This window comes from Channa argus, chromosome 2 (genome assembly GCF_033026475.1).
Source record: "Channa argus isolate prfri chromosome 2, Channa argus male v1.0, whole genome shotgun sequence".
NCBI lineage: Eukaryota > Metazoa > Chordata > Actinopteri > Anabantiformes > Channidae > Channa > Channa argus.
The window spans coordinates 20,790,997-20,845,805 of record NC_090198.1 but is presented as its reverse complement, the minus strand read 5'-3'; the positions used below and the strand labels follow the sequence as shown (position 1 = coordinate 20,845,805).

At 38.1% G+C, this 54,809-nt stretch overlaps 2 protein-coding genes and 1 long non-coding RNA gene across 4 annotated transcripts; all 3 read left to right on the top strand.

Annotated features, from left to right (window-relative positions):
- The first annotated feature begins 6,222 nt into the window (after nucleotides 1-6,222).
- LOC137122995 (uncharacterized) lies at nucleotides 6,223-10,484 on the top strand. Its single transcript, XR_010913786.1, has 2 exons — nucleotides 6,223-6,440; nucleotides 6,532-10,484. It is a non-coding gene; the product is annotated as an uncharacterized lncRNA (long non-coding RNA).
- Nucleotides 10,485-14,137: 3,653 nt separating this feature from the next.
- Nucleotides 14,138-24,543, top strand: spi1b (Spi-1 proto-oncogene b). 2 transcript variants are annotated; one of them, XM_067496303.1, is made up of 5 exons: nucleotides 14,138-14,513; nucleotides 15,021-15,111; nucleotides 16,331-16,527; nucleotides 19,494-19,650; nucleotides 21,878-24,543. In XM_067496303.1, the coding sequence occupies exons 1-5, from the start codon at nucleotides 14,472-14,474 to the stop codon at nucleotides 22,189-22,191; spliced, it is 801 nt and encodes a 266-aa protein (XP_067352404.1). In that variant the 5' UTR covers nucleotides 14,138-14,471; the 3' UTR covers nucleotides 22,192-24,543. The 2 variants fall into 2 exon arrangements, with proteins under 2 accessions (XP_067352404.1, XP_067352405.1); XM_067496304.1 differs by having other exon boundaries at nucleotides 14,139-14,513; nucleotides 19,494-19,644.
- A 1,885-nt stretch (nucleotides 24,544-26,428) lies between these two features.
- mybpc3 (myosin binding protein C3) lies at nucleotides 26,429-53,455 on the top strand. The gene is made up of 33 exons (XM_067496302.1): nucleotides 26,429-26,592; nucleotides 29,972-30,241; nucleotides 31,458-31,577; nucleotides 31,949-32,026; nucleotides 33,243-33,391; nucleotides 33,966-34,083; nucleotides 34,253-34,301; nucleotides 34,816-34,854; nucleotides 36,843-36,902; nucleotides 37,734-37,760; nucleotides 38,993-39,156; nucleotides 39,245-39,377; nucleotides 39,520-39,522; nucleotides 39,683-39,807; nucleotides 39,898-40,003; nucleotides 40,852-41,018; nucleotides 42,431-42,596; nucleotides 42,675-42,781; nucleotides 42,886-42,915; nucleotides 43,011-43,150; nucleotides 43,525-43,596; nucleotides 44,320-44,479; nucleotides 44,674-44,778; nucleotides 44,887-45,075; nucleotides 47,259-47,393; nucleotides 47,665-47,832; nucleotides 48,036-48,124; nucleotides 48,486-48,681; nucleotides 48,797-48,936; nucleotides 51,194-51,353; nucleotides 51,451-51,587; nucleotides 51,776-51,962; nucleotides 52,546-53,455. Exons 1-33 carry the CDS (start codon nucleotides 26,568-26,570, stop codon nucleotides 52,584-52,586), a joined length of 3,855 nt encoding a protein of 1,284 aa, XP_067352403.1. The 5' UTR covers nucleotides 26,429-26,567; the 3' UTR covers nucleotides 52,587-53,455.
- Nucleotides 53,456-54,809: the final 1,354 nt, after the last annotated feature.

Sequence of the window (54,809 nt, the reverse complement as noted above, 5' to 3'; positions counted from 1 at the left end):
AGAGTCCTGCGCAGTATCTTAACTGTCCCCATGGGCTGGACACTTTTCAGATGTTGTTCCTGGAATCTGCCGGAGCCACTTTCCAGTTTAGGGGGGCACAGCCCCCAATGTTCCACCTGTCACAGGGAACACTTGTGTCTTCACCGTCCACATCTTTTCCAACTATTCTTTCAGCACTTGGTATTTCTCTAGCTTCTCAGGCACTTTCTTCCTGATGCTGTTATCACTTGGGATTGCTACATCTATTGGATTACTATGGCTTCCTTCCTCTGTTTGTCTACCACTAATACGTCCGGTTGGTGGGCAATTACCAGTTTTTCAGTCAGTCTGGAAGTCCCACAGGATCTTAGCTCCGTTATTCTCAACCAACTTCAGTTGTGTATCCCTTTTGACTTTGGGACTTCTAGCCTGTACTCGGCACATATGTTTCCGTACTCTATGCCAGTCACTTGGTTGTGCAGTTTCATTTATGCCCTGCCTGCCAACAACTGTACCCAGCTGTTATGTGCTGGATTGTCTCAGGGGTATCTTTGCACAGCCTGCCCCTGGAGTCCTGCCTGGTATGGTGGACCCTGGCCCTGTTGTTTCATCCTGGACAGTGGTTCTGATGCTCACTAATTCCTGGGCTCCTTTCTCTTGCTTAGTGTACAGTCTCAGGATGCTTGATTTAAGGTGAAACCCATTGTGTATTGTAGGGATCTTACATGTCTTGATGTCAGTGTCCTCTATCGTCTCATTTGGCCATCCTATTATACCAGCGGTGTATCTGGTGACCGTCAGGTGTGGGTTTTAATTGGCTGGACTGTTGGCTGGACTGTTATTTCTTGCCTTATTCTCTGTAGGTATTTGGTAGTGCTTTTTTCCTTCATTGTTCCCAATTGCCTGCAGTATCCCAAGGTACTTGTAGCTTTATTTTACTATAGGTATGTTGTCTAATGAAAGTACAATCCGCTCAGTTATGGCTACCTTTCCTTTCCTTGTTACCATACAACCACACACACACACAAACACACACTAAGACTAAAGACTAAACATGTGAAATTATGAAATGAATGACATTCATATGTTTAATCTTAGTCTTTAACATTGTAGCTCCAACTTTACACGCTGCTCTCTAGTGGATCACCCATGATTGTCTAAATAAACTGCCCTGCCACCAGGTGGTGCATGTGACAGGAGTTTACCGCATATAATATAGTCTGAAACTGCCCCCCCCCCACACACACATACACACACACACACGCACACACACAAACAACAAAGGTTATGTTATGATGACAATGCCTTTTGATTGTCTGCTTTAGTATCATCTGCATTTCAAACACATTACACCAAGTTATGATACAATAACTCAGCAGCCCCCCTTGAGTTGAAATAAAGCCATGTTTCCACCTTTGCTTTCTCATTTTTTCATTTGTGATCAACTGTAAAACTGAAAAGAGCATAGATGTTTTAAAGGAGTTTGAAGAAGTTATATAAATGCTGGCTTTCTATATTTTCAAATTTTCGCCCGATTTTTTAGAATGAAGAACATAAAAGTATACAAACATTTGAGCAGTTGAGGGTACTGTGCAGTATCAACAACATATTATCAGAGTGAAACTGGCTGCACATTCTTGAGAGACGTTGTTTCTACCATTTAAGAAGTCTAAGTAATATTTAAGTTCTCAGATTTTTAAAAATAAACTAGCTAACTCTAAGGCAAACTTAGCAGAATGAGATGTGAAGATAACAAAAAAAACCTGATTAATATCCGCACTGACTCATCCTTGTCTGACTTGAGCAATACATAAAGAAAGAGGAACTTAGATGTTTGGTGGGATAGGGGCCCAGAGCCTTATATGGGTATATATGCATAAATGTGTGTGTTTGTGTGAAGTTTAGAAACAAAAATAGTCAAAATACATTAACTTCAGTGTTATTAAACTGATTAAAACTGCAGATTATAACTGGTGTTGCACAAAGTTGTACTCTATGTCACAAAAAAGCTTCACACTGTGAGTGGTTCTGTGTGTGTGTGTGTGTGTGTGTGGTTGTGTGTGTGTGTCTATGTGCCTTGTGATTCAGCCTCGTCTAATAATACCCAGAGCCCTGCCTGATAGTTCAATCTTGTGGAGTCCCGAGAAAATGAGGAATCAGGAATAAGAAGTGAGAGGGCTGGATGTCCCCTTGCATGCATGTCAAGCGTCCGTTCCATGTCATTGTGAAACACATGATGGCCACTGAAACCTCCTGTGACTATCAGCCAGGAAACATAGGCCTTCTCTGTGGACTGTCCACCCACAGAACTGAAATATTCTGTTGTATTCTCTTATTTTTTTGGCAGATTTCAAGTAACATTTTGTTAAGAACTTACATGTGGATCCAGCTTGTAAAATGGGCAGCACTTACAGCATTGTTAGGCTAGTACAACACTGCACTTCACTTACAGTGCTTGAGAGGAGCTTGCCCTACATAATGTGACAATCTCCTAAATATGCATTTAATTTGTTGCTCACTCTGCAAAAAGCCCTGCAAAGGTGTCAATATGAAATAAATCCTCTGACACAGGCCTGTTCTTGTTTGTTTTGTTTTTTGACCTTAAAACAACAGGTCATTTTTAGCTATAGTTTACTTTGGTTACTTAAGTTTTGGTTTCTATTTCATTGGCTAATTAAACATTAATCATCACTTCAAAACATTTACAAACCACGGACAAGATGTTAGTTTGTTTACTCACAAGAACTATAGAATTATTTTATACTCTTGTTATCACAATTTTTGTATAAGGATGGACCCAAGTGAAGAGAGGGTGAGAGGGAGTAAACTCATAACCAGGTAAGACCGTGGCGGGGGGTCCTCCAGGGGCCGGCGTTGAGGCTGGCGTCTGTGGCTGAAGCCCTCCGGGGCCAGGCAGGAGCCAGGAAGTGGATCAGGAACAGGAATTGAACCAGGCCAGACCTCGGCCGACCCGGAGCCAGGAACAGGATCAGGACCAGAGTCAGGGCCAGGCAGGGCGTCGACAGACCAGAAGGCAGGTGCTGGAACAGGATAAGAGTTGGGGCTGGTCGAGGCTGGTCAAGCGACCTGGAGACAGATACAGGAGCATGACCGGGACCGGTAGCGTGATTGACCAGCTCCGAGAAGGGAACGGGAACTGTGGCGGAACTGTTGGCGTCAGCTTGCCTGGAGACATAGGCCAACCCAGAGACAGGAGAAACAGGAACTAGAGCCGGACGAGCGGCAGCTGACCCCGGCGCTAGGACAGGACAAAACAAGAACAGGACAAACAGGGACATACAAACGGGAGCAGGAACTGGACGAGCAGGAATATGATCTCCTGAGGCTGCGTCGACGGGTTCCAGAAGCTTAACCAAAGTCATAGCATTTACCTGGGGGAACCCTTCAGGACCGCTGGCAGTGTCGACCCACCCAGGAGCTGGAGTTTAGTTGGCGGCGGCGACTGCCCGGAGACAGGAACAGGATCAGAGGCGGAGGCGGCGTCAACCTGCTTGGAGACAGGAACAGGATCAGAAGCGAAGGCGCCATCGACCCGCTAGGAGACAGGAACAGGATCAGAGCCTGGACAGGCAGCAGGAATCAGGAACAGAACAGGAGCAGGGGCCAGAGCAGGGACTGGAACAGGAGAGGAGGCAGGTGCCCTAGGAACAGGTTCAGGTAGGGGCTAAGGAGCAGACTGACGGTAACAGGTTGCAGTGGCTGGTGACTGATAGACCTAGAGTTTAGTTCCAGAAGGGTGATAGGCCAGGGAACATACTTCCAATTATAGAAGGCCACCTTTTGGGCAAAGTCTGGATCACGCTTCCAGAAGATGGCCAGTCTTTCAAGGCACTCTCAAGCCTTTCAAGGAACTTTTTGTTCAGGACTTTTTGTCAGGATCCTGATCCTGATACTTGTATCTTCATTATGAGAGAAGAGACATTTCTGTAAGGACAATTTGACATGTGTCAGGAGGAGCCAGAAGTCAAACCAACGACCCTGGAATTGGGGAACGATAGCTCTACTTCCAGAGCCACAGTTGCCCTCAATCCTAAAGAATACATCAGAAAATAACAAATTAAAAATTAAAAAAAGGTTTTTGTATAATTCATGCAATTGTTTCTGTTAATTTGGTGCTGTCTGCTGATGACTCTTTGTTAATTCTCATGATTGCTTTTAATTTGCATGCCTACTGGTTAAAGAAGCTAACCTCACTCCATGAGCACCTGACAGCACAAATGAACGAGCTACTAGTGGATGAAACCGACCCTGAATGGTTAACTAAAGGCCATACAGTCCTGAAGGGAGCCATCCCATCCAACTACCACCAAAAACCTGCCTGTGCACAACATGGAAACCTGCCTGTGCACAACATGGAAGCTCCTGTCAGGCATCATAGCGACTAAGATAAGCAGGCACATGGATCAATACATGAACAGAGCCCAGAAAGGAACCGATAGTAACATCAGAGGAGCAAAGCACCAGCTACTGGTAGATAAAGCAGTAGATAAAGCAGTCATTTGCAAGACCAGACATACCAACCTGGGCCCTGCCTGGATTGACTACAGGAAGGCTTATGACTCAATGCCTCACACGTGGATTCTGGAATGCTTGGAACTATACAAGGTCAACAGGACAAGTCAACATCAAGTGCGGCATATACCAAGGAGATGCTCTGTTCCTGCTGCTGTTCACCAATAGTAGTTAAAGGTTATCCACTACGGAATGGAGCAACCATCAGCCATTTTCTCTACATAGATGACATCAAGCTGTATGCCAGGAGTGAACAAGATCCATACCACCAGGATGTACAGCCAGGACACCGGAATGTCATTGGGGACTGGATAAGTGTGGTCGGATGGTAACAAGGAGAAGAAAGGTAGTCAGAACTCGGGATTGTAGTACTAGAAAGCAAGATAGCAGATATTATGGACAGCTACAAGTACCTGGGTATCCCACAGGCAAAAAGTCACCACGAAGAAGCCACAAGGAAAGCAGCTAATTCTAAGTACCTACAAAGAGTAAGGCAAGTCCTGAGAAGTCAGCTGAAGGCAAAGAACAAAGTCCAGGGGATTAACCAGGCTGACATCGAAAAATCCTACCAGTGGCTGGACAAAGCTGGACAGAAAGACAGCACAGAGGCACTAATCCTATAATAGCAGGCTCTAAGTACAAGATCAATAGAGGCAGGACTCCAGGTCTAGGCTGTGCAAAGATTATCCTGAGACAATCCTGCACATAACAGCCGGGTGCAAGACGCTAGCAGGCAGGGCATACAGGGAACGCCAACCAAGTGGCTGGAATAGTGTACCGAAACATCTGTGCCGAGTACAGGCTTGAAGTCCCAAAGTCAAAATGGACCACACATTCCAAGGGTGGTTGAGAATGACAGAGCAATGATCCTATGGGACTTCCAGATACAGACTGACAAACTGGTAGTGGCCAACCAACCCGGCATAGTAGTTGTGTAGAACAAGGTTATAGTAGTAGATGTAGCAATCCCAAGCGAAAGCAACATCAGGAAGAAGGAATTTGAGAAGCCTGAGCAATACCAAGTGCTGAAAGAACAGTTAGAAAAGATGTGGAAGGGATGCACAAGTGCCCAAGGTAATAGGAACACTGGGGGCTGTAACCTCCAGACTGGGAGAGTGGCTCCATCAGATTCCAGGAACAACATCTGAGACGTCTTTCCAGAAGTGTGCAGTCATAGGAACAGCTAGGATACTGCACAGTACCCTCAAGCGTCCAGGCCTTCCAATGGTGGTTAGTAAAAATGAAACTTTTTTTTTCATAGGGGTTTCAAAATTGCTCTGGCCACAAAATAATAATACAAAAAAATTCACCCAAAAATTAATTCCTTGTTTCGCCAAAAATATTTTAAAACTATATGCTGAAAGATGATTTTGTTTCCCACTGCTGCCATTTTAAAATTTTGTCACTAAATTGTAGCATCTTCAATTAAAATTAAGAGAAACAGGAAGGATGTATTTCGTTTTTCTTTTATCTGAGAAAGATCATCAAGCGCATGTTGCTGTTTTATTTAGAGCGTCTAAACATCTGTTAGAACATTTAATATGTTAATATGTGTTAATTTATTTTGAGTACTCAGCAATATCGGAAGCATTTAGCATTGACGCACAGGGTTCATTTTAATTGTGTCATTGTGTCTTTAAGTTTAATGTGTAGTGAATGATAAAAAAAACCCTATAGTCTAATGGGGGGCACAGGCTTTGATGTGTAGATGTCAAGATATGTTTGAATGAACTGAACTCATCTGCATCAGTTTACAATAGAGTCACTGTGTTTTTATAGCCATTAAAATGTTGCTTTATAGAAAGACATTGTCACCTTCTTGTTTTAATAAGGAAGAACAAGAAAGAGAAGAAGAAGAAGAAGAAGAAGAAGAAGAAGAAGAAGAAGAAGAAGAAGAAGAAGCAGCTTTATGGTACCAACCTAAATTGGTAAAATTAAGGAAGTTTTTAGTTCCCCTGCTAATTCAGAGATATATAGAAAGCCTGCATTTTTCAACCACCTTTGGCAATTTGCTTCCAGAGGTTCAACAAGTCCTGTGAGGATACCTTTACGGCTCATCCCTGCGTGTTATACCGAGGGTGACGGTAAGACCCAAACACATTTGCTCTCTGAGTGAGACTGTGGGCGTTTCCTTATACGACTGTGCTGATATGAGAAGGACTTTTAGTACAATGTTTAACACTATTAAACTGTATGCAATTGCAGTATTTGCTTATATTTTTTCTTGAACTGTAGCTTATTTTTGTTTGCTTGTGTTTCCATTGTTTTTAAGAATCCAATGATTTTGTAAATTTTAATATTAGTAATCTGCTGATTTACATAAATTAGATCAGATTTTTAATAACTTTATTGTTTGTAATGTAATACGGCAGATGGCAATTTAAATACTTTGTGCTGTACTGTAAAAGGCTGAAATGTGTTACATGCACTTAAATGCACAAATGATTGTACTTGAGTTCTTTTCCTATTTTTCAGGCATGGTTACTCATATTTTTAAATAAAGCCTTCTAAATACACATTTTATGCTTTCTTGGAAGATTCAGTGTTTTTACTCTACACAAAGTAAGTTTTATTTGCATGTGCATAGTACAAAGAATAGTTCAGCCTGCTGTGTGTTTTTTTTTAAACTTTTTTTTCAGTTAAATTACCAAAGTAGCTCAGAAGAAATGTTGGGCGAAGACGATTACAAAATTTGAATACTGCCACAGGAGTTACAGAATGTGGACATCAACCTGCTGTCATTCTGGTCAAACTGATGTTCAGAGGAGGAGTGCAACACTTCCTGTTGCGACGTACCCTGTATCCTGTTTTCCACAGTCAGTGGTCATGCGTGTCATTCCTCTCTGCAAGGTTGTGTTGGCACAATCTTGTGACCCTGTGCTGCAAATCTTCGAAGACTGAATCAAAAGAGGGTCAACATGTCTGAAATAAATTTAATATTGGCAAAAATGTATGAAACACAATCTGAGTATGACTACTTTTTTACCTTGATAAACATTACTAGGGTAGACTACAGTGAATAAAAATTTGTGCTTTATAGTACGATCTCTTGTTTTAAAGTGGTAAGTAAACTGTAGCAGTAAAACTTGCCAGTTTATAGCCGGTAAACTGTACTCCTATCAGAATATTAGAGCCCGCCTAAAATAAATACACATGCAAAGATAGTGATGAGAACATTAACACCTCCCTTGCCCAAAGAATCGAGGGGCCAAACTATGTGACGGTGAATTAAGAGGTGCCAGTGTAACTGTTCGCACACTTGTGTAGGCTTAGAGATATGTATCTCGTGACTGTATTCAGACACTTTATTCAAAACTGTCAAGTGCTCAGTTACACCCTGAGGTGGGACCAAACCAAAATGCAGTATGTAACTTCACAGTGTGTCACCTACATTTAAAAACAAATATATCACTGCTGTAAACTTTATTTTATACAGTACAGTTCACCAGGCATGCTGTATTTATAGAGTAAGAATAGTGACTCTAGATTGACACAAAAACATGAACACCTGTTCAAAGCTTGTGAGGCCATGGCTTGTGTTTTTTTTTTTTTTTTTTTTACTAGCTTCCATTCATAGAAGGAAAATGTATTCACATCCTTTTCTTAAAGGAATAGTCTGACATTTTAGGAACTATGCTTAATGTCTTTCTTGCACAAAGTTAAATGCCTGTACAGTAAATATTAACAGCCAGTAGCTGGCCTACTGTAGCTTAGCTAGGTTGAATGTAAGAGATAGTAAAGTATGGGATTGTAAAAGCACCCTTCAATTTACGCACAGATAAAAAAGCAGGATACAAATTGAAAATATTTTTCCAAATGTTGCTGTATTTTTATATGAAGCAAACCCGGAAAGTCATTCAGCTGCATTTTTCTGTCATATGTCTCACATTCTTCTGTAACTCCTGTATTTATTTGATCTGTTGTCTACACAGAGCATGGATCAGCTCGTGTTTTACTCATGTTGTACACTGTGAACTATTTTCTTGCATTTCATGTCTTATAGTAATTGTGCATTGTGCTTTGATTGCCTCAAGGATATTTCAGTCCTAGTACTCATTTATTTATCTTATATTAATATCATCATTAATATCATTACATTAATAAACATCACACATATAATTGCATCTTTGGACATTCACTGGCCACTTCATTAGGTACACCTGTACAATTTAATGATCCAATACAGCAGCTCTGTGATTAATTATTTTTTAGTTTATAATTTTTTATTTTATTTTTGCATGCAAACTGTCAGTGTTGACTGCTGAGGTCATTGTGGGTAGTGGTTCCTTATATTAAGAGATAGTTCTAAAGTTTTTATTCAGTCTAATCTTTCTAAAATAGAGCAGCCTAAAATACACACTTAGGCCACTTTTTAAGATTGAGTCCTAACACCGAGAAATCAGCATTTCTGTTTTTCTCAACCCAAAGTCCTGGGTTAAATGCCTGATAAAGGGTCTGTAGATAATGCAAAGCCAAGAGATTTTAATGATTTATTCTCTGACATAAAAGTCAGTCAATGCCCTGCTTGCCCTATTTTTGAGTTTTTACTCAAAACTTCTTAAAAAGACTTAGTTTCTAACAAGTGGCTGCATATACTGCAGAGGTCCACTGGAACATTAAACAATATTAAGCTGAATACAGAGACTCAATCTATATTTACAGCTCTCATTCAGTTTATTTCCTGTGATTACAAGCTCTATAAGGTCACTATAGGGAGACAGGCTTTTGCAGAAGGCCTAAGTGCACTAAATCAGATTACAAATTGGAAGTTTAGTGGTGGTGATGTTATAATATTGCAACCTTTGTGTAGTTCATTTATTGCCTACCAACAGATTTTTACTTTTGGCAATTGTGAAGCTACAAAAATAATAATATGTGGTGGTAATCAGTGAAGATTCATTTGGCAAACAAAATGTGTGGGTATCATAAACCTCTGTTTAATATGGAGCATATTTCCCCAATAATCCAAATGCCAATAGCAAAATAACACTGGCTTTTTGTCAGAGGGAACCAAGAAAAAGCTAACTTCGTGGTCAGCCAGCAAAAAACCTCATTCTGACATCACTCCTTTGCTGTAGCTGCAAATTGCTGTGTTTGAACAGTTTTAAACCCAACGTTGTTAAGCAAACAAATTGTGTGAAACTAGCTGCCATTTTGGGGCCATTGTAAGCAGCTGTGTGGATATTTTTTCTTTTCTGGGACCAAATGGGGTAATATTTCTACAGACACCTGCCAGCCTACATTGTGGTGCTATTTCAACAAACGATTTTGGGTAGTTGCATCAGAGGGACAAACTATAGGGTCATTGTTGCGTTTATAAGGTGCATTACGTTATACGTTTTTATGCAATCCAACAGTCTGCCACAAAAACATGTTTAGATTTTCTACAGTGATAGTGGTGGTGCAACACTGAATTGTATTATAAAGAAAAGTGTTTATATTTCGGTAATGTGAACAATAAAAGCACCTCTAAGAATTTAGAAGTCTATTTCAACACCGCTGCAAAATTCAACTTCAGCAGTCAATACTAACTACTTTTTAATACCTGTCCGATTGTATCAATCAAAATTAAAGCCACAATTTTTTTCTACGAGTAGACTCTATGGGGGACTTTTTATGTTGGATTGCATTAGGTTTAATAGGTGCACCCAATAAAATGGTCACTGAGTTTATAGTGGCAATGCTACTATGAGTCACAGAATGAGCAGAAACAGTAACACGCACATGCACATGACGACTGGAAACATTTTGAAAAACAATGCTTGCACGGCATGTGATCTGTCGGGGATATGGTGTTTACGGCCTTTTTATGATGTCGCAATCTGTCTGCAAAGGTAAAAAGATGAGCACAAATGAAACCCTTCTGGGTTTGTATTCACTTACAAAATAATCACTTATGTGTCCTTAACTATGCATTAAGACATAAAGTTTGTTAAAATATGTTTTTGTGAAATAAAGCCAAAGCTTTTATCTTTTTCTATCTGTTTATTTAGAGTCTCTCACAATGTCTTTCACAATAATGTCCATCATGTCACAATGTTTCTTTAGCCTTGTCTTGTAAGATCCAGAAAAAAAATTCAAAGCCTCGGTTGCTCATTTTCTGCAGAGGATGACAAAGTCTACTTTCAGCTACAGTAGAGCAGGTACGGATTTAGTGTCTTGTCATCTGACAATTTCGGACAAACGTTTTATTTTAGGAGACAGTTACACATAGATTTGACACAAAAGCTCAATAACATTGCATTTAGCCACTAGACATTCATATTACAGACAGATTTTACAAAACGCCAGCAAGGCAACCAGCTCTTGTCGAAGCCTGGATCATCCTGACCATATGACACGTAAATGGATTCATTTAAAGGCTACCTTCAAGGAACTGAATCTGAAAGACAAGTTCCCAGTTCCTCATTTAATAATATGTCACTCTTGGCTGATGTATGCAGTCTCTTAGTTTCCTTGGAAGACAACAGTACTGTTTTATGTTTACAACCAGACATCTGAGAAGAGAGTTAAAGGCGTCATGGAACCAGATTTAATGGGTCGTCTAAAGAAATGTCATGGTCTGTGTCAGATAATGTTCACACAACAAAAGAATTGAACACATCATAAATTAAAGACATTTTCTAATTGCCTATCACCAAGTGCAACAGTGACTATATAAAAAGTTTTTTAATCCATCTTGTCAGTCTACACCTCTACTGACGCACAGTGGGGAAAGAAATACATTCTCCTTAAAATCCTTTTTTCAAGCTGTTAATTTACAGCAGATTTTAAAAGTGAACAGCTATTAATCCAATCATATTTTTATTATAAATTCTGTAAATGTTTTCAGAAAGTATAACTGCCATAACAGAGCCAGGGTGATTTCAACGGATACAGGTTTTAAAGGTAATAGGAGATAATAGTCAATATTTAAATCAGTGCAATTACAGTTTGTTGCTCCTTTACAGATTTAACAATTTGCACAAAAAATAACTTTTGATTGCATTTGAATAAAACCCAAAAACATTCTGCACAACTCTTGACTCATCAGATGTATTGGGAAAGCTTCTCCGTGAGGTGAGGAGTTGTATTAAAAAGTTATATGACTTTACTGGAGTTTTTTAATTTATCCAGCTTCCACACATTTGCAAGGGGTTTTCATTACTTGCTTTAATTAAGCTTTACTCACTTTGCAGAATTATGTTATTAATATCTAATGTCAACAACAAAAACTATGATGTTTGTATACACATTTTGCTCCCTAGGAGCATAAGGAAATTAGTTGCTGCAACAGGTTTGTACACATTGTACCATTAAAACTATAATCCAAGAGTGTGTACTTGTTTAACATAATACACACTTTTGGTACCTAAAGTATATTTTGATGCCAATCCAATTTAATGTTGAATGCAGGTCTTTTTACCTGTTACACAGCATTGTTCAGCATAGTATTACTACTTTTACTTTACTTAAATGAGTGATCTGAATACTTTTCCACCTCTGATGATAAAAGTGAGTCAGGTGGATGTTAGTACTATTTGTATTGTTTCAATATGTTCCACCATTTTACACTGCATTATTTTTTAGTTGCATCCATATTAACATACAGATTATTACTGAAATGATCAAATGTGACCATTAAACTGAAAGTTGGCTTTTACTCAGTAAAACAAAGTTAAGGTTTAGGGAATTTAAATGGTCAATTTTTATTCACTGTTGCTCAACATGAACAAAAATTTCACCATAAAAAAAAAAGAAAAAGAAAAACCAAACACATTTTTTTCGTTCACTGAAAATAGTTTTGATGGAGATAGTGGCTGGTTTGCAGCTCAGTGCAGTTTATTAATACTCTTGGAAAATGCTACTGTATATGTCATCAGTTTTGTTCAGGCAGCTGTGATTAACATGGGGGCCATTTGGGGGTAGGCCACAGTGTGTGGTTTTTAACAGCTCCCAAAACGACTCAGACGATGGAGGAAAACAACATATTGTTTAAAAGCATTTGACACTGAAAGAGACACACAGACATAATTGACTGAAACTCTTATTTTACAGATTAGTCAGGACTTTATAAGGTGTTACAAAGATAAAAAGCGTGTGTATTTTCACTATACATCACAATAGGTGTTCTTCAGAGATTAATCTACCTCACTATGTTGCATTAATTATGACAAAATTGTTTTAAAGAGGATTTGACTATGTTTCTAAAGTGTAGTTCAGATTTCACTGCCCATAGGAATAAACAAGCTATGTTCAGTTAAAAGATAAACATAATCTCAAAAGGGAGATCTTACAGAAACTAGTATTTTCAGCGTATTGCCTTATCACAGTGTTGCAGTCTTCCTCTAAAACAGGCAGCGCTAACAATATACACTCTGATTTGTGATACGCTGTTACTGTACTTTTTTATCTCAGCATCTGGGAAATGTGCGATACTTTCATAAACTGGCGACTAACATATTTACCTTTTATATTTTCTGTACTACTTCCTTGTGAAAACACATTACACCAAATAACCATTGAACAGTATGTTGCATAACAGTTCTTTCCTGAACCCAACAAACAGACGTTTTTCAGTTTCCTAGTTTTTTTGCAGCAAAGGGACCCCCCCCCCGCGCCAACCCCCCCAAGGAATTGTCCAGTATCAGTACAGTATCTCCTCTTTGTGATAGTCAGAATCTCCATTTGCCTCAGTGTGGTTACAACACAGATTCTGTACCTTCATCTTATCTTCCAGTTGCGTGTGTATATGTGTTTGAGGCAGCAGGGGTTGGGGGGGGTATGAGGATGTTTGTGTGTTCTTAACAAATTTATATTTACATCACCAAACAACAAATAATAAGTTTGAGTCATTTTGCTACAGTGCACAATTTCAGGCCATCAGTTTCATGTCCGGATGTATGGTTGTTTACAGTATATACAGTGCAATGTGACACATCACACGGGGTGACAACTAAAAATAATATCCATTGTTACAATAGACACTGTGTTGGGGGAGCATGTCAACAGTAAATTCTAGCACAGATTTCAAATATGTATGTTTTTTATAAAATAATATTAATAATTTTATATACAAATTAATATATTTTAATAATAGCAGTATTGTAATATAATAGTAGTACACATTCATGGCTGAAACATGGCTTTAAAAAATACTTAAGACCCTCAGATTTAGCATTTATAACCATTTAATAGAAAGTTTACAACCCTGTGTAATTTAGAAATATATAAATATTATGCATTTCTAAGTGTTTAGTAATGGACAGCATTTGTCAACAATTTAAACTTGGGCTATGAAAAAATATTTAAAAGTTTGGTGGAATTAAAGTTACTGCAAATAATTGTAAGTGTTATCTTGAAAGGGCAACCATTGTGCACAATATAACCACATTTTCACCAGATTATTCTTCAGCTGTTTGGAATAAAGTACGTCAAAATTTAATGTATTTTTAAAGACAGGAAATAGATACAATAAAAGACTGACAACATCAAATGCTAAGCAGTGAAATGCATCCTGTGTTTATCACCTGTTGTTTTTTTTTTCTTTTTGAAGTGGGGTAGAATGATAGTGAGGAGAATCCTTGATGATGAATGCTGAGGGAGGGGACAGCAGATAGACCCTATAAGTTTCATGGTGTCCCCTGTCAAATCATAAATGGCCAGGAACCTTTAGCAGACACACTCTGGTGCTCCCACCCACATAATTATTACTGAAGTCAAAAGTTCCTTTTTCATTTCACAGCCAAACAGCGGTCCTTGTTAATTTCATTTTATTTGACACAGCTGAAGGCCTCCGAGTGTAGTTAAGGTCACAAGTGTATGCTTTACAATACGAGGGAGAGAGAAATTTTTTGGTTTTCGTTGAGTGAGAGGAAATTTTGAAACATTGTGCAATGGTGCCGCAAAAGTTTTGAAAGGTTGTGAGAGCGTTTGCCAGCAAAGCATCTAAGACTCGGTCCATTGGAAAAGAGGTCTCCATGTTGCATTCATACAGAATGGAGAGCTACCTCGTCTCGCCTGTAAGTATAACTTATTTTGTCATTATTTTAACTCTCAGGAGCGTCTCTAACATCCGAAGCTTGAAGGGGTTCACTAGTTTGGTTTCAATGAAGCATTAAAAAGAGACACATCCAGTGATCAGCAGGATGGACAATGTGTATTGTTGGAAATTGCATGAATTGATGTGAGCCTACTTCAATCTGAATACAGGATACAAAGTGTAAGTCTTTTATAGTATGGGTGAGATGAAAATGAAACTCAAAAGCTCTTGAGAGTTTCAGAAGAGTAGTGTCAACCAAAAGAAAAATCATTATAGCACAAAATTGCTATTGCTTCCTGTAATTTACACATGTATTCAGTGAGAATGTGAACACTTTATAAAAGACAAATGCTGCGTATTGATGTTTCCTTTGACGGATCAGATGAGCAATGATATAATGCGTGTTGTCTGCACCATACTTGTACGCCAGTAATAGATTTGTATAGTATTTTGGTGGCTAAAAATGTTTTTGCTTTGTTGCTTGCAGCACTCAGAAGAAATTTATGATACAGAGATCTACAGACATCAAATTGCAGAATATTATAATCCCTATGTACTAGATCCAGATATCCAGGCAGGTGAGTTTTACTTGAACATCAGTTTTTCCTCATGTGAACAGTGTTTCAATCTCCGTTGCCAGTTGTTCTTTTCAACTATAATGAGCAATATTTAAATTAAAATGTCATGTAACATGTAAACAAATAATATTACTTGTGTGTGTTTAGGTGTGGAGGGAGTTAATGACATGAACTAAATCCACTGAAATGAATCTTTGTTTTTAATGCCGGTCACTCAGCTCTGCCCTTTAAAAGATAACACTCATTTTAGTCATCTCTATTTTTATTCTTCAAATTAAGCAGCATGGCCCGATGCCGTGAATTTTTCTGTTGAATTGAACATAAAAAGCCTGCAGTGTGTGCAGCTGGAGTACACCACAGTAGGGTGTAGGGAACACAGGAAACAGATGCCATTTCTTTCGGCCGCTACAGACTTAGAACAACTTTCGCCCCATGGGGTTATATTTGATACAAGAGAGGTGCTTTACTTTCTCTTGTAATCAACTGTTTTGAATAATGTACCAAAACAATCTTAATGGGTGGAAAATTTTTTCACGACCTTTACCAAAAGACTCTCACACAGAGAAACTCGACATGTCATTTTAATTTTAAGAGTCTAAATATCTTACATCTGTGTGTTCTATACTTCACAGATTAGAATAAAGATACTGCTTAAGCTGAATATATCAAATAATGAAAACATCTGTTTAATGTCTAATTAGTTTTATTATTTTTGTAAACAATGTATTTTGCTTGGTTTATTTGCGAAATATTAATAATTGGCTTTGCTCTATGGCTGTCCATAGTTACCGAGATAGTTAACTAATTTTTAAATACAACATCAGAAGGAGTGCAGATTTAAAGTCAACGGCTGTGGCCACACTGCTAGTGGTGCAACAAACAGGAAAAAGCTTCATGCAGCGTTGTCCATGATTCTCATTTCATTATAATTTATGCAAACTTAAGCACTATGAGTAAGCAGTTTGTTGTAAAGTCACATTTTATTTGATTAAAGTCCTTTTGGATATTTTATGACAAGTCATGTGCACAGGTATTTATTTTACACTATATCATGTAAAGCTAGTTAGATTTTCCCATGTATCTGTGTGTTTTAGTTTAGTCTGACTAGGGTTAGTTTCTTTTTATTCATATGAGTTGCAAGTGTTGAGAAAGCAAACCAGTGTACATGAGATGCAACAACAGGCTGTGACCATAATACTGTTTCACCTTCTGTATTTAGAACACTGGGACTACCACGGTCACTCTCATGTACATCATCCAGAGTTTGAAAACCTCCAAGAGTCAAACTTTACAGAACTGCAAAGTGTGCAGGCTCTCCAAACTCCAGCCCTCATACGCCACGGATCCATCGGATACGAGGCAGACACCCTGCTCGATCCAAATCTTGGGTCACATCAACATGTGTTACCGCAACAAGTAAGTGTTTCACCCAACAACAAACCCAGTTATGCATGACAACATAAACCTGCTACACTGTCACATATGGGTACATGTACATGAATGACAAAAGTACATTCAAAGATGGATGATGAGCTAGTTAAAATTCTGACTAAAATCCAAATGGGGTATTTTGTATTAAAATAGACTACTTTTATAACACTGTTCAGTATTTATGGTGGGTTTATTCCATAATTTTAGTCAAGGGTTACCAAGAATAAAGACAGTAATTACTCACTGTTAAAGTGATCATATTACAAGTACAGTAAGTCCCACTCTGACTAATAAAGTCAATAATTGTGATTGTCAGTGATTTTGGGACTAAGCTAGTAAAAATATAATTACAAAAAAAAAGAACAAATTGACAATGGCTTTTTGATGGAAAATGTCACACATTCACTTAGTTATTCATAGTGCTAAGAAGATCCTTAAACCCTAATTTTCCACTGTAGGCGACTTCAAATTCAACATAAAACCAATGCATTTGGGCTTTAAATCAGAGCGGACATTTAGGGAGCTGGAGGCCTTTAAGGGTCCTTTGACAAAAATCAGGAAGTGAATCTTTGAGTTACAAGAAAACTTTAATTTTAGGGATTTTTTTCTACTTCAGTTAAAAAAAATCTTTTCTTTGAATAGAGTCTGTGTCACAACTACATGCTACACCCATCCTAGTTGTGAACCAATGAACTAGAACAGAGTTCTCAGGGCTCTTTGGGGCTCTTTAAAACTAAAATCACATTAAATACCATTTTCATATTTAATATCCTGTCATTTCCACAATCCTTTGAATTGGTCATGTTGAAAAGACGAGCAGTGGTTGCAAAGGTAGGAGGCACACGTATTTATATATTCTGTACACTTAAAGAAACTACTTCATGCGTATTTACAATAAATAGGCTTTAAAATGTTACATCTAAAAGAGAATGTGAAAGTAAACTCATGTTTGTTTTATTCATTTTATACTAATCATCATTTTAGCTTCTAACCAACATTACAATCTTTCCATACATACCAGATGTGTCTGGCTGAACACACCATTGGTTTCTCCATTTGAGTTACAGTAGAGGCCAAGGGTTCCACATCACGTAGCAACAGTAAAGTGCTAAAACCATCACATTTACTACGCGCGTAGTTGCACATCAAACCTGAATACATACATCAGAAAAACAAATATTTTAAATAACTTTTTATATTTGGAAATAATAAAGAACCTCTGTGTTCATACCTTAACAAACATGTTGTTGCTTTCAGGAATAGATTATATTTAACAAGTGATCTTTTTCATATTTGGATCCTTTTTAGTTCATTTAATTGTTGTTAGTATTTTATGTGCACCTCTCTCTGCTCATACTGTATGTGAACCTCAAATTGAGTTGGATTAGTAATTTCACTAATAATCTTTTTGTAATGTATAAAATACACTTACAGTTAAATGGATACAAATGAAACTGTAAGACTTTGTGCCAGTGTGTGTAATTCAGTGTTAAGCTTACGTAAAAGATGGGACACAAATAAAAACACTATCACATGCAGATACACTTGATTACAGGTACCGGATAAATCATAGGATATGTCTAATTTTGGTATCACAACTTGAATTTTCGCTGCCTGCATCCCTCACAAAGAAGCCACAAAGCATGCCAGCTTTTAGGTCACATGATCATTTTGTGAGCAAGTGAAATTTCCGTTTAGATAAAAAGACTGCCACTTTTACAATGGGAGCCAGATATGTTTGTGTGAGGGAGAAAAACGTGTTGATGCAACAATTGAAATGTGAAATGAGAATACAATGTGAAAACCACTATTCACACATGGAATTCACATGTAGGTTTCCAATGCTGACGGTTTTTATAAAGGATGTTATCAATATGTTGAAGTGTTGCCCACTCAGGCAGTACAGTGCCGTCCACAGATCAAAGCTTATGTAGAAAAAGAAAAAGTTGCCAGATGTTCAGTTACTATAAGAAAACTTCAAGGTGTTTGATGTTTGGTATGGTTTAGCATATACAGTATGTGTATCAGTACACATGTATCCGTCACTCAATCATTCAAACCTTTATTCGTATTCAGTAGGACCTTTTTCTTACAGATGAATGCAATTCAAAATGTTTTACAGATGAATGTCTGTAGGATCTGTAGGTCTGAAGGTTTAAAACTGTCAAAACAGTGAAAACAATGTCCACAAATTAAAAAAAAGACACTTATTTAATTGACCCCTTTGTCAATTTGCTAATTTTTGGAAGCGTCATGGGGCACGATAATGAAGAAAAGCCGCTTTGGAGAAAAGCCAAATGTTCACTCCCTGGACTTAAGAATCACATCACTTTTCCAAGCATGCCATGTGGAAGTATAAAAAAATTTAAATTCAAATCAATTACGGCGGATGTGTGAAACAATTAATAATTGACACAGACTTTAAAGATCAACATCTATTAATTGTTTTGTGTCCACGTGTGATAATAGCCATAACAATCAAAAATATGACCTAATATCTTGAGAAAATAAATTCAAAAGTGCTTCAGAAATCCATTAGTTTCTGAGGGACCAGGGAAAGTAATTTTTCTCTTTCAGCTAATCAGTGATCCATACCTTGACTTGGCCCAGGTTTTAAAACCACATGCCCTCCCAAATTTTTACCAGCCTCAGGAACAGTGGTTAGATCTGCACTGGTTCATGCAACTTTAAGTTTGGGGGGTCATGGTCTTGCTCGGGCACGTTAAGATATGGCCAGCGATGGTTGGGCTGCCAACCAATGACCCTATGACTGATAGGCCATCTCTCTAGCTGCTGAACTGCTCTAAATAAAATCAAATACTGTATCTACAGCATAAGCAACATGTGCGTTTTAAGCCCTTGTAATACAAAGGGGCATTTGATGAAATCAGCAAGTGCAATAATTTAATATGTTTTGATTTAGGCCTAACTAACTTTGACTTGTGTTATAGGTAGCTTTCTACCCTCGGACCTTGTTCACGCCACATGTTTCTCAGCGCAGTTCTGATGATGAGGACCATGGAGGACGGAGTCCCCCACTGGAGGTGTCAGATGAAGAGTGTCACAGAGATCGACTACCTTATGTTAATCAAGGAGAGATGGGTAAATGTAAATGTACAATTCTCTACACTAAGTTATTGGACACTTCACCATTTGAAGAGTCTCTTTAGGTTATGATATATCTGCAAATGCTAAGTCATTGGACTTGCTTTAGATGCATGCGATTGTCTAAGCACTGAGCAAACCCAGTGACTTAGCATTTCTACACACGGTGGTCATGTCAATATGTGGTTATGCTGTATGACTGTGCTGCATATGTGGTCTCCCTGATTACTTGATTCCCTCCACCAAGAAGGGGATGTGTGCAGTTGGGTTGATATTTAACTATTTGTTAAGTGTTATAGTGTGTGAATTGGCATTGATGGCTTCCACTTACTGGGTTGAAAGATCTTAAACCCTCTTTTTTGACTGCAGACCTTCGTTGTCTTCCTGGCATTGGAATGGTGGATGTTCGATGCTCACTTATGTCAGCTTTGTGTTTTGCTGACAACTTAAAATGCCTTTTTAGGGTGAGCAATGTGTTGCACAATTGCGTTTAGAGTGCTGGTTATGCATCTTCAACGGAAGTAGACTCTCAACAGAGTTTGTTTCTCATGTCCTTGGTCTCCACTCTGGGATTTTTACATTACATTGTGGCACTTTTGGTAGCTTGTGCACTTCTGGGTAATTCACAAACTGTCCCCATTTGATAGCTAATGCCCCCCTTTGTTAGTCTGTGAAGTGACTTTTTGGTCCAAATATGGTAGACAGCACCTTGTGTGTTGAACATCATATCGAGTACGCAGGGACTGATCTACAGTACTTGTTCAGAAGTAATGCAGTAAACCTACAGTTCAGTTGACCTTGGTATAAGATAATATATTTGTCATCTTTGTAGTTAACTGTAGTTGCTGGCTTACCAAACAGCCTCTCCACTTCCTCTTTTGCTCAGCTTAAGATCTGAGAAGACTAGCTGAGTAGTGTATACCCTTGTAAATAGTTGCGATTTTTTTTAATCAAACACCCAATTGGGCATAATGGTAGCAGAACTTGACCTTGACCGCAACAGCCAACTCTTTGCATTTGTTGTTAATTGTTGCATTGTTGCTGTTGCCCCTGTTGCAGGGTCCCTAAATGTTTGAAATTTGAATAGAGAACAAATACATAAAGTATCCATGGTTCTCTGAAGGTAGAGCTCATATGTCCAGCCCGGGGCTTCTCAAAAACATGTTTCAAAAACAGGTTTTAAGTGTATTCACCCAGACTGCACAAGGTGAGAATAAGACAGTATGAAGTAGCATAGAGGGTCTCTGAACTCATAGAACCACGATTACATGTGGATCAGACAGTTTTAATTTAATTTGGCAGTCAAGTAACTTGTCCTAGATATGATCAAGTAAACGTTAACATTCAAAATTAATAAAATAACAATAAGTAACAACAATAATAACAACATTGTTTCTATGGTGTAAAGAGTGTTATCTACGAATTCTTATTCAATATGTGAGAAAAAAGAAAGAAATTAACTTGATTAATTGTGTTGCGTTTAAAGTGATGTGAACACTAACAAGTGCTATGACGCAATGCAGTCTGTACTATGTAAGCATTGAGACAGAGACAGTTAACGTGTCATCAGCTCTATCTATCATGTAACCCAATGACAATGTGGAAAAAAAACTGAAAAGATGAATCATGGATGATTTATAGATAGACTTCTAAGGACTTGTGTAGTCATTGCACTATATTTTAAAAAGTAGAGCCAGAAGATATATATTATATTCTCTCTTCTTTTTTTATTTTGTGGCCTTTTGGCTTATTCTGTTAGTTCAGGGTCACCACAGCGGATCTTTGTCCGCATGTTGATTTGGCACAGATTTTACACCGGATGCCCTTCCTGACACACTGGCACTGCACAGCTGGGGATGGGAATGGGCTGTTGGGGGTTCGGTGTCTTGCACAGAGACACTTCAACATATAGCCGGGACTGGGGATCAAACCACTGACCCTGTGGTCCATAGACAACTGGCTTTACCAACTGAGCTACAGCCGCTCCATGTTACATTCTGTCTTTGCTCTTCCAAATCTTTTTTTACTCATTTCCCTGGTATCTGAATACTTATATCTACATTTTCCATTGACATTGCATTCCATTGACAAAATTGTTCTACCGCATGTATAATAATAAGAATGTAAGTTGTATTTATTTATTTATTTCTCTTCATGCAATGTAATGTTAGTGAATTTATGTGCAACAAAAAAAGTTATAATACATACAATTTTCTGATGTTTCCAATAGGCAATAAAAAGAAGATCCGTTTGTACCAGTTCCTGTTGGACCTTTTAAGGAAAGGCGATATGAAGGAAAGCATCTGGTGGGTGGACAGAGACAAGGGGACATTCCAGTTTTCTTCCAAGCACAAGGAGGTGCTTGCACACCGCTGGGGAATCCAAAAGGGCAATCGCAAAAAAATGACCTATCAGAAGATGGCTCGTGCCTTGCGCAACTACGGCAAAACTGGAGAGGTGAAAAAAATTAAGAAGAAGCTGACGTACCAGTTCAGTGATGAGGTGCTTGGGAAAACTCCTCCGGAGAGAAAAGCATTTATTTAGATGGGAGTGGTACTGAAATGTCAAGACTGAATCATGATCTATAATGATTATGAGGAATCAAGAGTTGATGTTAGAGATGTAGTTACAGGTGTTTAGACGCTTAATCAACCTTGCTCATCTGGTAAATAGAGTAGCATTTTGTGAATAGCACCATTACTACAGTGAGTACTTTGGTACTGTAGAGTGGGATCGATCCTTTGAAACACAGAAAGGGATCTGTGGACCTTCTGTATAATAGGCCATTTAAAGTAGAGAAAAAATAACACAGTAAGCTCAGATGAGTTTTTCTGAGAGTAGCAGTGTTAGAAAAATGTCAGGACCAAATAGAAAAATGTGTAACCAGTCATTTGCACAAGCACAGAGTTGTGGATTGGCACTCAGATTTTGAAAAAGCATTATAAACGTCTCCTGTTTGTAGTTCCGTTTGGCTCCATCCCATTTGAAATATGGCAATTTGTGCAGTTGTACTGCAGGGGGAGCAGAGCTGGAACTACAAGTCCTGAGACGCAAAGTGAAGCTGTACACATCTAAAACAACTATTACCTGAGAATCACGCACATTGAAGTACTCTTTATTTGTCTTACTGTAAACATATCATTAAATGCCAGTTTATTAGAACTAATTAGGTGGAATACATTCAGTCTAATTTAAATTGATGAAGCTCTGCTAAAAACCTGGACAATTTCGATGTGTGACACAATATAGTTCAACAGCAAACTGCAGCCACTGAAACAAGCATGAAGTTAAATGTACTGCTTTTTTTAAACAGTTAAAACAAAGACCGAACCCCAACACATTTAGCATGGTACGATTTATTGCAGGACTCTTGCACCGGACAGGATTCCTTTTAAACAATCGTTAATTTTTTCATAGTTGTCTAAGCTGGTGAAAGGGTGAATATTTTAAAAGCGTCAACAGCAGCTAGAATATGTAAAAGAAAGACAAAAATGAATATGTATTATTGACTTTCAAACAGGAAACACAGTAGCATACAGTATCTGGGTGGGTACATTCAATTAAAATGACTGGGACAATCTTTGCACCTCCTCCAGTGCTTATTTTATCCAAGGTGCTAAATTCTGCATACAGCCTCAAAGCCGTAAAACTACTACTAGCCACATAAACGTTAACAATGATAGTGATCCAGAAACGTGGTAAAACCACAGTTGTAGAGCTAAATGCTGGATGATTTCAATTCTGCATATACATTCGCAAATCTTTGAGAATCTTTCCAAGTAAATATATGGATTAAAAATTTTCTTTGTAATTTTCTTTTTTTGCAGAGGGTTATCTTAGTACAGCATTAACACTGAAAACTTCCCTTTTTGTATCCAAAGGTAATAAGATCTGCCCACCAGCACCTTTAATGTTGTGTAATCAACACATTATAGTTCTGTGTTCAATCTGTGCAAAAACCTGAACGTAAAAGCAACAGTTTGTGGAGATGTATAAGAGGCTCCCAGTTCACTGGGATCATCATACATGCACAAATATATTTCCAAACAGTTTTAAAAACAAAACAGAAGCAACACACTAGCTACTGAATCTACAAATGAAGCATCTGCTTCCATGTTAACTCTGCTAAAAACTTGTGAAGTAGGCGAGGTTACAACAACAAACCTTCACGCAACTGGTAGAAAGTATCACTATTTTTTTCATAAATACACTGGGAGTTTAAAAGATACCAACTCAGCATTTTACGCAGGCCATCATGATTTTGTCTCACATTTAGTACAGTGTAGTCACGTTGCTAGTGAAATTTTATGCAGCACACAGAGAGAGCTGTGGTTACTAAGACCTACTGTCATGCACAAACAGGCACTTCTAAGGTACTTTTATAAGAGCAGCTTCGAAAATCCTAAAATATTCCAATAAAGTGACTAATCGTGTTAAACTATTCCTGTGACTATTTGATAGGTTTATAGTTCATAAGGCTGATAAACGTGTGTAATTGCACATAACCTTTCATAACCTAAATTTAAAATGAACGTTTACACATTTTCAATATTAAAGTCCGATTTTGTTTAATGACATGCAACTACTGGTTCTCCTGCTAGGAATTTCCCAGTAGCCCTTCTTTTCATCCAACTGTGCCTTACCAGTTGTGTTTGAGATGCTTAATGTAAGTTCTCTTTTACTTGTAGCTAAATGCTACTGTATGTAAATATTAAATTGTCAATTAATATTTAAAACTCAGTAAGTAGTTATCATTTATATGAACTAACCTTGAGACATACATGTGCGGGTTAGATCTCTTATTATGTTGAATGTGGTACAAACTAGTTTGTATAAATATATTCAACTCTGTAACCATTGTTAAAATTGCATGTAAAATAAAATTCTTCATGAGTTTTTTTGCATACTGTAACTTGTTTTTTAAAAACCCTTCAGAAGTGATAAATCTCACACCAGCAGAAAATGAAGAAGGAAGAGATGAAGAAGCGAATATTGTATAAAGTTGTGTAGGGTTAGCTGTCCATTTGAGGTCTCTCACCTTTCAATATTCACTAGCTATTAAGATAACTGCTGGTCTATGAGGAACTATGAGGTCAATACAGAGCACAGGGTTAAGTGGCTTGTCACCCAGTTCTTACTTATATTGGTCTGTGTATCCTGACACACTGCAGGCACCAGCATTTAGAGTTGTCGTGCCAACAGGCCACACAAGTATGCATGCATGTTGTGAGATGTCAGAGACATACAGAGAGGCCTATGAAATGCATATCAAGCACCACAAGCATCACACCTCCTTTTAAATAGAAAAATAGGAAGTAACTTAGTCATATTTATTTAGGTCTTTTCAAAGTTATATTCACAGATAAAATACAGTTGAATGAAGTACGATGCCCAAGAACCTTCAGCAAAATCCTCCAATAATAAATTATAATATACATAAACTATGTAAACACTAAGAGGTAGGAGTAATAGCTTACTAAAATGTGCAGGATGTAAATATAAAAATACCATAGCATCTAGCATCCCAAGAGCCAACAGCTCCCCTCAATGGTCAAGTTGTAATTGATACCCATACTGTAAGAAACAGGTGAGAGGATGGAAATAAATGACCCTGAAGAGAAGAGAATAGAGGAGAAGGGAAGAATTCAGCTTGACTGCAGTCAGATCATCTAAGCAACCACTAATCATGTTACACACAATAAATTAGCAATATAAAAGCACTACAGTACATTTAGTATGCAAACGTGTTTGGTCAGCAGACTGTGGTAATTAATGATGAATATTAATTATATCAATCACAATCTAAGGTCAGATATGTCATGCACTTATATTAAACATACAGTATTTTTTATATAACAGCAAAATACATTATAATAATATATTATAGTACAATATACTAAAGTATGCATGACATAGTATAGTAAAGTATAAAGCATTGTACAGTATGGCAAAGTGGAATATTTCAGATGAATAGATTTAGTCAATCAGAAAAATGTTTAAGACATCAACCCTGTGTCCTAGACATTATATTTTCACACTATTAAACTGCCACAGAAAAATTACATTGCATTTTCTATTGATGCAATAATGATATGGTAATGATGTATGTATTTAGCAGTTTTGTATAAAAACCCATATCTGCGTTTTCCTGTGTTTGTCAGACCTGTCTATCCACCCCAGTCATCCCCTTAGCACAGACATCACCAAAGTTTCTTCTGGTCATGTGATAAATATTACAGCCACTCAAGATGCAAAACTGGATCACGATACTGTAACAATCTGCTAGCACAAGCAACGTTTGGCGTCTCACAGCTTGTGGACAAATTGTAGTTTTGTAAACATCATACATTGTATTTTTAAACTGTTAAACTGCACTACGATCTTTCTTCGACCTTAACCAAAGTGCTTTTGTCACCTAAATGTTACCACAGACCTGAGTTCAGATGCCTCTCCATTATTTGGTTCCAACACAACACCGGTCTGTGGATCCCATTTGTTCCACCACTATGGCATTCATTATATATGTTACAGGGTGACTGAGTGCAGCACAGATGTGTGGAGAGCAAACAGCTTTTTTTGTAGGTGTCCAAGGTTCTAAATTTAACCATTCCTTCCCCTCCCTTTGAAGGCCTGTCATTCAGCCGAGGTGTTGGAAGAAAGGATGGTTAAAATATAGTTCGAGGTCAGACGTGACGGGGTGGGTGGGTGGTGAGTGCTATTGGGATGGGGTGAGTGGGTAGTTGTGGCTTTTTCGGTATTGTGTTGGGTTTAGGAAACATTTTCAGGAGAAGTGGGATGGTTCATTGAAGGAGGGAAGGCTATTTGGAAGCAGCCGCACTATTAAAGTCAGAGGACTGAGATAGACAGGAGACTGTTAAAGAGCTGTGAGTCACACTGTGGAGGAGAGGAGATCATTCAGGATGCCAGAGCCTGTGAAAAAAACAGGTAGGTGTACTCATTTAACTATACTTTTGAGGAAGTAACACAACTTTGTTACCACATGAAAATGGAACAACTTACAGTCATTGTGCAAAACCCAAACTTTTCAAAATTAGCACAATCTTGTTGTCAGACCAGGACTGGCTTCAGCAAAGTTATTAAATGTTTTATTTACATTATGCATGCATTTAACCTGTTTAATAAACCTGAAGTTTTAGCTTCACTTACTATTGTGTTGTCAACATACTACAGGTTTTGTTAAATGTGCAATATTCTCTTTGACACAAAGTTCTTCTGAGTGATGAGCATCATGATGTGACATTACGATAAGTGAGAGAAAATAATCAGCTGTGTTAGACCAAACACTCTCAGGCAACTATAAAACAAGATCAATCAAGTCACTTAGGCCTGGATAAAGAGTGATAAATAAAAATGTATGTATGTATGTATCAAGTTTACTTTAGTGCTCTAATTCGCAATTGTCATCATTCTGTGACAATAATGTGCTTATGTCTGACATTTAACAGCAGCACAATGTGTTGTACCACTGTGTTTAAACCACTGCAGCATATACATTAAATGTGCTATAAATATGTGCCATATAGGAGGTGTATCACTTGGAATGAAAATGTATTTATTTGCACTCATTGTTTTATATATATATATGTGTGTGTGTGTGTGTGTGTGTGTGTGTGTGTGTAATAATTTTTCTGCTGTATTTACAAATGAGAAATTATAGTAGTAACATAGTTGAAGTAACATAATAAATATAAAATAAATAATAAATATAAAATAACTAAATTGCTTTAAAATAAGTAAAATGGGAAATAATAACAATTAACAACTATAAAATAAAACTTTTAATAAAATTGAATGTTAATTAAATGGTCAAAAAAAACATAGCTAAAAATAACTATGAAGGAGATCAAATAAAATAAGCTCTTGTTTATTGATATAAAGTACGTACACATTTGTACGTATTTTAAACCTAGGTTATTTTCTGAAATAATCCAAATGTCAGTAGAAAAGATGTTAACTTCCACTCTATGAAAACCCTGATGGGACACATAAAGCAGTGACACAGTAAAGTATATTAAGCCAAAAGTCCTCAGATACAGGACTTCCCCACAGGAGACAGAGATTAGAGCCCAGCATGGGATGCAGTGCACTTTAATGATGATCATTCCACTGCCTTACCATGTTTTTTAAAAATTTTTTACAGTAAGAAGTACGAGTGTGACATTTTTAGTATTAAAGTCATTTAAATCCTGATGTTCCCACAACTGGAGCTGAACATTTAATGAGGAGAGGCCCAACACATAGGCACTGTTGTGCCTCGTCAGCCAGTGGCGCTCCCAGGAAGTCTAATACTGATGACAAAGGGAAACCTGCAACGTCCGTGTGAGACAACAAAAGACACGATAAACATTAATATTTGATGCTGTCATTATCTGACACTTTGAGATAAGAGCGTGTTGCGCCATGTCTGGAACATGGCCACATTGCCCAGGAACCATCGTGTGATGTGAAAGCGACACTGTCACATTTCCAGCGTCACTGCATTCAGAAAATGTACCACTGCTCCAAAAATAACAGGAGTAGACTCCAAGTGACACATAACTGTCAACAGTTTGGCCCTCTTCAGCATGGTTGGATTGTCAAAAAGGACGGAGTATTATGTATCAAATGGCACAGTTCAGATGGTCAACGTGCTAAGGCAGGCATTGTCGAGGATTTTACAGCTGATTGTTTAGAGCCTTTTGAATTATAGTCAATTATTATCAATTTACACCATGTTTTTTAATTGTTTTCTTTCCCCACAGCTTTGTACAAATACTGTAAGACACATTTTAACTAACACCTAAAATATAATAACAACTGAAAATATTTAAATATATAAAAAATGGACAGAAAGGTCTAACAAAGACTTTTGTTAGAACTAGAAGAATGTCTCAGAAACTAATGAGGTCAGTTTAGTTTTTGCACTTCATTTTTAAAGTCTTTTTTTTGTTTGTTTTCATTAAATTAGTTAATTTCCATGTCCAGATCTCCCAACACTTGCCTTAACTGTTACCAACACTAACTGTATCACTGGACATTGTTAAGTTACACAGTAGCTAAATATTTGTTGAGAGTTAATGTTAATCAGAAGTAGACATTCAGGTAAACGATGAGGAATATTCTTTGTGAAAGTTAAAAACTAAGGTTAAATTGACGCTCCTGTCTTTTATTGTTAGTTAGCACATTTATCTTTTTCACTTTTCACAAAGAAATAAGATACATGTTTAAAAGTAAAGCAGCATGACTGACTGACAACATGACATGAGATGTGGTAACAGTAGGGGACAGTGGTTGCAGACAGACTGAGGGCACAACATTCTTTGTGTCTCTGGAGGCACAAAAATAGATTCAACCTAATCCTTCCACTACAAAACCTGTGGCAGCTGAAGTCAGTCTTGGTCCCGTACAACTTCTGAAACTGTTAAAACTTTTTTTGTGTGGTTTTGTAACTAATGCTAATTGTTCAGGAATTCAACCTTGGAGAAATATGGATCTAAGCTATGCCCGCAAATATTTCATTGTTACATATTGTTACTGGGAAACATGTCTTGTGTCAGTGACATTTTGTACAGTAGATACTTCTTTAAAGTGTTTGAGAATAACATTGCTATGCATATTTTTAGAACTTTTCAAAATAGTAAAAAGGTCTTGCACAGCAGAAATGGTGACAGCTACTGTTGCCATGCTTAGGTACAGTTTTAATTCTCTTTGACTTCTTTGCAACTTTGTACTTCTGATTCACTGCATTTCACAGGAAAATATTGTTCAAAACAGTTGCAGTGGCTAATTACTTTACAGATTACTTTTCAAATTTTGTATCATATGCATATTATATAGACTGTCATGTTTTATTTTTAGTTTGAACTACTATTAGCTTTGCTGTTGTTCTACTACTTCCCGTTTGAAGTCATTGGTGACTTACATACCTATGTTTTCAAAGTAGCTTCCTCAATAGTGGTTGCATACTTACAAAACAAGTGATAATCATGACCCCACATTATGTAAAATAAAAAAAATTAGTTCCACATTGGCAAGATCTGCACAATAAAAACATTCTCTAGCTGAGAATTTGCTGGTACTTACTACAGTACAATTTGAATCATTTTAAAATAAAATACTCATTCAGTTAGCTCCACCCAGTATGCAACAGAATGTGCAGTGTGAACGTGAGCAGTTCTACTCATATACTGCATGGTACATGTAGTTCTTTCTTTGTTTGTGAATGAATGAGACAAATAGTCTTTATATCGGTTTTCTACCAAAGATGACCACATATTGATTCAAAGGGCCCGCTTTTATTTTTGAATGCATCCTCCCTCTTCAGTTTCAGCATTCGTCAAAAAACCAAAGACTCAGGAAGCAGAAGAGGGATCCTCTGTGATCTTTGAAGCAGAGACTGAGAAGCCTAGTGTTAAAGTAAAATGGCAGTGCAACTCAAAGGACATTGCCAGCGACAGCAAATACGTGATCACAGCAGATGGAAACAAGCACTCCCTCACTATAAAAGCTATTGCCAAGGAAGATGCCAACTCTTATGCAGTGATTGCTGGGGGGTCAAAGGTCAAGTTTGAGCTAAAGGTCATGTCAAAGCCAGGTGGGAGATTTTGATGCTGCGGCTGTGTGTTTGAAATGTCCGTCGTCTCACCCACTTTAAGACAACAAAGCCTAATGAAGCGCTCACCGCAGAAAACCAATGAGGCACTGGAAGCACTGCTTGCACGTTTCTGCACTTGAACTCACCCTCTGCACAATATGTCAGCTGCCCAATACCACCACATCTCTGCTTTGTGATTTTGGTCTATCTTGAATAAAGGTTTGCTGATAAATAAAAACATATGAAATTTAGGGAAAAACACTAATTCGAGGCTATCGCCAGTAGCAGGTTAGCTCGGCTTACCCTAACGTGTGGGGTGAATAAGGCAGTTGCAGATACTGCAGGTAGTCAGTGCTCCTACAGCCAACCCATGGATATATAACATGGTCACTGAAAAGTTTTTAAATGTCTTATAACCTGTTAATTAATGAGTAGGAGGAGTCTTTTACCTTTGACAGAGCCCGGCTAGATGTTTCTACATGTTTTTATGCTACGCTAACTGTCTCCTGGCTATAGTTTCACAGTTACCATGACATAACATGAGTGTGAACATCACTGCCTTGGACCCAGTCGTTTTGTCCACCACTTTCTCAAATCTTTAAAGCACTGTGGTGTTCGCTGCAATGACTGCACCCTAAGTGTGTTACAAGGCAACATTTGTGCCATTAGTCTCTCGGGGTTTGTTTGGATTTGATAAGGTGGAAACAAATCACGAACAAAGGCTGCAGACCAATGGCCTCAGTGTGCTACAGTATATGAGCGACTGCCCAAAGCTGTCTGTGGCTCATATCATAGCCACCCTTACTGTGTCTGTATGATGACCTTGACCTTCACACCAGTACATTATTTCATCATGTGTAACCACCACTTGACTGGTGCTCAGGATAGGCATAAGAGGCAGACGATAACACATGGAAAATCAATCAACCATTCAAAGAAGATAAGAGACAACAATTATTTGGGGCAATAAATGTTTGCCAGAGAATATTTTCACCTTGACAAAAGAATGTTTTAAAGAATGATAAATAGAAGAATTCATTATGTGTCTCTGAAAATCTCAAAATGTTAAGTCTATCTCAGTCCTTAACTTACAGAAAGATGTTTTCCATGTACATTCTCTAGACTCAAAGGCAAATTTATATTTGCAAGAGCACAGCAATTGTACTTGTATTGTACCTCTCACTTTTTCCTTGTCAACTGTGTGGTGCTGACACAGAAGTTGCAGCTATGGACCCTGCGAATAAACCCGGAAAGACCAGTTTAGAACCAGAACCGGCTCCTGCACTGCCTGCAGCAGCACCCACAGGGGAGGCACATGATGCTCCTCCAGCTGAGGGTGAGTTCCCGAGTCCCAGCATTTATTTTGTCCAATCTATCATGATTCTGTCAAACATAATATTGTGAAAAACATCCTAGTTTCTGCAGAAATTGTTGGATTGGGCAGCCATCAACATACAAACACATTGCATATTAAACAAGTTTAGTTTGTATCTATGTTTTGACTCATTTCTGTGTAAGAAGTGTGTTTCAAGTCCATGTAACAGCTGAATAAAGCATTTAAAAAATATGCTTGTTACGCTTGTATGCTGAAATATAATCATCAACCATACTGCACATTTTTTAATCTTTTTAAACTGAATTTCCCAATGTTTTATTATGATGTCTCAACTTTATTTTTTGTGATATTCGGCTACATTGGATATTCAGATGGGCAGCCTCCAGACACCAGACAGGACCTGACAGGACTGTTCACAGAGAAACCACAGAGTGGAGAAGTCCGTGTGGGTAAGTGGCTTTGCAGTACATAACATTAAACATATTTATGACCTTTTTTTAAAAGCTAAACCATATTGGGGAATTTATCTTCACACAAGATTACGTGTGAATAAAATATTAAAATGTAGTAGAGTCTGTTCCAGCAAAAGAAAAGCTGAAAATATCTGTCACTTTTGCCATATGTATATTAGTCTTTAGAAAATGGTGGATGTTACATTTTGTGCAGGAATGTGGTTCTTTGAGTTTAATCGAGCCTTTCCAATTCAGACGCTGAGCTTTTCCCTTTCTTGCTTAATATTAGATTTCAGCTGCCCAACTATTGGGGGCCTCCTTTGGAATCTAATTGTAATCCTTTGTAATACTCCAAAAACTTTTTAGTGGGTCACAGGTCTGGACTCCAGGCAGGCGAGTTCAGTGCTGTACCTGGACTCTTTTTTTCTGTGGAGCCAAGATGTTGTAATACCTGGAAGGTTTGACTCTCAAAGTTTAACTTGTCAGCCAAGTGAAAAGTTTTCACTCCTGTCCATATCAAATGAGTTTTGTCTCAGAGAAAGCAACACCGTGTCAGGGTCTTGTTTATATATGTTTGTTTCTTTACATGGTGGGGTTTCAACTTATGATTGTGGATGCAGCGACAAACCGTTTTCACTGAAAATGGTTTTTAGAAATGTTCCTGAAACCATGGAGTGCTGTTTAGTGTCTGTTTTTGAGGTGGTGTTGACACACATTATTCCCAAGGTGTTGAACCTCATCCGTTTTATTTTTGAAAGACTCAGCTTCTCTGCCATGTCTCTTTTTATACATCTTTATCATACTGACCTGCCACCAATTTAAATAATCAGCTGTGAGATGCACTTTTATCTTACACAACTTATTTTTGTTGTTCTAACATTTTCAAAATGTGTTTTGCAGGCATCAAATTCCAATTAACTAAATGGTTTTTAAAAAAGAAACAAACTAATTTTGCATCTTGATATGTTTTATATGGAAACATTTGATATGTTGTCTTTGAACAATTTACTTCAGTTAAACACAAAATTAGAACTTTGTTTTAGAAATGAGGTTTGTATATGGATGCACAATATATGTCCATTATAGATTTATAACATGAATGTGACTGTGTAAAATTGGCACTAAAGGTGCAGAACAAATTTTAAAAGGAATTATACATCACAATCTAAACATTAATGTGTTAAACACCATTACTATGTGTCCTTTTGTGCAGGTGAAAACATCATATTTGTGGCTAAAGTAAGTGCTGAGTCATTGCTTAAAAAACCCACTGTCAAATGGTTCAAAGGGAAATGGATGGACCTGGCCAGCAAGTCTGGGAAACACCTGCAGCTAAAGGAGTCATATGACCGTACGACAAAGGTAGTGTAATGCTGCGGATACTAAGACAGGATAATAGACATAGAAATTATTTCTGACAGCCAAAACAGATGAAAAATTTGTGTCTATAAACACATTTGCATTTGATTGTACAAGGTTACATTACCAATTGCCCAATGTAGATACTCTTCATTAGAACTGCATCATCACGCATAGAACTGCTCTTCATCAAAGCTGCAATATAAAAATTTTTTACTTTGTAGCAACAAACATACTGTATTTGCTAAGTCTTGCCTTTCTCACCTTCACTTGCACAAGTTCTTGCTTCAGTCACACGAGCTGAAAACATGATGAACTACAGGCACGCTATCTTATGGGTTATGTTAGGGTAAAGACATGTCACCCCTGCAATTTCAGATCTAGAGAGACAAAGATTTTAAAGAAAAATAAACAAGGGCGATCACTGTCAATGATCTGATGATCATAATCTCAAGCAGTGATAGTGTTAGACACATGAAGCATTGAGTTTTTTGGTTTTGGTTTTAATTTAGAAATAGCCTCATTGTGTCTGTAGTGTAATCCCTGCTCACATTTCTCTTCGTGCATGTGGTTACAGGTTTATACATTTGAAATGCACATCATCGCTGCCAAGGCAAACTTTGCTGGAGCTTACAGATGTGAGGTTTCATCCAGGGACAAGTTTGACAGCTGTAATTTTAACTTGATTGTACACGGTGAGTGTGCTTAGTTTTGCTGTTTTATTGGTACCTTTTTTTCTTCTTTTACTCACCAGTCTTTCTCTCACCAGTTATTATTGTTTCTAATATTTACCACTGTTCCTGGCTTTAGATTTAACACTAATTGATTGTGTTGTATGAAGCTGAATCCTTTTCTTCTTTTCAGAGGACTGTACCACCGAAGGTTTGGACATAAGAGCAGCTTTTAGGCGCACGTAAGTTTCATAAAAGTTTATTAGTTTGTATTAGTTTAGAAATGACAGAATAAGTAGTTATGGTAGTTCTCCGTACTTCCATTACCAGCAAGTCTTGTATCCTATATAATATATTTATAGTGAAAAGAGACTGTCATAGCATCCATTTCACATAACATTTTTGACATAACACCACCCTGACCCATGAATTTATATAAACGGAATATTAATATCCATTTTCCTCTGTTTCATGGTTTTGTCAGATCATTTCACTTTTTCACTCCACAGCCATATTTAATTCTGCTAAGCTCACAATAGGTTTATTTTCCAAATGAGTCATTAAGTGATGTAATTTGTTACCAAATAAAATGGGCATAAAATTTGCTGGAAGAGAGGCCTTCACTTATGTTTTACGATAATACATTAATATTAAAAGTAAAAAGGAAAAATGCACAGACACAGTTGCTGATGAGCTATAGTTGAATAATTCTACTGTTATATGTAAAAAATAACTGTGAAACTGCTAACCTATCAGGAATGAAGCTGGTAAGAAGAGAAGTGGACCATCAACCAGGTAGTAAAAGGGTTTGTTGCAACACTGGAGGCTCACACGCAAAATCTGAAGAATGTGATTGTTAAAAAACCTATAAGAAATCCTAGACTGCTTCTCTCTCCTGGAGCCGCTTCTTCTCTGACTTCTAGTCAAACTGAACCAGTGTTGTGGGTGGTGCAATCTGCTGACGTTGGAGATGACAACCACAGCAGGAAGATCACACAAACCAAATGCAAAAATCTTGCATGTAATTAAGATTAGTTGCAGTTAACAACCAAAATCATCATATAGAGATTTGATTTATTAAAATAGTATCGTGCCTTACTATGTTACTAAACAGCACTAGCAGCATTTTGTTTTTATGCTCTCCTCCTGGTTCTCAACCAAAACAGCAGAGCCAACTGCACAAACACAGTGAACTTTAATGATGGTTTGATTGCGCTGAAAGCTCAGGATGTGCTTAGACACACAGGCTTTTCGGTAGCTGAGCTCTTCCACAGGGTTGCCAAATAAAGGAAGTGCAGCTTTAGTGTGTTGTAACTTCACCACAGAAGCCAGACACTCACCTTCTAATTCTGTCTTCTGATCAGAGGCAGGAGACAACACACAGTCAGATCCATACCCTTTGTCTTTCATCTCACTGATGAGAGGCCGTTGTTTTCCTTAACCTTGAGTGTTTTCTATTGTTGTTGCCTGGATGACTGCTGCTGCTGGTGCTACTGCTCATGGTTTGAATAAGCGGTTGGACGTTTTGGGAAATAAGCTTACTCCCCTTTCTTCTGAGCCTTAGAGAAAAAGATTTGAACCCAGAGCCAGGAAGCAATACGCTTACTGTATCAGTAGCCAACCTGGCTCTAACCTTCCAGGAAGCTCACTGGTTAAGGTACATACAACACCCAGAAACCACAGTGCCCCTAGTTCGATTCCTGCAGGGGACCTTTGTTGCATGTTGTAGCTCTTCCTCCTTCTACTCTTGTTTCCTGTCTGTTTCTTCACCGACAAATTATCAATATGTTGAAGATGCTAATAAATTAATTTTTGTGCAGTCAAAAGCTAACTATTTTATTTTAAATGTATTATCTTATGTTTTTATTATTCAAAGGAAGAAAAAACATGTCTTCCTTGCTTTCTATTTAGTGTAACTTCACCACTGCACTTGTGTAACTACTCTTTTCTGTTGAAGGTTTTTTCTTATCTTTATGCCCACATGAGACAGCTCTTCCTGTCCTTTCCATTGAATGCCTTCACTGTCCCATCACACATTTCTGGCATTTTCTCTGGTTGAATGAAAGAATGACAGTTTCAGAAAACTCTTGTTTTTTTATTTAGTTTGGTTCTTTTTAGCCAGACCTTCCATACAGCTCAGCATCAGCATTAACTTAGGAAACGTTTTCCCCATAGACGTCTATTATAAAAGACATAGCATGAATGGCCAAAATATATCTTTAAAACAAGTAATGTTTGTGTGCATTACATCGCAGACAAACGTACAGTGTGGAAGCAAACCTTTTGCCATATGTGATCAGTGTGCATTGTGTATTCAAGTGACATTTTTGAGGTCTGGTATTCAGCTCTACTAATCCTGTACATTCACAGTTTCACCCTGTTCCTGATATGTTTTTCCAAATCGAACTGCCAAAGAGTTCATATCACACAAGCAGTAAAAATGTGTACTTCCCAAAATGTTGAACTGCTCCTTTAAACATGGCAACACCTGTATGTCCAGCAAAACATCGGCCTGTGTATTCACTTCCTCTATCCATCAATCCACTAATTTCCTTTCACTCCTGAACAGCAATTATTGCATATGAATATTTTACGTCCTTCTATATTGAAGAAAGCGTAAACAGGAAACGATTAATGTTGTTGTAAACGCCTATGGATGTGTTTATATAAAACAAACTCTGCCTGTGAAGTATTAACGTACATCTTTTCTGTGGAGAAATCAAGCCTCCTAATGTGTTGTGTTGATGCTGATGTTTTCTTGCTGCTGGCTGATGTCTCTGCAGTAGCACCGACGGAAATGATGACTCTGGAGAGCTGGACTTCAGCACCTTATTAAAAAAGAGGTAAACAAGTACAAAATAATATTTCAGGAAAAGGTAACATGTTTGCAAATTTTTTATAACATTGTTTCTTCTCTCTGTCATTCTTCATTTGGACCATCCTGCGTCTTCAGAGAGTAAGCAACTTCTGCACTACTAATAGTTTGAATAGTTCCCTATTACACTCTAACAACACTTAGCTGCATGGAAATTAGCTTGAATTTTAACGCTACAATAATAAATAAGGGCGACATATTAACTTGGAAAGGAAGTTTGGATTTTAAAAGCTTCTGCTAATCATTTCACTTCCTTGCAGTGAGAAACATACTTTCATATGTCATATGACCTCCATGTCGGGCCCTGAAAATATAGTTGTTGTTTTTTTTGCCTCATATTTTGAGGAGGATGATCTTGATCCTTTCGTTATCTAGTTTTCTACTGGTTTTAGTTTTTTCATTACTGTGTTCGACTATCGAGATTCAACATCATACATTCACCTGATCATCTATGATGATCTTCTTTGGCACTTTGCAGTCTTTATTCAAAAACACAGACCATCTTCCCAGCATACTAAAAATCACATGTGTATCCCACACCGTTATCAAATATGTATATTATGCACAAGAATATTGTAAATATTATAATGTAAACCATGATAAACTGTACACAAAGCATGACCTTTTTTAATTTTTAGGTGTAATTGCTACAGGCTTGCCCCATTGCAGTTTTAACACTGTTATACTATTTAATTTGTCTTAAAAGCATATTTCTGGTTGGTGCATTGCTTCTGCTGTGTTTTAACTTGTCTGGTTTGTTTTACCCATATTTGCCTCTTGGGTTCTACTTCTGAATGAGCAGCAGTTTCTTAAAACCCTCAAATCGGTAAGAGACTGCTGTCTGGGTGTCACAGGAAACTTGTTGTGAGAATTTTGCTTTTCTATTCTATATTATTTATGTGTTTAAATTTGATATTCATTATTATGTAATGAGAGTTATTATTTTATAATTATTCATTAATAAAAACATAACTAAAATACCACAATGTGCATAGTTTATATAAATATATATAAATTATGCTTCAACATGATAGTTAATAAAGGGCTTTAAGTTAATGATTATGACTGTCAGTTAGATGAGAGAGGTAATTCTAGTATCTATTGTAGGCAGAATAAGGTGTTCACAGTGTAAACACCTGAATAACTGCATTTAAACTTTGCACTAATTGCATTACTATAATCTTAAGCTCCGAAACAATGCAGCAGTACAAAAGACTTTTTGTTAGGTTTGTTAGGTCTGCATCTCAAAAATGTCAACATATCAGCAATAAGGAAAAGAAAAAAGTTAATAAAGGACTAAAAGGAGCTCAGGCAGCAGAAGCAAGAGGCAAAGAGAGTCAAAGGGCGTCAACACGGTGCCAGCTTTTAGCTGGATGTCCACCATCATTGTGTGTAAAGATGCAAAGGTGCAAATGTTGCTGAGGACTCCTAGTGGACAGGTATGGTAAAGCATAGGGACTAGAGTGGAGGAGGTAGGAAGGAAGAAGGGGAGGTCTCCGAGTTCACAAAAAAGGTTGTTAGGATGTACTTGTTAAAATCACATTAGAAAGTGTCATACTCAGGCAGACAGCATAGATAATTAAAAAAGGGGAGAAAAGAGAAGGACAAAAGAGAAGGAGACAACATCCCTGACAAACATCCAGACTTTAGTAGATGAGCAACCTGAGACCAGACCACAGCAGTGTAAAATAACTGTAAGCACTGCAATCACCAGTTATTAGAAAACAAGAGGTGCAGCTCTAGAGAGACATGACTGATTTTTCAATGAACAGTATTCTGCGGTCTGAAATCTGAGTTTTTTTATAAGATGAGATGACAGGATATATTAAACTTAATCTACAAACTAAAAACTATATTGTAACACTTAAAAGAGCTTAGCTGCATAGAACAAAGGATCATATTAGTTTACAACCTACTGCATTGATTTGCAATAATAACAGTTCTACTAATGTGTATAATATGTTATAGCTTCTCCGCTTGAGTCTCTCTTCATAATGTAAAGTGTGAACTTTCTTTGCTCAGTGACTAGTTTTGACTAGGCTCATGTACTTGTCTTAGAGCTGTGCAGGTGAGCACAGAGTCCGACCTAGATGTGTGGGAGATTCTTCGCCATGCTCCTGCTTCAGAATATGAGAAGATTGCTTTTCAGTATGGCATTACAGACCTGAGAGGTATGCTCAAGAGACTAAAGAAGATGAAGAAAGAAGAGAAGAAAAGTGCAGGTTGGTGTGCAAAGTCCAGTTGTATAATCTGAACAAATGAAAATAACAGTGGTTGATCATTCTGTTGTGAATATACTCTGAAACCCAGCCTTTCTAAGAAAGTTGGATCCTGCCTACCAAGTGACAAAGGGACATAAAATTAAACTAGCGGTTGAGGTCGCCAATCCAGATGTTGATGTGAAATGGCTGAAGAATGGACAAGAAATTCAACCAACTGGAAGGTTTGAATTCACCTTAACTCCAATAACATGTCTTGCTGTGATCATCACCATTCAACTAAGACTGTCAACTGAATGTGTTTCCTGTCTCTCTCTTCCATTTGTTCACATAACCAAACTCTCTGTGTTGCGTTCTCATCACTAGCAAGTAAGTGAAATGTACTAAAGGCTTGTTTGACTGAAAAACAGCACATTGTAGGTCCAGGATTATTATTTTTGATAAAGGTTTTAACATAACTGAATAAATAAATCGTTTTGTGGGGCAACAGTGCTCTCAGTGTTTCAAACTCACCCTGCTCTGCGTCAAGGTACATATTTGAGAGTGTTGGTAACATGCGCTACCTCACCATCAACCATTGCTCCCTGGCTGATGATGCAGCTTACTGCTGTATGGTGGGAGAGGAGAAATGCACCACTGAGCTCTTTGTTAAAGGTATTTAAGGTTGAAAAGAAATGAGCCAGAACAGTACTGATTTGCAAGATTGCTAGTCGTCTCATCTATACCTGTACGTGTTCTCTGCAGAGCCTCCTGTCCTGATTGTGAAGAATCTGGAGGATCAGATGGTCCTGAAGGGTGAGCGGGTGGAGTTGGAGTGTGAAGTCTCAGAGGAAGGTGCCACTGTTAAATGGTTAGACAGTTTTCCTAACACACACTGATCGACTGTCTTACATGAATTTTCATGCCCTGAATGTAAACATTCCAATAATCAGCCAACAGTAATAATTGTCTCTTATCCAAATTAAAGCACACTCTTAGTCACGCTCACACGGTGATCATAGGTCAGACACCCAGCAGATGGCATTTGGGTTTGTCATGTCCTCAGACAGATGTCAGACCTCAGTTCAACTTGTCACTGAGAGACTGAAGTGTGACTGAGAGCTGTAAATCAGCACCTCAGTGAAAAGGTCACATCAGCATTTTAGGAAGGCCCACGTGTTTTTTTATCTGCAGAAGAAAAGTGCTGTAAATGTGCATGAGCTTTTCCTAGAGTCCAAAATACTTCACTATACTTTCACTAAAATAAATTCTAATTTATGTAATATGTTGCGTAAAGAGACAAATGATGGGAGAAACTAAGAAGTTTCTCTGCAAATAAATCAGATGCAACATTTATAAACTTATAAAAAAGTTGCTTAACGCTTTTCTATGGTGTTAAATGCTGTTTGTGATACTTAGAGAACAGTGTGTGCCGATGAAACTTTCACATGTATCTCCATTTCCCTAATATATTTCACATCTTCATTTAGCAAATAGAACTAATTCACTCCTCACAAAACCTTAATGTGAACTTTAATGTGAGAGTTCATTCCCACTTTTTGGGCAACAGTGTAGTAAGAGAACCTTTGAGCTCAAGGTCACTTTAAGCTCAAAGGTTCATCGTATGATGTAGCAGCTCTTTAAGGCCTGCAAGGAAGTGTAATTAGAAATACTTACTACTAATTATTAGTAATCCCAGCTATTTTGCTTGCTGTGCAGGGAAAAAGACGGTGTGGAATTAACAAGAGATGAATCTTTTAAGTACCGCTTTAAGAAAGATGGCTGCAAACATGTTCTGATCATCAACGAGGCCACAAAAGAAGACTGTGGCCACTACAAGGTTAAAACAAATGGCGGAGAGTCTATGGCTGAAGTCATAGTGGAGGGTAAGTGTCAGTGAGGTTGCGTGCTGAGTGCTATGAGAGCTGCTTCGTCAGTGACAAAGTCTCAGAGAGCACATTCTGGTGCTCTAACAAGTGGCTTAGCTACTCTTGCTATGCTGTCTGACCTGCCCACATCATTCTCGCAAGGTTGCTGCAGTAAATTAAATCCACCACATACCAGCTAAAGTTAGAAGACGTGGACCGTATTTCACCTGAAGGACACGGTTCTGCTCAGACCAAGTTTGCTTCTCCTGCCAATGTTCTCGTGCCAATGTTCTCCATGTTTTTCATTCACTGTGTTTAAAATTTTTTTTTATCACACTCTTTAATATATTTGATGCTTCTTATCATGTGTAACTGAAAGAAACATTATTTTTAAATATCCACCATATTGGCACTTTTAAATTTTCCACTTTTATGTTTTTCTAATGGTTTGTTCAAAAAGCCCAGTTTTCAATTCCAGGAGAGTAGTAGTCTAACAAGTCAAAAACTAACAAGTCTTTTGAAAAGAGTGAGTTGATTTATGTTTTTATTAAAATACGTATTATTATAGGTTAACCACCCGTCAGCACAAAAAATGGTTCAAATTTGCTCCACCTGCACCAACAGTCATCTACAATTTGATTTATTAATTATGGTTAATGTTTTGTCATAATTGCCATAATCAGTATTGTTTAAAATACATTGTTTTCTTAGTAATTTAAGTAAAACTTACATAATGTACTTAGTAGTTTTACTTGAATAAATTTTTTGAAGTACTTGTAGTAGAGAATTCTTTTAGGCCAATAGCACTTTTACTTGTAGGTTTATATATATATATATATATATATATATATATATATATATATATATATATATATATATATATGTGTGTGTGTGTGTGTGTGTGTGTGTGTGTGCGTGTGTTTGGGTTGTTGTGTGTAGGAACCTAACTGTTCTTCTAGTTACATTTATTTTGCCTGTCAATTAAACAGCCAGCAGAGATCATCACCTCATTCCACAGCAGAACTCCCATTATAATGCAACCCCCACTTTATTTGTTCTCCCTTGCAGTGAGCTGATGTGAAACTTGTAACCTTTACGAGATGTGTGTTGTGAGTTATCTTGCCTGGATAACGATTTCTTGTTAACTTACGGTTACAGCCTGATCTCTTGCATCTGGTCTTCATATCCACCCACTTTATTTTTTACCATAAATCCAATTGTCTATTCCCCTTGTGTCTGTTGCTAAGATACAACACACAAAAGCTGCAAAATGATAATGAACACCTCATGCTTTAATATATTATTGTCATATTATTCTCACACATCATCATCTTGTGCATCTTGATCTGTCATCTCATAAAGCAGCACCTCCTCTGACAGCCTCTAAAGTTTGACTCTGTTTTCCCGTGTTTTTCTGCCTTTTTGTGCAGAGAAAGGACTGGAGGTCTACCAGAGCATTGCTGACCTCACCGTGAAGGCAAAGGATCAGGCTGTTTTCAAATGTGAGGTGTCAGATGAGAATGTGAGGGGAACCTGGTACAAGAATGGTGTAGAAGTTAAACCTGATGCCAGAATAAATATCACACATATTGGCAGGTGAGGACATTTTTGAAAATGCGTTAAATATGTTGCATGTTTACCACAATGTTGTTACAAAGATGTTAATGTTTTTAGGATCCACAAACTGACCATTGATGAAGTCAAAGCAGAGGATGAGGGAGACTACACTTTTGTGCCAGATGGCTACGCTTTCAACTTGTCTGCCAAACTCAATTTCTTGGGTAATATTTATCATTTTATTTATCCTTTTATTCATTCATAACGTCACAAGCCAAACAAGGTCAATTGTATTTAAACTATGTCTCCTTCTTTCTTGTGTTCCTAGAGGTGAAGATTGACTATGTGCCACGTCAAGGTACCCAAAAACAAAATAGTCTCTAATACAGCACAGTTAAGACACGTTGAAATGCAAAAGTGTGTTCAGACTGACAGTTTCCCTCACTTTCTAAGATCCCCCTAAGATCCACCTGGACTGTATGGGTCGCACGGCTGAGTCTACCATCTTGGTGGTTGCTGGCAACAAACTACGTCTGGATGTCCCAATCACTGGAGACCCTGCTCCCACAGTGGTCTGGACCAAAAGCCAGAAGGTAAAAGTGACAAATAAACTTGTATTATTAATCAGCCCCACAGTGATGGTGGTCACACATTTCCTATCTACCCTGAGCACAGTAAGTACGGTCAGAAAACTAAGGCTTCAGTTGAAAACTGCTACACCTGCTGCAATGTATAACTGTAGTATGCAACTTGTGGGACCGATCTAATATGATTCTAGCTGCAGTGATTACATTTCAATCCATAAAGACTTCTGATTCCAAAATCAAGTGGCACTGGATAAGAATTATTGCAGCTAAAAGCTAATGTTTGTGCATGCCAGCTTGCTGATGTTTGAGTGGAGGACAAAGAGAGGTTACAGCCTCTCTGTGCTCTTTGGCTTTTATTGCTTTGCTCTGCTTAAATGTAGGCTAGTTCTGTAAAAGCTGACGGAGAAGGGAAACGAGGGTCAACAACCTCTTGGACCACAGGGAATGGACATGTGAGTGTGCATGACCGATGGTAACACTGTACATGCATGTTTGTTCTGATTCTGAAATCCAAATATGTCATCTGTGTTTTTGTATCATGTTTTCAACATTTAGCCACATGTGCCTTCAGATAAATGGGTAACCAGCACACTTTCACACTAAAGAAAACAATGAGCTCACATGTAGAGTGTTGGATGTAAAGTACACATGTAGCCAGTGGAGAAGGTGCAGTCTGCATGGATTTCACTCTAAGTAAACCTGCAACTGTGCAATTCTTTTTTATTAAGCTGCTGTGGGTATTTTATGTCTTCCTTTCTTAGCCTTTTTCTGTTAATGTCAGTAAAAACTTACTGTCAACCAGATCAATACACAAGACTGTGCCATAGTTTGGAGCACTAAAGTAAGAATGCTTAAAAATAACATTTGGCATTTATTTCAATATATCATTTAACTTTATACAATCAACAGCAAACGAAGGAACCTACAGTAAATTATTATTTGGTGCGACAACTCTTCACTTTTATGTACATTTGCACAGCTTTTCAAGGTATTTGGCAGTTAGATAAAGTTTAGCCAGTTGTTGTTTGTGACAGTTCTTCTGTGGATTTAGTCTGTCTCAGTGTATTCTGCTTCCACATGAAATATTAGACTGATGCCATGATGCTGAAACCAAAACGTTCAGTATGGTTATAGTGAAATGAGACTTACCCATCTTTCTTGTTCTCACCCTGCAGGTCATCACAGAGGGAGATGGCAGGGTCCATGTTGAAACCACCAATGGCCACTGTGTTTTCACCATCGAAGGGACCGAGAGGCAGGATGAAGGAATCTACTCTGTTGTGGTTCGAAACCCTGCTGGGGAGGACACTGCAGATATCATCGTGAAAGTTGTTGGTAGGACAGTGATCTGCCATTAGTTTTAGTGACAAACATACACAGCACATAGAGCATCTCTTCACACAGTCATAAAGCTACAATATTTTATGTCAAATGGCTTTTTCCTTATTTAAAATATGCACAGTTCATACCTGAAGTGTAAATGTACTCTACTATTAATTTTTACTGAATTAGAAATTTGTTTCTCCCAGATGTTCCAGATCCTCCCCAGACACCCAGAATCCTCAGTGTGGGAGAGGACTCCTGTGTGGTCCAGTGGGATCCCCCTCTGTTTGATGGTGGACAGCCAATTATTGGTAAAGACATATAAAAATGCTATATTTTCTTTAAACTGGCATCTTCCTAATGCTCTGACAACCCTAAAATATGGTAACAACAGAATTTGTATTACTTTGATTTCAAAGGCTATGTGCTGGAGAGAAAGAAGAAGAAGAGCTACAGGTGGATGAGGCTGAACTTTGACCCTTACCCTGAAACAACCTATGAAGCAAAGCGGATGATTGAAGGAGTGCCGTACGAAATGCGAGTCTATGCCGTCAACAGTATCGGCATGTCTCGTCACAGTCCTGCCTCACAGCCGTTTGTGCCAGTTGGTGAGTTTTTATCAACAAGCGAAATTAGCACATCCCACATGATTCATTAATGTAACCATTTTCACAGATTATTATACACATATTAAAACACTCGACTGATGTACACTTTGATAGCTACGTCTGATGAGCAATGGCAGACAGTTTGGTCAGGCTAAGGTTTCTTGTACCCTGGTTGGTTTGCAATAAGGACAGAAAGGATCAATAATTCTACATTTGTCATTGCCCTTACATCATTTTGTCAGACTCTCACCGGACAGTTACATAATTAAAATGGATGCACCTGAACCAGAGATACTGTCTTTTGTATTCCAGACATTCTTTGTTGTTAAGATCTAGCACAATCCCTCACTGTGCAACTTCTCCACCAACGGTTTGGTCAGAGATTGTCCACACCAGCAGATTTTCTTATTTTTTGTGTTTAAACCTCATTTTCAGGCTTCAGCCCCAGCTGAGTGTAAACTTACTGCATCTTATCAGACTTTGTGCAGCTCTCTCTGGAGTCACAAACAGCTTTATACAACTTTTTTTCCACATATGCAGTAGAACTCCCCAAGATCTGTAAACAGACTTTAAAGAGTAAAATCAATGGAGTTCCCCTGTTTTTTACATCATTTCTGCTCTGCCGTCAGGGATTGAGTTTGCACGGATGATTCATAAACACTACTGTAAAGTGCTACATAAACATTTTCTCTCTACAATAGCACTCGTAGTATTGAATCCATGTACAGTTCTAACCAGTTAAGTTAAGTAAGTAATAATCTCATTAGGTGGAGGCTCACGTTTACATGTCTCTTATTTAGTCACCATCCTCCACTTGTTGATTTAAAGGAGAATACCAAGTAAGACAGCTGATTAGGAAACTATCCATAGCATTCATCTCTATAAATAATGACCTAGAAGCACTCAGCTCAGCTGGTACCAGCTGCTTAACACTGAGGGGTCCGTGCTACTGTGGAGACTGCTGCTGTCATTGCCGTCACTATAGATAACTGCAGACACTCTGTGTGTGTGTGGTGTTTGTATGTGTGTGTGAGAGAGCGAGATAGAGAGAGAGAAAAAGAAATCATAGGTTAGGCCATTGCCTTTGGTAGAAGAGGCAAACACATACTTTACAACCCTAAGCTTCAATTTTGACTGAGAAACAATGATAAAGAACTAATCTTCCAAGACAGCTAAGAAACATAAGCAGTGGAAGAACAGAAACCCGTGAAACCTCAAATGGAGACACCAGCACAGGTGGAAACCACCAAGCCTGTGACAGTGTTCCCTCCACCTCCTTCCCCTACTAAAGCAGCTCACAGTAAGGGAGAGGGGGATCCAGCTGAGAATGAGACACCACCAGCAGAGCGTGTTCCCCCAACAGAGCGCGTTCCCCCGTGCCAAGGAGGAAGTTGGCATCACTCTTCCCTATTCCCTTGAACTATGATTTGATCTAATATAAAGTACAGTTATTAAGCATCAGTTACCAAAATACTCACTGAGCATCACCTGCTTTCCATGACTGCTCAGTAACATAATTCCAGGAAATTTTTATTAAATTAAAGGATTTATGACCACTACTTACTACTATCAGCATCAGTCACTCATTATCTCTCTTTCTGACCACAACAATTTAATAGGAAGGTTGTAAATAATAATACAATTCCTCAATTCAAATGCTAAACATGGTAATAATAACTTACTTAAACACTTCACCAAGACCAACTTACGCAGGTTGTGAAGTGTTTTGACACAATTGACCATAAAAAAAAATATTTTCCTTAAAGTAAGACTGTTGCCAGGACCAAACAGTAACATTTAATTTATGAATTCACTTTCATTAATGCACTTTCCTAAATAAAAATTAGTTCTTTAACGACATGCTAATTATTACAGTACAGTACTACAGTACTTCACAAGTATGAGAGGGGCCTCTCATACACACTGTGCATATACACTGTACTTGAAATTACTGCATTTGTGGACAGAAACTGTAGACACCTGACTCATAAACATATAAACATTTATAGAGTTCCCATTTATTCACTTAAAAGTCTGGTTTCATTTGATAAAGCCAAACTTTTGTTTTTGGAAGAGATTTTTTTTTGCATAATATGTAAATTCACCATCAGCTTCATTTACTTGATCAATTTATTGCACTAATATTGTAAGTGACTAACAGAACATATCCTATTTCCCCTCAGCTCCTACAAGTGAGCCCATTGGCCTGTGTGTTGACGACATTAGTGACACTTCCATCTCGCTGAAGTGGCGGCCGCCTGAGAGGATTGGCTCAGCTGAACTTGAGGGTTATGGGGTTGAGTACTGCATTGAAGGCAGTAAGTGCTGGAGCTGACTCTGCATTTTTATTTGCTTTAGGAGAGTCTGCTTTTACTCTATCTACTTTAAATGTCTCAACTGGTGGTTCAATCTGAATATGTTTGCTGTTACTATTTCTTTCTATTGGCAGATCCATATGATGATGGCAAAATAAGGGCTCAGACAAGCTTCTGCCTTTATTGTTATGTTAGCTTAATTTTAACATTTGTATTTAAATGAATCTTTTCTTTTTAAGTTGCTCTTTGTGTTTGTTTGTGTTTTCACCGTCAGCTGACAAGTGGATACCAGCCATTCAGGGTCTGACTGAGAGGACGTCACTGGTTATCAGAGATCTCACCACTGGAGATAAGCTGCAGTTCCGTGTGCGAGCCTACAACATGGCTGGACCCAGTGCTCCCACCACTCTGGCTCAGCCCATCACCATCAGAGAAATAATGCGTGAGTAAAGATGGATTTGTTCCTCTAGATGCCTGCCTGCTCCTCCTTCTGTATTTCATGAATTTGTTTTAACATTAGAGCTGTTTGATCTATAAATATTATACATTTTATGGTAGAGTCATGACAAGACAACCAGTACATCTCATGAAGTCAAACGTTTTCCTCATTCAAATGTTTTTGACTTCTTCCATTTTGTTTCACAGAACGACCAAAAATTTGGCTCCCTAGAAATCTTCGTCAGACTCTCATCAAGAAAGTTGGAGACACTGTGAACATCATGATTCCATTCCAGGTGCAGTATATGTACAGCTACAGTACATCGTTTTGAAATCATCATTAAAAAGATGCTTTGTACAGAACACACATGAGTACAACACAAATAGTGCACATAGCCACTCAGGGTCTGAGGCAGAGCAACAGACAGACCCACATGCATACAGGAGGGGTGGAGGGACCCCTGTGCCTAGTGTTATATACTTACTGGCAGTGGGGTAAAAATCTGAAGTTGGTACCAGAGAGAAGGCCGTGTTCTTATGCATACCTCTACAATAACATAGAATAATTAAATTAAGTTGGTGTGCCACTTCACGGGACTCAGCCTACTGTAGGTTGTTGCTCCTGAAATCCTTCCTTTGTCATTTGTGGTCGTGCAGGGAAAACCCAGGCCAAAGGTTACATGGAGCAAAGATGGGGAGCCTCTAAGCACGACGTTCGCTAGTGTGAGGAACAGTGAAGTAGATACAATCCTCTTCATCCGCAAGACAGAAAGAAAACACTCGGGGAAGTATGATCTGCAGGTGCAGATTGAGAATGTGGAAGACACGGCAAGCATTAACCTGCAGATTGTTGGTAAGCAGGGCAGGACACACCGACAGCTGTCTGTGGGTATAAACAGAAAATCTAACTGTGTTCCTAATAAACTGTTGTTTTGCTTGTGGACAGTTAATCAGAACTCTCTCTGTAGATCTTCCAGGTTCTCCTGAGGCTTTGAAGATCGCAGACATCTGGGGCTTCAATGTAGCACTTGAGTGGAAGCCCCCTAAGGACAACGGTAACTGTGAAATCACAGGTTACACCATTCAGAAAGCTGACAAGAAGACCATGGTGAGACTCTATAAATGGGTTTTAGCAACAAAGATTCAGTTATTATTGCATTTTCAAGAAGCCAAAATCCAGATTAGCCAGTGGAACATATACATTTGTGTTGGCTTTTTGTTTCAGCAAATACTGAGCACTTACAGTTGAAAAAACTAGCAAATTTAATTTTTGTCTTGCATGTGACCTCAAAACACACACACGGCATGATTACAGCTGGTACATAGTCCACTTTGAGCCCTTTGGGAGCTAGATGTACATGTATTGACACACAGACCAAGATCTTCCAAGACCTAAACATGACTCAAATAAACTGAAAAGAATTTGTTTCTGGCCACCTCTTAAGCCAGAGTTACTGGGAAATCCAGAGGTCTTCTCAGAGGAAGGCATTGATTACCATGTCATTTCAGTTCATGATGATTCATGCAGACCTTTAGTCTTACCTCTGACAAACCTCCCTTTCTGTTAACACAAATCATGGTGTGTCAGTACATGTGGGAGGATGAATGCTGCATGGACTCAGAGGAATGTTTTAGCCTCCCTTGTGACACATATACTGTAATCAGCCAATGCTGAGCACACACTCTCCTCTGTGGGCCAAAAGTGATACATTATGGGCCTGTTGGCGAGAGCTGCCACCATGCTCCACCTCAAGTTGCCAGGAACAGTATCAGCCAGGAATGTCCTAATCTTATCCTCGTAGCCTTGACCTGCTCTGGATTGTCTGTGCAGTGATGCAGGGCCATTGTTCGCCTGCCCAGCTCAGCAGATGGTTCAGGTTTCACTGTAGTCATTATTAGATCCAGTTAAATTTGCTTACATCTCTTTATAACAAGCTCTGGGATGTTGATTATAATGTTACCAACACTAATGTAGGGTAGGTAGACACATGCGCTTAAAATCTGACCATATCCTCCCTCATTTTTGTGCCTAAATACTGTAAATGAACTGTGAGCAGCTCTTTCAGTTTCAGCTAAATTTAAAAAAAATAAATAAATAACATATTACATTATAAAGATACTTTCCAATTAAGTCACTTAATCTAAATCATCATTGCACCGTTATTTGTCAACTGGCAAATATAATCTGTCTTATTGAAAAAAGAGACATTCAATTTAGATTGTGTTTCGTTTAGTTGGTCGTAATGGTTGGAAGCTCTTAAACTGGCTAAACACATGCAAAATCTGTCACAAATTCTATTATATATTTCCATTATTTATTTTTTAATGTTTATAACAATTAAGATGAAAAGGGGCATTTAATGTTTTTTTTGTATTTTTAGGTGTAACTTAAATGACCCATTCACTGGGTTTGGGTAGTACATAAACTTCTCTCTGACTTCCCTATATCAAAATAACTCTCTACTTCTGATAATTGCCTCCAGATGACATCACTTGGAGGAACCTACAGTTCAGATTATGTCTTCTTGTTGCTCATACTATGAAGACTGTAATAATAGTCAAACTGCTTTTCCAAAGGTCCCCCAGAGGACATCATCTGAGCACCTGATGTTACCAAACTTCTCCGGGTGATGTCATCTGGACATTTACACCCTCATCTAAAGCCATAGAGAGCAAGTTTTATATTGTATTGATAGGTGTACTATACTGTATCCAACAACACAAGTCACCAAACCTGAGATGAATGTATGTAGAAGAATTCACAGTGAGACTTTTTCTGGACCCGCTTAAAATATCCCTGACAGTCCTGCATACAAACATGGTCAGTCCATAAGACAAACTCCCGTAGGAGTAAAGTAGGCAGTCATGCCCACCTGCCGGCCTCTTAAATTGATCAGTGGCACATAGTCAGAAATCTTCCAGATTATAGCCTGTTAAATGACCCAAATGATTCTCATGCTTCTGTCACTTTGGGCCCACTAGTGACCTCCTCTACTCGGGGCTGCCGGCTCCATGCACCTGTGAATAGGGATGTGAGTTGCAGTACCACCACTGAAAACTATACCACTACTCACCATGAGCATTTCCAGGCAGATTCTAAAACTTGTGTTGAGGCATGCATGTTCAGTGATTTGATGATGGTGGTGTAGAGTGCTGTTGAGCATGTTTCGATTATAGATGATCAGTGGTATTGAAATCTGGTGTAAATCTAAATGCAACACAACATATGTTTCACACCATGTATGGATTTTAGTCATGTTTACTCATGTTTTTCTTTTTATACATCTCTGTTTGTCTGCTGTCGAACATAAACTCCACTGAATTGGAAAACTGGATCTAAAATGTTTTTTGTGGTTCTTGTGAAGGAGTGGTTTACAGTCTACAACCAGTACCGACGAACCAACTGCGTCGTGTCTGACCTCATCATGGGGAATGAGTATGTCTTCCGAGTCTTTGCCATCAACCTCGTGGGCCTCAGCCCAGAACCTTGCTGCTCAAAAGACAGCGCATACATACAGAAAACAGGTGCAATCTGACTGCCCATGTATGATTACTACAAAGGAGTTGCGGTTCTGATTTTACATCCTGTAGATTGCTTAAAGTATGCGCAATGTCTTCTCAGGTATGGCACACAAGCCACCCACCTACAAGGAACATGACTTCTCAGAGGCTCCTAAGTTCACTCATCCTTTGGTTAACCGCTCTATCATCGCAGGATACAATGCCACCCTCAGCTGCTCAGTCAGGGGCATACCAAAGGTCAGTTTACATTAAAGTGGGCAAAGAATTTTTATGATAAAATTCAGCCACAGTCAGAAACAACAAACCAATGGAACTTTCCCGGCCCTCAACTTACCCAAACTGTATGGGCCATTCATGGTCTAAGAGTAGTAAGATTATCAGAGATTGTGAAAAACTATACCTGATATACTGCAATCTTTGGTTAGCCCAAAGTGACCTGGTACAAAAACAAGATGGACATCACGAATGAAGCCAAGTACCGGATGCTCAGTAAGCAAGGTGTCCTGACACTGGAGATCCGTAAGCCGTGTCCATTCGATGGGGGAGTGTATACGTGCAAAGCAGTCAACGACAGTGGAGAAGACATAGTGGAGTGTAAGCTGGAGGTTCGCCGTAAGTATCATTCAGTGGTAAAGAGACAGAAACTTACGTTTTTAATAGCCCACTTACTGCAGACATCGCATTCAGCTTTTTTCTTCAATTTCCTTCCTTTCAGCTTCTAATAGTAAATCGTTTCATCCAAGTCCACTTCAAATAAATTAGTTAGTCTGAAACAGTAAATAGATCAAAATTACAACAAAACCAACTTTGTGTGTTTTTAAAGTAAAATTTGAATTTTATTTCAAAGAACTGCAGAAGTTACAGTAATCCCCCAAAAATCCACATTTTCTCAATACATTAAAGTCTCTTTCAGTTTCATGTCTTAGCCTTCCTCAGTGCGTGAAATTGCTTAATTGCTTGTAAAAGCCCCAAAAACAAAAAGTGAAACGTTTTTTTGACAAACAACATAGTGAAGCAACTGTTTGAAGTGGTTCCTATATCTATGTAACTCATGATAATATGTCAGTAGTCAAATCTGTTATTGGAGGTTTAAGTCTTAAGATTTCAATATTTTGTAGTGTTTGGTTTGAAACATTGAGCAGTGAAATTAGTACTGTAACATGTCTGTATAATGACTCCTGTTCCCTGCTTGCAGCTCAAATTGCTAAAGAAGAAAAGAAAGATGAAAAGAAGTAAGAGGCCTGAGCTGCTGACTGTAGAGAAAGAAGATGAATTGTCTTCAGTGACTCTGCTTCAAGAAAAACTCAAGAAAAAAACATTTATCGCAAACTATGCTTAGCCCACATCCGTTACAACTCTGCACTACTTCCCTCTTCTGCAATCATTTTGCATCAAGTCATCCTTACTGTCATGCGTCTATCATACAGTATGTAACACTTGTTACTGAACTGACTGTGGCTCATGCATGAGTATCTGTATGTATAATTTAAAAAAAGTTATGTTTTGTCATTGTAATCTATTTATTATTTATTTCAAAGTCTAGACTTATTGTAGAGTAGGAAATGGGCAGATTTGTGGTCCTCTTCCTCACTTATATCAGTTAAGTAGATGAAAACATGGGTTGCAGTGTTTAAATTGGTTTGTGTGCATATATTGTAAATTGCTTCATATAAACAAAGCATGGAGTCATTTCATTCAGTCACGGATGCAACAGTAGTGTGATGTTACAGTGTAGTTCGTGACAGTGCACCAGTGGACTGTAGCTCTTGAAATGGATCATGGTATTTGTAGCATCTGGGATATACAGAAAATGAAAAAAGCATACCACTAATAGTCAGACGTCCAGTGGAATGGACAAGACTTGTCACAGGCTTAGTTTTAATGCAACAAAGCCTTGCTAAATCCAGTTGTGTTAGGTATGTGCCTAATGTCTGCGTCACAGAAATGCATGTGTGAAGTGCTGAGATAGCTGAGATGTCTTTTTACCACTAAGGACATGTCAGGAGTTCTTCAACTGGGGGCTACTTTAATGTTGCTTTAGTTATTCCTTTGATGATCTCAATATAAATCTGTGCTGTGTACTTAAAACACAAAGCTGCAAAAGACCCAGTGAGCCTTGTGTCATTATTAAGATCAAGTTTCAATATCTTCATTTGTGCCAGGTGTTTTGACATAGAACCCCAAAATCCAAAATTCACAAGTGTAAGAAGCTGCAACATTCAAAGTTTAGCAGGAGTCTGCTTCTGAATACAATCCCAGAGGCTATTTTCTACCTATCACCAGGTTACAGCTCATTTAAATGAGTGAAGGAAGCCAGCAGTGGAGGAAAACATGACCTGACTGAAGGTGAAGAAAAATTACTTTAGGGGTAGAAAAAGAAGTAATCAACGTTTACTAAATTGCTTCAATTACTGTAGCAATATCACAGTGAAGAAATACTCTAACAACTTAGAAATCATGCAGCTAATGATACAATATAGTTAAAAGTATCAAAACAAAGTACTCATTGTGCAGACTAGCCCATTTAAAAGAAATACAGACTCTAATTAGTAATGCACAAATGTATACATTTTCGTTAGTAAACGTGCAAGAAATAATTGGATATAGCATATTTGTTTATTTGCATTAATAATCTGATTCTGTTAATAACTATAACTAAATAGTAGCTGTAGCTCAGTTGAAAAAGGCAGTCTGAACCCAGTGCCGGTCCAAGCCCGGTAGAAATTGGGGAGGGTTGCGTCAGGAAGGGCATCCGGCGTAAAAAAAAAAAACTGTGCCAAATCAACATGCGGACAATGATCCGCTGTTGCGACCCTGAACTCACGGGATAAGCCGAAAAGAAAAAAAAACAAACAAAAAAAAGGGGTTTAAAAATCATAATACATTTTTTTCCATAATGTACTATAGAATGTAAAAAAGTATCTCTGACTTATATTTTGTAAATGTGCTTGGACTCTTTCAACCACTGAAATGCATTCTATCTAGAACCCCCAAAAAATAATAAAAAAAAGTCGGGACAAGGTGTAACATATAAATAAAAACGGAATGCAGTGTTTTGCAAATCTCATCAACTCATATTTTATTCAAAATAGAACATAAACTGACATTGAGATATTTCACCACCTCATGGAAAACATTAGCTTATTTTAAATTTGATGGCAGAAAAACATCTCAAAAAAGTTAAAAGAGGAGATAAAAGGCTGGAAAGGTATTTGCCGGAACTCAAAACCAAATGGAGGAGCATTTGACAACTAACTGGGTTAATTGGCACCTACGTCAGTAACATGAGTTTGTATTAAAGGAGCATTTTAGAGAGGCAGAACATCTCAAATGTAAAGATGGCCAGAGGTTCACCAATCTGCCAAAAATGGCACCAAAAGATTGTAGAACAATTTCAATTTTTTTCAAAAAAATGTCCCTCAACATAAAATTGCAAAGACTTTAAAGATCCCACCATCT

Coding starts and splice junctions, on each gene's coding strand:
- mybpc3 (XM_067496302.1), top strand. CDS start 26,568: ATGCCAGAGCCTGTGAAAAAAACAG. Junction 33,392..33,965: donor CATATGACCGTACGACAAAG/GTAGTGTAATGC, acceptor ATGTGGTTACAG/GTTTATACATTTGAAATGCA. Junction 42,782..42,885: donor TGCCAAACTCAATTTCTTGG/GTAATATTTATC, acceptor TTGTGTTCCTAG/AGGTGAAGATTGACTATGTG.
- spi1b (XM_067496303.1), top strand. CDS start 14,472: ATGTTGCATTCATACAGAATGGAGAGCTACCTCGTCTCGCCT. Junction 16,528..19,493: donor AACATGTGTTACCGCAACAA/GTAAGTGTTTCA, acceptor CTTGTGTTATAG/GTAGCTTTCTACCCTCGGAC. Junction 19,651..21,877: donor TCAAGGAGAGATGGGTAAAT/GTAAATGTACAA, acceptor TGTTTCCAATAG/GCAATAAAAAGAAGATCCGT.